This window comes from Numida meleagris, chromosome Z, assembly GCF_002078875.1.
Source record: "Numida meleagris isolate 19003 breed g44 Domestic line chromosome Z, NumMel1.0, whole genome shotgun sequence".
Taxonomy (NCBI): Eukaryota; Metazoa; Chordata; class Aves; order Galliformes; family Numididae; genus Numida; species Numida meleagris.
In genome coordinates this window covers 27,003,161-27,075,249 of record NC_034438.1, presented here as the reverse complement: position 1 = coordinate 27,075,249, position 72,089 = coordinate 27,003,161, and the positions used below count along the sequence as shown (strand labels likewise).

Below are 72,089 nucleotides of genomic sequence, written 5' to 3'. Positions count from 1 at the left end.
TGACACTGCACAACAAAGCAGAGTGAAGCAGGAAATGAAAAGGAACATGAGACCCCTGTGGGACTCTATGGTGCAAGTATATCTTTTGAATACTGTGTGGAGTTTGGCCAGGATGCTCTTTGATTCAGCCACTGGTCTTGGGGTTGGGGAAAAGTAACTTAAGTGACTAGGATCTTGATATATAATGCAATGGTAACATGTCTATAAGGCATAAGACCTTTGAAATCTTGGAGGAATTTAGCATAGCATACAATATTTTTAAATGTGTTATCACAAAGATTCTGCCAGTCACAAACCTTACATTACAGGTAATTATAACATTCCAAATGAATGAGGCTGGCACTTCTTATTGGTCTTTTTTTTCTCTTGTAGCTTTTTTTATGTTTTCTTTTCCATGATTGTAATTCAGTAATACTTACACTCTGCTGAACAGAACCAAAGAATAATGCAGAATTGATATAAACAGCAATAATTAAAACTAAATAGGACATTTCCACCCTACATAGCAAATATTTCTGCCTCTAACTCTATAGCTGGACTCCAGCTTTAAAGTCCAGAAGCACTGTCCTGAAGGAGAGTCCCTTAAGGGTGTCAGAAGCCTTTGAATAGACCTCATAAAGATCAGTAAATACATATATATATATGAACATTGGCCATCCAAAAATACTTTCGTCTTGTGTCTTTGCTATTTGCTATCAAGATCTTCCAGTCTGTATAAGGTCCAGGGATCAGACTCTGATAGTGCTGCCAAACATTTCTGCACCCGCTTTCACATTCCCAGGACAGGTGGTACTCATTGCCTTTCACATTGTCAGTAACAGGAAGGTACTGCCTGGGTTGCACACTGAGCAGGAAGAAATGAACAAACCAGGCCTCAACTCCTGTGTTCCTAGCACTGGCTTCACAGAATATGTATGAGATAACTTTTGGAAACTATTAAAGAATGCGGAGACATGTTTAGGCTGAGGGGAGAGAATGATATGCTTTTTTTATCTCAGTTAAAAGAAAAAAAGAATTTTCTAATGTTGGAAGAGTTTTGAAGGCTGAAATGTTCAAGCAGAGGGAATAAGTTGTCCCAAGAAAGCGGTGGGGTGGACATGTGACGTGTTTGTTTGTGGAACTATTACTTGGCTTGAGGAACAAAGTGTGGAGCAGATGGTGCCCACAAAACCAAGCTTTTCCAACTGAGATCTAAAAGAACTTTCAATAATAGCTAGAAAGACAGAAAGTATATAAGGAACAATGCAATAAAATTGGTCCATTAAGAAAATACTGTGTAGCACACAGTGTCTGTGACCTTACTATATCCTCTGAAAGCTTAACAACAAATCTTATATACTTAAGTCTAAGTAACACCAGTGAGTAGTCCTCAAAGGACAGATCTATTCTAAGCTTCAGACACTTCATCAGAAAAGAGAGTATCTTGCTGCACCTATAAGTTGGAGGAACAGGAGATTACTCTGAGATGCATTCTCAAGAAAGTACCCAGCTGTCGGCTAACTATCAGTTCAGCTTACTAAAACACAATTACGTCAATACAGTAAGGACAAATCATTTGTCTGGTTGTGCTCTGCTGTTGTAAGACTTTAAAATTTTTTGGCTTGGAGCTGAAAAACTCTCCTCCAACTTTTGTTTCCAATGCGTCCTCCCATTTGATGGCTTTCTGGTTCCTGTTTCCCCTGTTACTTTTTGATCAAGCATATACTGACTTATGCCTATGGTCTCTTTAAAACATAACAAAAAAACTGCAAAACTTCAGTGTCACTGTAATCACCATCACACTTTTACTGGGAGAAAGCAGGTTGGAGAAATCCAACCACAGACACACAGCCCTTCCCCTGTTTGGGGAGGAAGTTTCTGCTTGGGGCTCTGCCTTTTGGAAAAGTGTCTGAAGGTTTGGCTTTGTGACTCTGAGGGTGGTGATAACAATAGTGTTAGATTTATGTATAGAGAATATGGCTGTTACGGTAATAAAACAAGCATATCTGACGTTTTATTCAGTAGTGCTGTTACTGTATTTTTTTGCTTCAATATTATTTGTTGCACTACACTGTTCCCAGAAGACTGGAAATTCTGTAGAGCAGAATAATTTCTTCTGTTCCTATTCATTATTTATTACAATGCTACCTTTACCTTTATAGCAGCTTTGGGCAATGCTAAAATGTCAGTAGCATTCAAAAAAAAAAAAAAAAAAAAAGATTGCATTCTTGTATGTGGCTTCCCTGTTGTAAGATAGTTACTGTGTTGTCAGCTTGCCATTGTTTAATGCCTTGGAGAGTGGCCCTTCAAACTAACAGACTTCAAACATCTATGGAAAATGTCTTTCTAGATAAAAATTATAAACATTTGCTAAATGCCCTCTCGTGGGTGGACACAACCACGTGTCATAAGCAAAGCATCTGTGATGTCATAGTTTCAGCCTCTGGTGTATGAACAGCACAGAACAATAAAAGCTGTAAAACTGCTACTTAATGAAAGTTTAGTGGCTAACATTATTATAGTTATTATTTTTCTTCCATTAAATGTTTATACTGCTCTATAACAAAAACTAAATCATATTATTTCCTTAAATCAATTGCACCATCTCTTGTTTCATGTTTTGATAAGCTGGTTTGGGGGTTTTTATTGTTGCTGTTTTGTTTTTTTTTGTTTTTTTGTTTTTTTGTTTGTTTGTTTGTTTGTTTTTTCTGCTTATGTGGCCAAAATGTCCTCAAAATACTGGATGGACAGATATGTTTCTGAATAAGCCAGAGGATAAAAATTTGCTTCCCATAACTTAGTATTTTTTTAAAGTAATATGCATGATTCTAATCAAATATTTTAAACCTTAGATACCCTCTTTCCCTGGAGGCAGGCTGAATTTTAGAATGTCACTCTTAAAACACTTGGTGTATATGTACATTTTATTCACATAGCTTCAAATAAAAGTGTCCCTTATGTTAGATGGAAAGTTGCCATCTGGCTGAGGCATATCCTAGTCTCAGGTTGTGACCTTAAAGCTTCACAGGTTTCTTAAGCTCATGTAACTGTGGTAAAGCCCATCAAATCAAGAAGATTAAGCTGTTATGCAACAGATACACACTCCAGGCTTTCACTGTATCGTTGAAGCTTCCCTCTGGTATCCCACACAGAACAGTCAACAAGCTACCTGGCAAATGAAGACTGAAAACTTTCACTGTCAAATTTAGCTGATCCATCTTAACAACCTCTTCAGTCTCGTTAACATTCAGGCTATCTTGGTCCTGGAGACTGCTCTTCTGCAATTTGTGTCCCACTGAACTTGGCAGGCAGTTATTTTCTATTACTGTGTCTGTGAAGCAGCTACTTTCATAGAATAGAATCATAGAATGGCCTGGGTTGAAAAGGACCTCAAAGATCATCGAGTCTCAACCCCCCTGCTGAGTACAGGGTCGCCAACCACTAGACCAGGCTGCCAAGAGCCACATCCAGCCTGGCCTTGAATACCTCCAGGGACGAGGCATCCACAACCTCCTTGGGCAACCTGTTCCAGTGCGTCACCACCCTCTGGGTGAAAAACTTCCTCCTAATATCTAACCTAAATCTCCCCTGTCTCAGCTTAAAACCATTCCCTCTTGTCCTATCGCTATCCACCCTCACAAACAATCGATCCTCCTCCTGTTTATACGCTCCCTTCAAGTATTGGAAGGCCACAATGAGGTCTCCCCGGAGCCTCTTCTCCAAACCAAACAAGCCCAGTTCCCTGAACTTTTCTTCATGCTTCAGCCCTCTGATCATCTTGGTGGCACTCCTCTGCATTCGTTCCAAGGGCTCCACATCTTCCTTGTACTGGGGGCCTCAAGCTTGGACACAGTACTCCAGACGGGGCCTGGCCTGGGGCTTTGAGGAAATGGGGTTGCAGTCCCAGTTCCAGATTCCTCACAGATATTTGAGGAATGGCTGTTCTCCAAACTCTAGGCAAACCCATCAGATGTATAAAGTCTCAGACATGGAATATTATATTCTTACACTGTTATATTAGTGTAATGAAAATAATATACAACTTTGAAGCCATGAAACAAATATTCCTAATGTGTGACACTGTTTAGTGATCTGTGATGTTCTATTATTTCCCCCTTTATCCAGAACAAATAACATTGCTTTGAATTTGTTAAAAGCAGAGCAAAATGTTGTGGAAATTTTAGCAATTTTTCTTTGTTCCACTGAAAGTATTTCTTAAAAGTACCTTTTCCCGTTCAGCATGATGCCACACATAATGCTGTTTTTTGTATGTCTGGGTACAATCACAAATATATCTGAGTGTTCACCTCTTTTTTTGAGTCACTCAGAGACTTTTAACTGATTGTATCTAGGATGGAAATGACAGTGATATGGCAAAATCTGCAGTTGGTTCTGCAGCAAGTAAGCTATTCTCACTGTGAAATGACCGCCCTCTTCAGAGGATGGATTTTATTCTGTTTTGCCTCTTGTGCAATCACTTGGCCATACACAAAAGCCAGACAAAACACTGGTCAGGCTGTAGAGCTGTTTGACTGCTGTTTGGCATTCCCATTTAATTACTGCACAAAGTCAACAACAATGCAGATTCAAGCTCTGAGTCCCGTGTTAACTTGACAGCACCACTGGGTCTCCATATGCAAAAGCAGCTGAACAAAAGATGCACCGTGGAGCGATGAAGATTTATTTGGGTGCTGCAGCATGCAGCTGCTGTGGGGAGGAGGGTGGGAGGCGGCACACATTCTCAGGGCTCTCCTGTGCTTGGCTCAGATCCCAGATGCGAGCAAAGGAACCCAGCGACTGTGCAAGCTATGTGCTCCACACTTCCTCAGGACTGGCCTGACCCCCAGTGCCAGCTGGATCATTCCCACAGAAGTACCGCTCAGCACTCAGACGTGAAATTCTGCACTGGGCAGCTTGGTGTTTCCTCTGCATTGCTGAAGCAGAGCAAAGAGGTGGAGGCTGTGTGGAAGGGCTGCATCCTGGTCTCTCCCAGCTTTCCAGCAAGCTTTATTTCCTCACAACAGGAATGCCTAGCAATGTTTTCCAAAGTGGAATAATAATAATGACAATAAAAGATCTTTTAACTACATTGCTGACATCTTCAACAACACGGGGTTAACTAGCTTCCAGCAGAAGGCTGTCTCTTGTTTCCTGCATCACTGCTTATCCTATACTGCTCATGTTTGCTAATCACCCGAGGAGCCTGTTGAGAAGGCTACCAGTGGAGAAATTAGAAGTGAAAGGTTGATGAGAGCAATATTAGCATAGAAGCAAAACTTAATTGTGACTAGTTTAAAATGACCAATTATAGCAGAAACAGGCCCACTTTCAGGGGGCAGGCAGTGCAGGATTTGACTTAAGATCAGCAGAATGAAAATTATCTTCTCAAATCAGGGAGCCATTTATATATTCATTTGTATAGTTTTAGCCAAGACCAAACAAATAGCTGGCTTTTATTTTTAATTCCATCAAACAGCTTTCTAACAAGTTTTATCTAATTGCCCACTTTTAATGCAGTAACAGCTAGGCAGGCTGGTGGAGTGCAGATGAGCGTTAAGACAGTGTCTTTTGCCATTAAGACAAAGAAGCATAGTGATATAGGTTGCATTAGTTTGATTTTTATTTGTGACGTTTGGGATGAATTAGATCATCAGGTCAATATACTTTTTTCTCTTTTACCTTACACTTTTCATAAAATCTGCGCTCCTATTGGGCAAAGATGTTTTAATACTGTAATAATGTAAGGTTAACAGCAATGACAATGTATTATGATTCTGATAAATTTAAGAGAAATCTCTCCTACAGATGTTCTTACTGGTGTAGTCTTATAATAGTGAACAGAAGCACCTGAAGGTTAGCAATGCCATGTTCGTAAGACTTTTGTTCAAGCTCTTAGCCTGTTCCTTCTGAAAGTGAGCTTATGCTGAGTATGCTAATACATGACAAATGCAGCAAACATGTATGAGGCTTCCAAGCAACATAAAGCAAATCCAAATTTTTGAGCTTCCTATGTAGCCTGAGTAGTTTCAGATCTACTAACTGTAGCCATTGATGGAAAGCTTAGATATCTATATATTTACTCAAAACCTTACTAGATCCTAAAGTACATTCACTTTCATTAAAAGTACTATATAAGTTGTGCTAAAGAGGAACACTTTCTTACTTGCCTTAATGGCTGGCATCTGCATTCAGATCCCTTACTGTTTTCAAACAACAAGACCATTGCTTTTGGCCCTGTCTCAGAAAGTCTTACTCATTCCACTCTAAAAGAAATTAATGTCTTAATGACATGTTGGTCAACAACAGAATAATAAATACTGGCCTAATTTGAGAACTGTGGGTGAGACATTTAGTTATTACCATAAATAAGCAAAGGGCATACAAGGACTGGGGCGTCTGGATTGGCAGAGCTGGAGCCAGCAGCATACACACGGGACCATGAACTGCCACTGCTCCTAAGCACAGCCAGTATGCCAGTGTGTGCTGTTGTGTGCCCCTCTTGTACTGGGTCCTGGCTACTAGAATAGGCACTTTTCTCAAAGCAAAAGGACAAGAAGCAACTGTCATCAAGTGTAACAAGAAAAGTGCAGATTGACCGCATCATAGAAAAGAGTTCTTCAGAAGTCTTCTGGGCATGAGCAATGCAGCCTTGCACCAAGCTGCCTCGAGGCAGTGTCAACTCCATTCCCTGGAAGTCCAAAACTTGCCCAGATAAGGCCTTGAGCAACACAATTTAGCTTTGAAACTCGTTCTGCTCTGAAGGTGGATTAGATGATTTCCAAGGAGTTTTCTATGGCTCTGCATTTAAAATCCAGTTAATGACACACCATTTTCTGTTTACTTGTCTTGCAACATTCAAACTCGCTGTTTACATCTCAGACACTACAATACATGGAATAAAGACTATTTATGTGGTTGCATTACAATTTTCATATGTAATTTTCATTTTCTCTCTCCTTAGGCACAGCATGCTGAAAGAAAAAATTTACAACTAGGAAGTGACATAGATGTTCTTATGATGCACAACAGGATACACGACCTACTGGGAAAGCCAAAGTAGCAGAACAGTAGAAATCACCTCAAGTCTTTGTGTAAAAATGGTATCATTGGCCATCTGCAAATGAAATCTGCTTATACATGTTTCCTGATATGTACAAGTGTCCATACATGCCCTTGCATACCCTCCATACTCTGCTAGAGCTTTACAAGCTCTAGTTAATACTCACCAAGCTCTTGTGACTTGTTACAGGTAGAAAAATTGATGAATAGAAAAGAGATTTGCCCTAAATGAAATGGGAGACAAATAGCAGAATGACTGGAATATACTTTCCATTTGCTTACCACATGGGCTATTTAACGGCCTTTCGTATCTACCTAATCCAAAAGCAGCTGTGACTCCTTATGCAGCACAAGACCATGCTGTTGTGCCATACCTCTAAGGTCCGTGAACCATAAATAATAGAACATGATGGACTTGAGCACAGAAACTCTAACAAGCCAAGGTATCCAGTGACAATACCTCTTTGTAGCTAGCTGTATCAGCTTGTATGCCTAAGAAGACAAACTGCTGAGCGAGGCATTTTCTTCTGTGCCAGGCTGAGGATTTCTGTGAATTCTTCACATTTATTTCCCTCTTTCAAGCACATTGTACTGTTACAAACTGGACTGTTTCCTGGTACACTCATCTGTGTACTTCTTTTAAAAGCAAACTGTAAGTTTTAAGCAAGTTAAGCTACAAAGTTGTCAAGCTGAAAACAGTCATTGATTTAGTTTCCTTCCAGTTTGCACCAAATGAAAAACACCAAAATGAATTAAAGCACTGTCAAAGTGTATTCCCTGCTACTAACTTGTTATGGCCTTCTTAATCCTCTTGATTTCAATAGCTGAGCTGTGCTCATCTTCTGGACTTCCATTCGTATTCAAACCAGGGACTGGGAATTGTTCTTCCCTCTCCTCTCTGTACTCATTAAAACTCATAAAGCAATAGTCTGTACCAAGAGCAATTCCATGCAAGACAAGTTAATGTGGCAGCTTAACCTCTGACCCTAACTGATTTTATGCTCTTCTCTGTAATCAGCTGCTCCAGTATTTTTATTCGTTTCTGAAAATCAGAATAATACAGAATGTCCTTCTGTTTGGTTTTTCTTGTTCCTTTGTCTCAGGAGATGGATGACAAGCATTACTCTGGTCTAACCCAAGCTTTAGAACAGCTAGAAGTAAGTGCTGCATCCCACACTGGTATTGAACAGTCTTGGACTTACCAAGCATCAGGGTTTTCCTGTTTTCTTTTTAATGCATGATCAGGCTGGATGCTTTGCTTCCTTCCATTCCAAAATAATTTAAAGGCACATTCATTTTCCCAGTTGTCTGTACAGTACCATGTAGAAAAGTGCCACACTGTTTTTTGTTAAATTAGCTGACTGCTACTGAAGTGTAGGAATGAAGAGAAGCACAAAATAAACATCAGGAGTAGTTATTAATGCTGATTTATTTCACAGCTGTTTGCAGAGGCCATACTCCAGAGTGAATGCCTGTAAGTGCTGAATATTAGGTGAAAGCATTGGGATCGTTCCTAGTGAAAGTCATGCCAGAGTAAACTACATTCACGCAAGAAGCACTGAGCAGCATCCTCGCTCACCAAGAAGAGATTCTCGCTGGTCAACAAAGGACCTTCAGATGGTGTCCTCTAAGAAGGAGTATGTGATGACTGCAAGTGATCTTTGAATTACTGAAATGGCCAACAAAATGATAGTCTTCACCAGTTGGTGGTGATGTCTAGCTGGAGACCTTAGTTACCAGGTAAAAGAAACACTCCCAGCATTTTTTTTTTTCTCATGAAACCATTTAAATCCTGCTCCCTGTAAATAAGCAGCTTTCAGCTTTTCTTTCTCTGTGTTCACTTAACATGATTTATACCAGCAATGAAGATGTCCAAGGAATAAAAAGGGTTACGCAGAGCTAACAGCTGGTCTACTGGCAACTCATTTAATAATCTGTCAGCTACCCACTTCCTTCCAAGCAGCTGAGCAAATTCTATTATTAAGACAAGATAATAGACATTTTACCTGGTAGTAGGAGCTTGATAATGTGAAGGGGTCACAACAAACAGTTCAGATATAAATTCAATGAGGATACTCTCCTCCCTCAATTCCTTTGTCCTATTCTCCAATTAAAAACAAACAAAAAAACAACCAACAACCACATAACTTACCAACAACAAAAACCAAAAACCAAAATACTCACCGAAACACCCCTACTACTGATACTTAACAAAAGAGATAGCAAATTTTTCTTCACAGAAAATTAGAATGACTAAGTAGTTCTTGCATTATTGATTGCACTTGTAATCTGAATTTTTGTACTGAGATTTTAGTAAATGTCATTATTTGAAAAAGGTTAATGGGGGAACTTCTTCTAGTACCTGAGGTACAAGCTGAAGTTTAGAAAATCACTATTTCCTAGACAGAGAGAATATTCTCTAGAGGGAGTAAGTAAGTTTCAAGCTTCATTTAACCTGCAGACTACAAGAGCTTGAAGCAGTAATATATATTGAAGTGTAAAATTATTGAGCTATTCATTTCAGATAGAATTGGAGAATAAAATGATATTTTTCCCAGCAGAACTAGCCTCTCTCTGCAGCCTGTTTATCAATAACCTTTCCCTGTTTGTGGCCCCAAACCAGATGGGGTGCCCAGCTGAGATCCAATGAGCTCTGAGCAGAAGGGACAGCCTCTGCCCTCCCTTGGCTCTCAGGGCTGCATCCTTCCCTGAGACATCACTCTGGGTGCTGCTGCTCACAGGATCCCTACCAGACCCTTCCTCCCACATGTTCAGGTCTCCACAGACAGCAGTTCTGCTCTTGAGCATAAGCAGCAGTTCTGCCTCACCACCAATTTGTTGTCCTCTGCAAACCTGATAATCACGTCCTCTATGTGCTTCCCAGAATTCCTGACAAAGGTGTTGAACAGGACCCATCCCAGGATAGAGGGAAGGAAGGGACAGAGGGAAGTCTTCCAGGCTGGATGACTGTGCAGAGGAAATGGACCTGGGAGTTTTGGTTGATGCTCAGCTGAACATGAGCCAGCAGTGTGCCCAGGTGGCCAAGACGGCCAGTGGCATCCTGGCTTGTATCAGAAATAGTGCTGCCAGCAGGAGAAGGGAAGTGATCATCCTTCTGCCCTCAGCACTGGTGAGGCTGCACCTTGAGTACTCTGTTTGGTTTTGGGCCCCTCACTATAAGACATGGAGGCCCTGGAGCGTGTCCAGAGAAGGGCAACAAAGCTGGTGAGGGGTCTGGAGCACAAGTCTGATGAGGAGTGGCTGAGAGGACTGGGATTGTTCAGTCTGGAGAAGAGGGGGCTCAGGGGAGACCTTATCACTCTAACTACCTGAAAGGAGGTTGTGGTGAGCTGGGGATCAGCCTCTTCTCCCACATAACTAGCAATAGGACTAGAGGGAATGGCCTCAAGTTGCACCAGGGGAGATTCTGTTTGGACATTAGGAAATACTTATTGTCTGAGAGAGTGGTCAGGCACTGGGACATGCTGCCCAGGGAGGTTCTGGCATCACTGACCCTGGAGGTGTTCAAGAAACATTTAGATGTTGTACTGAGGGACATGATTTAGTGGGAAATATTGGTGATAGGTGGACGGTTGGACTGGATGATCTTGGAGGTCTTTTTCAACTTTGGTGATTCTCTGATTCTATGGTTCTCTTCTTGTCACCCACCTCCACATAGTGCACAACTCACTGACCGTGTCCCTCACAACACAAGCAGCTAACCACTTTTTTCCCCTTCCCTTTGTCTTCCCCTTCCAGCTGCAGTGTATCACAGTTTCTACACAAGAATATTGTGGAAGACAGTGTAGAAAGCCTGAAAGCAGACAGGTTGGTAAGGTGCAATCAACATTTGGTAACTCCATGCAGTCTGTTTCCCTTGATCTTCCCCTTCATGTATCTACCTGTGCGTGCTATGTCATTTCACATAATTGAATACATCCATCAAATTTTATCATGGAGTCTAATAAGAGTACCTAGGCAGAGGGGACTAGCATAGCTAAAGCACAAATTAAAAATATCAAATTTTTTCCTTAACCTTCCCTCTCTTACGCTGAGTTTATAAATTGAAAATCCCAACCACAATCTGTTACACAGGCACAAAATTATAGGCTAACTTTCTTGAATTCAAAAGGATAGTTGATAGATGTAAAAGTACAGATGAGTTTTTGTACATTAAAGACCTAAGAAATTATGAAGTAAAAGTCACCCAAACAAAACCACAATTTATCACTTGCATGCAGCTGCAAGAGGGACTTCACAGAAGGCAACACTGCTTCTATGCAGTTATGGCATTCTCTGTATTCAGCGATCAGGGACCATTTCCAAGGGACCTTTCAACAATGAATACCTTCCACTGGAGGGAAATTGCTGTTCAGAACGTTAAGCTAATCCTCTCAAGTTGCTATCCAACTATTTGAGCTTAAATCTATGCACTGACAGAATAATAAAACATTTTCATTTATGAATAATCTGAAGTTTGAACTCTAAAAATCATGTCTGTAGAAGGTGGGGAAAACGGACCTGAAAACCACTTATTTTTTTCTACAGAAGTTATGTTGTGACAGCATGTTCCCTCCTGCCCCCAGCCTCCTCTTCTACCCTGGTTATTATGTTCAAGGCTTGCTCAAGACTGCTAACACTGTACTGCTAAATACAATGAGTCAATCATCTTATCCTGTAAATAGTGAGCAGCCCAAGAGCCCCTTGAACTCTAATCTTCAGAACAAGACTGCTTGTGACCTCCCCAATTCCTTCTAAATATTGTGAAACTCGAGTGACTACAGTCTCAGGGTGGATTATGTGGAATTACTACTGGAAAAAACTTATTAGGATATTCTCCTCTTAAAAGAGGAAAAGCTTTGAAGAAACCTCTAGGGTGCAATGCATGGAATATCCAAGGAGTGCGTTCCATGACAGTTCCCTAAGCAACACAAGATCTGCAAACCTTAGCTTCTTAGCAGCACTGGAGGAGCTTGGTATGCATGGAGAGTAGAGCAGAGTGTAAAACTCCGCAGCCAGATTTCTTAAGCGTGGTCATACAAGTCCATTCAAACGCAGCTAGACAAAGGTTCTCCATGCTATCGGTGAATCCATACTGATAAGAGTTGTCACTGGGCGTGGCCAAACTCCCTAAGAGTGATCATACAATTCCATTCCACACAACTGGACCTGTAGCACTGAATTGGGTATTAACCATTTACTGCAACAGTATGTCTACAGCAAACAAACAAAACCTACTAAATCTGTTTTTCCGAATAATTTAACTTGACTTGGTGCTCATTGTTTCCTGTGTTCAAGCAATTCATCATACACCAGGGAGTGTCTTATTTACTTCAGGTTTCTGCAATCTGTTCACAGTTTGTGGAATTTAGATTTTTTTCCATAGAATAGGCCCAATACAGAACAAGCTTTTACAGCTTAATAGAGGTGTGTACACATCCTCAATAGGACTGTGCAAGGGAGAATTAAGACCAGCATTGTTCAACATGCAATCTATATTTTAGATTTTCAACAGCCTAGATATGCAGGAGCCCAACTGTATGATCTCATAGCCTCTCTCGTTCCCCTGCTTAAAGCTTTTTCATTCAATAGGGGAAATCTGAGATTTTTTTCAAGAAAATAAAAGTGAAAAACAGTAAACCAGGAATGTATTTTATTTTGCACTTAAATAGAGCAGATCTCTTCAAGCCTGTTCTTTCAATACATGGTAATACCAACCATTTGTGTGAATCAAGACAAGATGAACGTATTTCTTTACAGGCATGCCGTAGCACATTGCCAGGCCTTCACTCACACCCAAAGCTATTGAGAGGAAAGTGCTGCTACAGCTGCAAGCTTTTTTTCTTTTATTTGAGGCCTCCCACTACATTTCTTCCAGCCAGAGCCTTTGTCTCTACTTTCCATTTTCCCTAACCTAGCAAGATTCCGCACTCATGTAAAAACAGATAAGTGTAACTTCACTGTATTTCCACAAAGATTTGATAGAAAAAAAAAGGAATAGGTACTTTCATTAAGAATGTAAGCAAATGCATGTTGGCTTAGGAAAAGGTACACAGCAGCTATTTTTTAGAGGAATGGGATAGAGAAGGGGAAGAAGCGAAGCACTGAGCAACTTCAATTCCCTTTATATCCATCTTCATCTGCTTTTGCTGGCATTATAGATATCTTATATTATTACTCAAAGGCAGATCAAATAGTAGGCAGAAAAGTATGTGGGAACAGAGGGATACTAATAAAACAAATTTGAGTATCTGTAAGGGAAAGAAAAAAAAGCCTAAAAGTTAGTTCTGCACTCACACTGGCTACAAGACACTGAACATAAACAAATAGTATTCAGAACCAGAGAGCTTTGAGTTCAGATAGGAAACAAGAATTACGTCATTTAAATACTACTTCAGTAACCAACTGAAGTCATATTTACACATCTGCTGGCAACACATTCTTCAAGAGCCATAGGAAGCCAAGTTACTCATGAAATCTGACCAAAGACGCTGTTAATATCACATGGCCCTGGGAACCCTTGAGACCACAGCTGAGGAACTCAGGCGAGGATGAGCTCTGAGAATCCATTTAGCAGCCATCAACACAGCCACAGACTGCTTGCAGAGGCAGTGCTCAGTGCAGCTACACCACCTTCATTAAGTGCCAAAAGAGTCACATGACAGAGCAATAAAACAGTCTCAAAGACTTGCAGATGGCAGGGGAAAAAAATTCGTCAAAGATAGTAAGGCATTTGTCTGTGCAAGTTGGATCTGTTTATACAGAAGGAATCCCTGACTGCTTTCCAAGCCTGCAGTAGAAATAAACAATTTCATAACAAAAAAATGAAGAGGGCAGGGCAGAAAAACCTATGTGAGAACAAGAGCCAAACACCATCTGTAACTAAGATCAGACCATTTTATGTATCCTCAGACCATGTTAGGTAACTGCCTGTTACACCCCTATCCCTCCTCCCTCCAGCAGTTTGAAGGTAGCCTCCTGAGGACTACAGAAACTACTTGTGTGTCAAAGTACTGTTCTGATAACTTTGTTCAGTACACTGAAATCAAATCAGAAAATAAATCCCTAGAGCTTACAATTTCTGTTTCAGGTTCTGAAAAAAAGATTTAAGTTTCAATTTCCACTGAATGTTAACATCAGGAAGAAGTGCCTTTATTGATTATTCCATGTGGTGTTTGGTATGATACCAGTGACAGCAAGGAATTTTAGCAAAAAAGGTGGAGGCAGACATATTCTGTACAAAGACTAAAAAGGAAAAGCTTTTTGCTTGCATTTAGCTGCTGGATGAGAATTCAGCTTCAAATTTTGTCACGTTTCAGCACAACTACTTCATAGCATTCTGAATTAGACACCTAACAGGAAAAACAAACAAACAAACAAAGCAAAACAAACAAAAAAAACCCCAAACTCGAGCTATTAACTAATAGTCCTCACATATTAGGCTTAGGAATTAAAGACACTTTATTTTGCTGAGTGCTTTCCGGGATAAAGAGCATTCTTAACCAAAAAACCTCAAAGATCTCCTTGCACTCTAATATTTGCAAGTCATTTTACGTGCATTCCAGATACAGGAAACATCTAGAGGCATACAAGAGTTGCCAGGGACACTGGCTAAAGCTTCAACCCCCCAAAGAGTAGTGAGTTTGCTAGATCTGCAGGAAGTTGGAAACTATCCTCATCTGTCAAGACATACACAGAACAGCATCAAAAGAGCAGCCCCCAGATGTAACCGCAGTGAGAAGAGGCATTAGAACCAAATCCAAGAACTGATCCAAGTCCTGTCCTTATTTTTATCGGTACTATTTTAGAGTACGATTGATGGAAAACGCTTAACAAGTCATTACTAAAGCATGACCAAGAGATGTTAGCTTCTTCCAGGCTATGTCTTAGCCTCAAACCTTTATCCAAGCAGAAATAATTTCTTCTTTACCTTGAGAGAGAAGCTAACCATTTTATCATACCTGCATTAGGATTAGCCACAATGAAGTATAGCACAGTTCATGGGAGTGACAATTCAAGACCAAGATCCAAAAAATGAATATGGCGTTAAGGAAATGACTGAACAGAAGGTGGCTTCCCTAGCTGTAAGTTGGAGACTACTAAAGCAGTCATACCACAAACATTAACAGCTTTGTATTTCTTGACTTAATCACAGAACAAAATGCTTGAACCACAGAACGTGCAAGGTGATTCAGTTGTAGCCCTTTACTGCACCGGTGAACAAGGAATAGACTTGCTGCTACTAAACTGAACACTCAAACAGGATGCAATAGACAGCTACTAATGAGATGAATTCCATCTTCTAAGGAGTCAGAACAGTTGAACGGTTTATTATTCATTCTTGTGATCACCCAAGAGAAAGGCTCCAGAAGTGAAGGTTATCAGCATCCTAGAGCCACTACTATGAATTGACAATTGAAGGTGAATTGTTAACTTAGCTTGCATTTTAAGCTTAATCTCCCAAGGTAGCAGCTAGCAAGCTGGAAAAGCTCAGCAGATCCACCTACTTCATCTGTTGAAGGCAGACCACCAAAAGTCAGAAAGCACAAGGGTTGGTATTACACAACGGTTCAGTTCCTCCCATCCCACTCCAAATCACACAGTGCCTTTGCTCCATAAAGGAAGGGAACACTACCTCACACATGTAGCAAGATGGGCTTTTTGGCCCTGAGACTCCCAGAGCAGGCTGCCATGGTGAACAACGAAACTACATCTCTGCTTTTCTTCATGCAAGTGTAGGAGCTACTAAGATGCCACTTGCACTGTAGTTGCCATCAAGAATAAAAGCTAATAACTTGCACCACTGCTAGCTTGTACTATGCAAGGCATTTACATTTACCTGACTGACACTGCTTTGATACTGGTCTCCAGCATGTAGCATGTGTCAATACTGCCTCCCAGGCATGGAAGTGTAGTTGAAGACTGATACTGCTCAGTCTTACCAACAAACCTCAGTAACCTGGCAGGTCAGAACTGTCTTAACTGTCTGGGAGTACTGCTGAAGTAACTTCAGACAGCACTTCACACTCCGGCTGGCAGTAATAGAGTAGCCCACTGACCAACTTGAGATAATGTGTTCCATTTCAGTGCCAGAAGAATAACAGAGACCAATACTTTAATTGCTTGTTTTTTGTTTTTTTTTTATTCCCCCCCTTCTCTGTATTTAGGATTTACAGTGGTTTCCTCAAAGAGCATTCATACCTGTAGAGCTCTAAGAGGTAACAGACAAGATTGTTTCAGTCATACATACAAAATTACTTATGCTTACAAATTTTTGGCAATCATAGTAACCCGTTTTTTCCTATTGCCATTGCCCCAACCATTGAAAAACACAGTGTACAATAATTTACATTTTAAGTATTTCAAAGTGCTTGATAGTGATTTTCCAGGAATAATATTTACAAGTGGCATATACACATATGTACAGCTGTTATACTATAGCACAAGTCGTGGCTGGAATATGGCTTTCTATGGAAAGTGCTTTGTATTTGGCCAGTGGTGTTACTGACTGACCAATTCAAGGGTTACTGATAAAATAGTAACCACTAAAAGCTGAATTGTTGTGGACAGGTATTTACAGAGTTGGTTGTTAAGCTGCATAAAACAGCTAATTATGTAAGTGTTCCATACACAGAGAAAGTATCTTCATTCTTCCAAGAACGGAGGAAGTCTTTCAGCCACAAACATGTTTATCATCCCCGTAAGTGTAAAGCACAAAGTAAACTGAAAGTGATTGCTGATCCAGTGCTCACAGCATATCATCATCTGTGCTTACAACAGATATCTGTAAAAACAAAAGAAGTATGTTAACTACAATTTTAACCAATAAAGGACAAAAAACAATGCAAGTCTTCGCTATAGGGCAGTCTGAAGTTTTATAGAATCACAGAATCCTTAGAGTTGGAAGGGGCCTTTTAAGGCCATCTAGTCCAACTCTGCCATGAACAGGGGCATCCACAGCTCAATCAGATTGCTCAGGGCCTGATCCAGCCACACCTTGAAAGTCACTTGGTAGGTCTCTGCTACATCCACTCTGAGGACTAGCCTGGAACCTCAGGCATTTCAACCAGTTTACTTACTGCAGGATAGGTGTGTCCCACTGAACCGCTGTGTCTTCCAATATCAATTGTGAGGTCCTCTTCTGTAGTTTTCAGATAGACGGGGTTATCAAAATTCATGCTTTTCATGTTCTTGTGCTGCCAATTACGCCACATGAAGTAGCCAGCCACAGCAGCCATCATCAGCAATACTTTAGGAAAAAAATACATTTTAAGTATAGTACTCTATATCAAGTCATTATCTACATCAAGTCAAACTTTGAATAGGAGGAGATTATCCCACCAAAAAGGATCTCAAGACTCGGTACTCACAGATAGGAAGAACAGCCCAAGCTCCTGCTGCTCCTCTTGCAGCTACTTCAGACACCACACTACTGATGTTGAATCCTGCACAAGAATTTGTAAAGTAGTGAGGGTGCTTAATCACAAGCTGGCAGATTTTTTCAGATTTCTAAGACATTAAGCCTAAAAGTTGCTTCAACATTAACTTAATAATGCTCTACCAGAACAGTGCTAAGAGGCTTCGTCTTATCTTAGCAGAAAGCTTTTTTGCCTGCCTTCTTTGAGCACTCTTGGCATTTCATGGAACCTATAGGTTCCACACAGTCATAAATGAACAAATTCTGTTTATCACATACTCCAGCTGTTGTACTTCTACTACATGAAGTAGTTTGTGTTTTCTACTTGCATGCAAAGGAGAAGATTTCAAGTATGCTAGTAGGTCAGTTTGCATTTCTCTTTTTTTTTTTTTGTTTAGCAATCTGAGTTATTGGGACCAGTACCTCCAGGAACTAGTCCAACAGTTGGAGATTTTTCTGTTGTGCTGGTATCTTTAGCCTCAGTGTAAGCCACAGTTGTTCCAGTACCTGAAACTAATTATAGATCAAGAACCCAGTTAATCCTGAAGTTCCACAATGGCTTAACTATGACAGCCATGGCAGCGAATGTTTAGCAGATGGCAGAATGGTCATGCAGCTTGTTAGCTTTATTGGAAACACTGACATTAGTTATCTCACTAAGTACAGCTTCCGCTGAAGGTGTTGATCAAAAATGATTCCATAAGCCAAGGTAGCCAGTTAAACAGGCATAAGCTCTAGGTATTTAAAGTAATTGAAAACATAAGCCATCCTACTCCTCATTTCAGGATCTCTGTATAATATTTGGTTCCATAAAGTCTGCAGGTCAAATAAAGCATTACTATGGATATCAAAGGCTATACAGCAGCCACTATCTTCAGCCAATGGAGAACCATGTCCTCACATTCACTGCTTTGACTGTAGCAATCAATTAACATGCAATTTATTAAGTGAAACCTTGGAGTTTCTAGTCCCACTAAACTGGACAAACAAGCCTGCCATATAGCCAGCGCTCAGTGTGCTAGCAGCAGCATGTTTGCTTGGAACTGGAAAAGAGGTACACAAACTCCCTATGCCAGCAAGATTAACCTAGAGCATTTCAAGATGGTGGATTAAATCAGTGTAGAGCAGTGTTAGTTTATAGCCGTAATTTTCTTACAGAGGGACTAGATATGCTTTGTGCACATGCCTGCTGTCTGCAGAAAGCTGTGGAAGCACAAGGTCTTACTGCAAGTGATGATGATGCAGAAGCCAGGCATGGACTTTGAACAGTACTGGCAGACTTGGAGAGCAGCTCAATGCAGGCTAGAAGACCACCCCCTCAAAGATGAGTTACATCAGATTTACTCATGCAGAGTTGTCAGACTGTACTGTCATGTTTGCCTCTTACAGGTTCAGTATCCCAATTCTTCCCCCACCCATCCTGAAGGAAGTTTGTTACCATACCTCCACATCTCAGACCATCCTCCTGCAAGAAATATCCAGCAGGACATGCACAGGTATACTTTGGAGAGTGTTCATTTATCTGAGGAGCAGGCAGGCACAGGTAGCTACAGCCTCCATTTACCATGTTCTCTTCACACCAGTTCCTGCCTGTTGGTACAGGTTCATTTTAAGTGATTGACAGGAGTGAGCTTTCAAGCTCCAGAGGCACAGCATAATTTTTTGCTCAGTAGTTGCTCTAGTTGAGTTGTTTATCTCTGCAGGTTATATCTGCTTTGCCCAAGCAAGAAAAATTGCAACTAGACTCTCTCTTAAACCCCATGGGGGTGCTCGGCTAGCTAAAAGCTTCAAGTACCAAAATGAATTTGGTAGCTATACAGGGGAAGGATACAATTTGCCAACACCCAATCACAGCAGGCTTCATGCAGGTATATGTTGACATAACTATAAACTCTAGTAGTTACCTGAAGGCTGAACAAGTTCATGATAAACAATGATGTCCTGTGCATCATTGAGGTTGTTGACTAGGGTGACCAATTCAGCTCCAGTAAATTTGTTGGCACCATAGACTGCCTCGTTCTCTCCATCAATCCAGAAAACACGATCCTAGAAAATAGTCATTACCTCCCATTATCTCTGTCTTGCTATTAGCACCATAATTGCTAGCCACCTACTAGGAAGAGCTCTGAAAAGTACTGCAACAAGCCATCCTTACCTCAAATATTGTTAAAGCAAGAGGATGAGGAAGGAACATATGAGACTTCAGCACAAGTCTACGATCCTGGCCATTCAGATCCACACTTGACAGCATATGTAGTTTAGAATCAAGCCAATACAGACGGCTTTTTACAAGATCTAGGAGGGAAAAAAATGCAAAACACCACCACTTACTGGCTACATGGACAAGACCGCCAGAGTTTCCTGCAAAGGCTGCAACACCCACAGGCTCAAGAATAGCTGCAATGTTACCATATAGTTTCTTATTATATGGGAATACAGAAGGGTACTGCAGTGCTGCCTAAGTGTACTGTGCCTCAGCTAGGATACAGAACAGTGCAGGGAAGGTTACCACTCCAGCATCTGAAGTGCTGTGCCTGTTGTAACATCTCTATGCATGCAGGAACTTCCCAATATCAAAAGCTGAAAATAGTTCTCTGAAGGATGACCTTGGCTTCTGTAGCCAGTAGATTACTAAAGCTCCAGAATTCCTCTGGCAGAGACAAATTCAACATACCTAGAGCAATTCCATTAGGCCATTGGATTTCTGTTGTCACAAGCTGCTGTCTGTCAAATCCATTCATTCCTGCTTTTTCAATTTTTGCTGGCTCACCCCAGTCTGACCAGTACATAAAGCTGTGAAGCAGAATTTATGTTGTATAACACACTAAAGAACTGTGTAATATCACTCTTAATTATGACATTCACTAACAAGTAGCTAGACACAGGCTGTGTAAGTTGGCTATCAGAACACGGAGTAGATAGTAGATTCGTTCTTTTCGGAGAACTAGGACAAATACTCACCCAGAGAGAGGATCTACAGCAATAGAAGCTGGCTCTCTCAGCTCAGACAGAAATAACACCTTTCTTTTTTTGCCATTTAGGCTGGCCACTGAAATGGTCTTCACAGATGAGTCAGTCCAGTAGATGTTCTTATAAATCCAGTCAACAGCAATTCCTGCAGGGCTGTGTATGTTGTCTAGGATTCTAGTGTGTGTTCCAACCTTATCACGGGTATCAACAGAGGCACTAGAAAACAAAAGTTACTTGTTTTTACCTCTCTTTGTCCCCACAGACAACAGCTTTTCATGCCTCAGCAAATACTGCCTGCTCAGGAGCTGCATGAAATCTAGAAGATGCACTTGTAAATCAGTTACCTTATAAAAAGTCACAATTGAACCAGATACAAGGAAGCGCAACAAGTATACACATGCTAGCTACAGGAGCTTGTAGCTACTGTACTTAGTCTTTAAGACATCAGTAATCTCGTTCTCAGCACAAGAGACTACAGAAGAATCTTGAGTAAAATGCAGGATGCTTAGGGTAGCACTAAGAGTCAGAGGCTAAGTCCATTTACCTGAAGATTGCTTTTTGGCTGAAGTCAGCCCAATAAAGCTTTTGTTCAGCAATATCAGCATCTAGAGCGACTGTGTTTCTTAGCTGCTCTACTAGCTGAATGTATTCTTTTCTCTCAAGGCCAATCTTCCTGATATCCCGTCGGTTGGTGAAAATCAGACATGGTTCTTTCCCTGGAGAAAAAGTAAATATTAATCTATGTTTCCAGACATAAGTATGTAAGTCACATACCAGTGGCCTTTAAGACAGTTTTTAGGAGTTGTATTTAGTATTTGCCATTCCACACTTGGAAATGGATGTTGATAGAGGTCTTAGCTGTAGCATACCCCATTCTTTTCTCCCTTCGTGATGAGGGGGTCCTCCTACCCTGGGAAAAAGTTCATCAGATAGAGTAGCTTTAAGTGCTGCATCACAGCATTATTCAGAGTGCTAGGACTGTCCAGGTCTGTACAAGTTATGGCACTAGCTGTGCTCTTAATAGCATAACTACAACAGCATGAAAATGTACATCACTTACTGCCTCACTTCCACAAATAGTGGACTTTCAGGCTTAGGGATATAGTCTTATGCCAATACTTACCCACAGCCTTGCACACTCCTGTAGCAAGATCCATCTGATAGCCACGGCTACATTCACACTTGTATCCTCCTTTCAGGTTGATACAGATTTGGCTACAAATACCAGGATTCTGGCATTCATCGATATCTGGAAAGACAAATTCATTTCGTTCTCATCTACAGTATCACTAGTGGGTTCACTGTTAACTTATTTGATACTTGCCTCCACAGGTTCTCCTGTCTACAAGCTCAAACCCAGCTGGACAGTCACATTCATAGCCAATAACAAGATCTCTGCAGATGTGAGAGCATCCACCATTGTTGACCAAACATTCATTTATGTCTAGAAGAGAAGAATTGGTCACTTATTAAACAGCATACATAAGTAGTCCTGAAATCTTAGTCATAGAGTGCTATACCAGGTGCTCATCTGCTTTCTCACAATCAGAAAAACCACAGTGGTACTTGAAGTCATTTGCAAGAAAACAACCTCAGGACCACAGCTCAGCTCACAAGCATGCTGCTTGTGTTATAAGTGGGCAGCAGCAGAACAAGACTGAGGCTCCTGGAACCTTCAGAGTCTAATAGCCTCAAGCACCTTCAGGTCACAGAGAAGTCATCCCAATCGTCAGTTTGGCTAGGATAAAGACAAGTATTAACTGGGTTACTCTTGTTTATTTTTGCTACTAAGGAAATACAGTTAAGTATTTCAGCCCAATATTTGACATCTCAAAGTGTTTAGTAGTCAGCACTGCATAAAGAGTTCGTTCACTTACTACATTCCTTGAGAGGCTCATCACTCCAGTCCTTGCAGTCTCCCTGATGGTTACACACTTTATTAATATCTATGCATTCTCCACTTCTGCACTTGAATTTGCCAGGTCCAGAACACTGAATAACTGAGATAATGAAGACTATGAGGGGGCTGCCAGCTTCAGCAACTTTGCAAAGTGTTTAGTCTTGCTTAGCTGCACACTCACCATTGTTACAGTTTGCTTCATCGGTGCCATCCAGACAGTCTCTCACACCATTGCACTGCCTACTCCCATGGATGCAGTTCCCATCTTCACACCTGAATTGGTCTGGTCTGCAGGTCCGAGAAGCTGAGGGGACAGCCAATAGACAGTTTGACTCCTGAAGCCTGGAAAAACAGACCAGGAAAACCAGGGGCCAAGGAGCACCTCCTATAGAAGAAGGTGCAAGTTAACTTACGGCAGTTGATTTCATCACTTCCATCTTTGCAGTCAGGATCTCCATCACAGCGCCACTTCTTGTGGATACATTCACCCGAGCCACACTGCACCTCACTGGTAGAGCACTTCACAGGAGGCACAGGCTGTCGGCCACATTGCTCCAAAGATTCATCAGAGTGGTCAGAGCAGTCAGCATCATCATCACACACCCAGCTGATAGGGATGCAAGTGGAGCTCTTGCACTGGAACTCATGAACACTACATGTTGGAGGTGCACATTCCAACTCATCACTACCATCACTGCAGTCATCTTGACCATTGCAGACAAAGCTCTTGGAAATACACTGCCCACTACTGCATGTGAACTCTGCTGCACTACAAGTCACGTTGCCTGGAGTAACAGGAGTGAAAAATATTAGCACGTTATCACAAGGAAGACTTTTGAATTAATATGTTTTGCTTTTCAGCTTCTTTGCTCCATCAGCTGTGAGCTAACAATGGGTCAACATCCTGTGCAAAGAAGGCTCTAGGGTAATCAACTGACCAGCTACTAGGCACACATGACACACAAACTGTCCTCCATCCTTAAGCATTAAGACTGAGATTCATCAGTTCTAAGCTACTGAGTGAAAATAACCTCCTTCTGAAGCAGTGAGTCTGTTCTGCTTTAGCATGCTAGCCTTTAAGAAAACAGGCTCAGAACCTGTGAACCAGAGACAGAAGGTAAGAGAATTGCTAACTCTGGAGTACAGTCTAAGGTATTGGTAACCAGATGGTCAGCATGCACAGTAGTTTGAAATTGAAGTGTTTTGTGCTGATCCCCAGGACAGCGGTGGCCCATTTACCTGGGCCACTGAAGATAAGCAGATCAAGATCTTGCAAAAGTTAGTCCTGTGACATTAAGCGGTCACATAACTTATATTGGTACAGATAACACTGGTTTTATGGCAGTGTTATGGCTAGCAGCTCAGTATGCCTAGGCTGATAGTTCTATCAACTTCATTAGAAATGCTGTCTGTAGATTTACTTGTCAGATTAAGTCATTTGCTTGCTGAGAAAGACAGCTACCCCACAAATGCAGAGCACAAGTCCAAAGATCTGTATCTCATTAAGCCATCCAGGCAAGGTAGCTGTGGTAGACGCCAGCCCTGTAACTTTGCTTACAGCAAATTTGCCTCAGGATACCTCAGGCAACTCATTTGCAGCAGAAACATTAGAACAAGCCAGAGACACCATACTCTAAACTCTGGCAGCTTCAGCTTCACAAGTGGACTGGCTTGAAGTTGCCACTTAACACTTGAAACCCAGCTTCCCTAGTCTACACTTTCAAACAAGTGTGCAAAATACTGTACAACCAGGCTATGTAGTAGAATAGCTGCCTCCTCAGCCACAAATCCCAGCTGCATCTCTAGGAAACAAACTCAATATAAGCAGCAACTAGAGTTACCTGTTAAGAAACCCTGAAGAAAACAAGTTCTGATGGTTTGCCTGACATGTAACTAAGCCTACAGCTATTGCCAAAACTAGCCAGGGACCAAGACAGATGTTGAATAGCTTATACTGTTGCACTTAACTTCAACGTATAGAGGACTGTTAGAACAGGTCTGCTTTGTTAAGTGGGCTGCAATACAAATACAAGCATAGGTTTAAGGAAATACTGATACAAGGAATTTATCTTCCCAGGTATACTGTCCAGCTAGCTTCTTCTCAGACAAGTCAATTTCAAATAGAGTTATGCAGCCACCATTTCATCCCTTACCACAATTCTCTTCATCTTCTCCACTGTCACAATCTTTTTCACCATCACATTTCCAGGACACTGGGATACACTGGGTTGACTGAGGACCACAGCTGATTTCATTTACCCGGCATGTTCTCATATCTATTGAAAAAAGTTTAAGTTCAATTTAAGTGTTCTGAAATTTAAGAGCTACTGATCTTGGATTTCAGCAGTTGTCCTGAAAGTTGAATCTGAAAGGTTTCTGCTCTGGACACAGTTGCAATTAGATACCAGCATCCAGTGAAATCATTGCCTCTACTATGGAAGAGATTATACTAGTCTGTAGTATTCAGTAACAAAAGATCTGGAACTGGAAACATCTTTTAAAAGTATTTTTGTTATAGTAGCTTTGTGACTGAACATCAGTTAAACTGTAAAAGCCTATATAATACACAGTAGTAGGCAAGAGTAAATACAAAGTGAAGCTAAACTCAGGGCCAAAATACAGTGATTTCTCCCTAGCATAGGTCCTACTGATAAAGAACAAAGCTTCACAGATCAAGGGATACAGGTCTGTGGGATGAGGACTGTACTTAAGACTGAGGTTGCTAAACTCATAGTCAGGGATTATGACTTTTGTTTCCTTCCCCCCAGCTCAAAGTCAGTCACTCAGTTCTTATGGCCAGCCCTGGTTAACTTGCAAAGTAGCTGTCATGGAAGATTGTGATCACTCTGAACAAGACACAGGCCTGCCATGTTGTGATTAGTGTCTCTTACTGTAACAGAAATCTTATATTTGCCATCTTTAACCAGGTACAAGCACAGATCCCCCAGTTCTGAATCCTTTTAATATGTGATAAGTCTTGTCAAGACCCCGATGTGGCCAAAGCCAAGCTAGTGCTTATGAAGGTACATTTCCAAGACAAGTGAAGCCCTTTTTTTTTTTTTTTTTGAAGAGAGCCAGGTGCAAGTAGGTAAGAAGTCAAATGGCTACAGCCTGCTGGCTTGCCTGCACTGATGGGCAAGGCTCACTTACGGCACAGTTCAGCGCTCTCATCAGACCCATCCTCACAGTCCGGATCCCCATCACACTGCCATCTGTTCGGCACACACTGACCACTGTTACACACAAAGTCAGATTCAGCACATGTCTTCTTCACTGAAAGGGAAAAGGACAGGTATTTTCATATACCAGATCTCAGTTTTTCTTTTGCAGCTAGAGATAAGCTACCTCACCCCTAGGAAACTGGTGCAACAACCTTAGTACTTGGATGTTGGGTGTTTTCTTCCACCAGCCTAACAATGCCGGTATTTAACACTTCCCAGAGAGTTACACAGCATAAAACACTTATCTTCCCATAAGCAGATACTGAAGGACTGCTAATGTTAAAGGAGAGTTGCTACGTAGCTAGAAGAGCTGCAATTTCACCTGCACAAGTTAAAGTACAGACTTAACAGCTATTTTCAGATTTTGAACTTTATGCTTATTATCAAGGCATTAGTAGTGCCATCACAGAAGCTTGGTACTATGTAACCCAACTGTGTAACTCAAGCAGACCAACAGTCCAGCCACACCAGTGCTGGATATGAAGTCTGTTCTGCCTTGTCTCTAAGTACGTCTAAATATCTGTCTTGGGCTCCATGTCTGCACAAAACATTGAGTTGCAGCCAGAGCTAGAATCAGTGTTTATATGAAATGCAGCAGAATCACTTTCACACATAACAGGACATCAAACCTTGCAATTGCCAACAGCTGCATACTAATGGCAACAAGCTTCTACTGTGTTTTCAAGTAAAAACTGAAAAGAGCATTGCATTCTGTTCTAAGCAATTGCCATCCCGGCAAGTAAAGTTTTAGTCATGAGCTTTTCTCTCAGTTCCAGGAGACTTCCAGAGCACCTACAGAATTCAACCGCATCATACTGATACAAGGCATCTAGACAGTCCCCGAGCTTTTCTAGGCAATTTGTCCTCTATTCTGTATTAGAGCTGTAAGAAGTGCTGGTCAGAATAAGCATCTTTCTCCAACTATCCACTTTCCGCTGTTAACCCTTACTGCAAACTAGCGAGTACAGCTGCAGAGGGATTACTTCTGCTTCAGTACTTACCACAAGCACTTTCATCACTGCCGTCTGAACAGTCTTCATCACCATCACATTTCCAGAGTAAAGGAATACAGCGTCCATTACTACACGGGAACTGGGATTCCTCACATTTTGCTTTTGCACCTTCAATGAAAAAAAGAATCTGAGCTCCTGTGCTGCTTAGCACTATTTCCTTTGTTTTATCCCATGCTCAATAAACAGATATGTTTTCATGCTGACGCCAAGTTCTGAATTTTTTTATTATAGTAACTTTTGTCAGTCTTGACAGTAGAACCAGAAGCTTTCCTTCACTGTACAACAGCAGAGATTAAGCAGTATAACAGTATACCTGTCAGACAGCAGTAAGCCAGTCTCAGTATTCGTATTATTGAGCTTTCCTTTTCAAGGCTAGGTCAAGTTTGCAAGGCAAAGAGATGCTCATAAACAGGCTCCTGCTGCCTACAGCCTATCACTGCGTTCTAAAAACTCCTCAGGCTCTGAGCAAGCTGCTTTTAAACGTGACTTAATTTCAAACTGTATTGGCATTCCAGTGCTCTGATGCTAACGTATTACAACCCCAACACGTTTGTAACAGTGGCTTAAATATCTGCTCTATAACCGAACAACATTCTTTCATCATGTAAGTTACCCTAGCAGTAGCAGCCCCAATGTCTCAAATCATAATGCACAGAGTTAATTCCCATCATCTGGTTGTTAACAGAGTACCCACAAACAAGGGCCCACAGAGGCATTCCTTAGTAGACGCAAAGGGAAGTGCGATGACATACCCAGATTTTTTCTCATTATTAAAGCTAGGTCAAGCGTAATGCTAAGAGAGCAAGATAATTTATCACTTCCTTTTGGAATTAAGTCTCTCCTCTCCAAACCAGTAAGACTAATTATTAATATGCTTAAGTCAGGTACTCTTTTGTGCATGATGCTTGAAGTACACTTTCCAGAATATTTTCCCTTCTGAAATGGTATGTCCCCGTCCCTCAAGGGAGTATGCTTTGTCTTGAAGCTCTGCTATAACTGTCAGTAAAAGCAGCAGCATGCCTCTTCAGCAGAGAAGCCAGAGCTGTTCCACATCATGCTTGCAGAAAAGTGTGTGAGTATATGCACGAGTTTTGGCTATACACATCCATGGCATGATGCAAAACTCCTGCTCCCCTTGGTCTATTGTATCATTTAATGGCAGTGCTCTGTTTTAGCCTTCCACAGCTTTGAAAGGGCATCTAATTTTAGTAGAACTCAACTTGCTATTTTATATCTTCTGTGCATGACATGCAATATGCAAGACAGTTCCCAAATGAAGGGAAGCCATTCCACTCTCTGAAACTGATCCATTTCACATTGTATTGCTAACTCTCAGGCACTAGATAACAGCAAGCACTAGACAGAATATAAGCAAGGAGAACAAGGGCAGTTTTACTTGCCAACTGTATCATGTAAATTCAGACTGGAAGTAAATGATTTGAAATAACAGCTTATTGAGCTCTGCTGGTGTTTCAGCAGTTTTACTGGTTGAGTAAAACACTGACCTAGAGTCAAGCCATAACAATTTGTTTCATGGGAACTGTTTAAAGAGTGCCAGAACAACTGGACATCAGTGCACATGCCATGTACTTCCATCACTCCTTTTCAGGGTGGGGGTTGTACCAGCAGGCAGTTTCCAATAGCATGGTTTTTCAGCATTACCACTGCTTAGTCAACAGCTGTCAAACAAGCAGCTTGCCTAGTAGTGCCAGAGGGGAGATCTCAGCCAGCTGAGTGGGTACAGAGGCCACAGCTATCAGCTTGCTATTAGCTGGCATAATCCTGCTGTCCAATTGCCTCCAACAGAAGTAGACATCTGCTTGGCTGATCACACACCATCCCAGTTATTTCTGTATTACTAACTAAAACACAAAGTAACTGACTCCTGCAAGTTTTGAGACTTTCTTATCCAGGCTTTCTCAGTGGGAAAGTCAACCCTCCCCAAAATAACATGCTAGAGCTATTAGACTAAGCCTGCCATGCAGGAGATCCCAAAATAACTCCTACAGTCTTTAGTTACGCTATTTCCAGTTAGAATAACTTAGTAAAGGCTTGCAGAGCACATTGTGACTTACAGTGTAACACCACTTTGACCAGAAAGGACAGGGAAGCTATCCACAAAGCTAAATCGAACAGGAGCTAAGCTGGGAGTTAGAGCTATAACTTTGCAGTCACTACAAGGAGGCATCCTAATAAGGTGCCCTTTCTCCTGCAGCTGATCTACCAAACCAACTACTTTTGCCAGCCCGTGAACTAATAAGGAATAGCTAGCACCAAACACCCACCCACCAAGGTTATCATCTGTTGCTACTCCTTTAAGATAACTCTGAAGCTCTGAAGGCCACAAGCAGTGAGCTCCAGCTGATCACTACCTGTGGTCCCATCCTGCACTAAGCACAGTTCTGCAATGCCAGGCAGACATTTAGGCAAGACAATACCATTCTAACCCACTGTTCTTTGAAACAGCCTCACACCTCAGCTGCTGCTTCTGTCACTAGCAACCTAGTGATTTTTAGACTGATATCAATCAACCACTACTTCAAAAGCTACTCTGCATGTGCTGGTCATGCATCAGAAGCACCTTCACATCTTTTGCCCTCTTTCGGACAGAAGAGGTAGAAGAGGGCGGAAGAGGTGGAAGACAAGTAACTGCACAGGCCGAGTGTAAGAAACATCACTGTACTGTTCCCCAGGTTACCCACTTCTAAGGAATGAACTTAGAAGCAGGGCGAAGGAGCAGTCACCATTACCAACTAAGTTAAAGCATCCAAAGCTTTCTCTCTTAGCTCTGCCATCACCACTTGTCTTCACTCCTTAAGCAGATTGTCAGTTTACTTGTCTGACGCCAGCTAGACATGTGACACTTGTGTGCTGTCATATGACACCAAGTACCAAAAAAGCTTGCAACAGTGATTAGGAAACCCACATACAGGGGAACAAGAAGAGCCTGCTGCTCTGGGAGCTGTACAGGCCACTGCCTCAAACTGAATGAAGAAACTCAGAGAACTAGAGCTGCCTGCAATGCCTGACTCCTCATATGATTTCTAAGTACTGCACGCTAGTGATTTCAGTGCCAGCCAGTTCCAACCTTCATGTTACAGCTGCATAACCAAAGGGCCTGTGTCTACTGTAGACAAGGCATGGGAGCAGTCTACAGGACAGGAAATGAAGGTAGGACTTGAACACACGCTTCTCTTTCTCATTTTTGCTGGGAGAACTGGGAATCAATCTCATGGCTGGGTTCTACCCAGCAAACCCCATGTCTGAACTGCACCATACTGCTGGGACTACAAAGCCTAACTCTCTATAAGCACACACTGAGAACATAATCAAGGCCGAACACTTCAGTGCACTTCAGAATGCTAGCCAGGAGATCAGGGCACACTGCTCCCAGACCTTCAGCTCAAATGAGATACAACAACACACATCAGTTACCCTCTTTGCACCTAGAAGAGTAGCACACGCCTCAGTTTTTGGAGAAAGGAAGGAGTTAGTTCATTGATAACCCCCTCCACTCGAAGAGGAAATGTTTTTAATTGACCATGCAACTAGCTTAATGTTCAAGTTCCACTGCCACAGGGGTAACCACATCTACGCCGGCAACAATCACCATCAGGGCTACCTGCGAGGGCCTGCCTTGCGAGGGCTTCAGCACAGGCAAGGCTCAACCTCGCCGCCAGGTGGAGATCCCCCACGGTGGTTACAGCTGGCCCGAAGCGAGCCAAGCCACCGCCGCTGGATGCCACAAAGCCAAAGTTGCCGAGTAGTTTGACAACCCCTCCGACACGGCGGGCTGACCCGGAGCCGCCCTCCCCGCCGCCCAGCGCGCAGACCCTCCCTCACCGCCAGGCATCGCCAAACCTCCCGCAGCAACGGCGGCACCGCGGCGCTCCCGGCAAAGTCGCTCTGGGGCGGGGAGGAGCGAGCCGGCCGCGGGCTCGGGCCCACCCGCAGCGCCCCGTCCGTGCTCCGTCCGCCCGCGGAACCGGTGCCTCGCGGCGGGGCTGGTGGTGGCAGGCCAAGCCCGAAGGCCCCACGCTTCTCCTCCCCTCCGTGGAGCCCCAACCCCCCAGCACAAAAGAAAAAGCACACCACAACCAAACAACACACACAACAAAAACAACCGAAAGGGGTGGAGGAGAAGAGGCGATCGCGGGCAGCGGTGGGAGCAGCCCCGGCGGTGCGCGCCCCAGCCCCCCGCGCCCCGCACTTACCGTCGGTGGCAGCAGGCAGGCAGCCGAGGGCGAGCAGCAGGCAGAGCGCCCCGCAGCGCGGGAGCGCCCACCGCCGCGCCCCGCACCCACCGCCAGCCGCCGCGCTCCGGTCTCCGCGCTGCCGGCTGGACCGCATCACCGCGCCGAGGGGACGGAGAGAGGAGAGGCGGGGAGGGCGGGCGGGCAGACGTCGCGGTCGGAGACGCGACGAGGAAAGGAGGGAGCCGGAGACATGCACGGGGGGAGGGTGTCCCCGCGGCGCTCTTATACCAGCCGCCCGGCCGTCCTGCGCGGCCGTGGTGACTCACGGCGCCGCGCCGGGCCCCGGTTGGCTCGCCAGCGCCGCCCGCCCCCGCTTCCTCCTCCGCGGCACCTGCGGCCGCCTCGGCGCACCCGCACACCGGCTCGGATCGGCGCGGTGAGTGGCGGCGCGGCGCGTGCCGCGGGCTGAGCCTTCCCCCCTCTCCCCCTCCCCCGGGCTTCCTCCTGCGGGCAGAGGCGCGCGGCTCGGCCGCCAGCCCCTGCGCCCGGCTGGCGGTGGGGGCAGTCCCCGTGGGAGCGGGCTGTGCCGGGCGGCGGGCTGCGGCGGCGGTGGCTTTGTTCTCGCACGCGCCGATCCCGCGCCCCGCCGCGGGGAGGGGGTGTTGCTGGGTTCTCCGTCCTGGGCAGCCACCGCGAGGCGTGCTGGAACCCGCGCCGAGGGATGGCTGTGGCCGAAGGAGCGTTTCTTGAGTTTGGTGTACCCCCGCCGCGTGCTTGCGTGCGTGTTTCCTCCCTCCCGTAGCAGAAGTTGGCTTAAACGAAGCGGGCGCTGCTTGCTGAGGAGGAAAATCGCTACTTCTGCATTCTGAGATCAGGGATTGTAGTTAATTAGTAATTGCACGAAATGATATGCCGAAGTCATGTAATTACAAGCTTAACCTTTTATTTTAAGGAAGAGTATGGGTAGTTTTGTTCTGCATGTGTAGCCTTTTGAACATCCTCTTACACTTTGCTGAATTAAAGTAAAAGGATGGATCCTTAAAGAGCAAACGCGATTTTGTTCACGGCACTCTTAAAATTTACATTTGAGTCTTAGTGATTCTCTTTCGTATTTACTTTTGTAGTCCTGCTATTTCACGTTAATAGTGTGTTTTGTGCTCTTAATATCTTGGTGGCAACATAAACCTCAGCAAGCTTCTTCATCCAAAAATGATTAAGGAGTAGGGTATGCTTTCATTGCTTGGAAGTGAAGTCTTGAATTAAATTGATATTAGTGTGGTGTTGCAGGACATTTTCAGTTACGGGGATGATTCATCGAATAAAGCACTATCTGCCATTCCATGTTGCTTAAATGTCTTAACATATTTCTTTATATGTTATTTGCAGAGTGAACCCTTTTTGAATCATATCCAGTTGTGTCATGGTTCCACTACAGCCAAACCGCACCACTGCATTAATGACTTTGGAGTGGATTATCTCACACTGTCGTGTAATGAATGATCGTCCAGGCCATCCAAATGGGCAAATGGTTGTTGTTGCAGAGACTTGTTAAAAAAGGGCAAGATTTAATTTCTTGTAAATGGAGTACACCTGGAAATGGTATTCCTGATACGTGTGTAAATGCAAAGAGAGCAATTCCTTGTGTTTGCTTCCCTACAGCCCTCCTTCCTCATGGCCTCTGCTCTGCTTTCTCATTCTGCATTTGATGTTGCATTGGCTTCTACAGCCACATCCTTGCAAACATATGCTGCTTCAAACAAAGAAAATTGGTTATGTACAAGTGCATTGACTGGGGTCCTCAGGAAGATGGCTTAATGTAAGTGGTACACTGAAAACATAGATCTCCTTGCAGAACTTCTGTGTGACAAATTGCTTTCAGTCGGGTGCTCACTGTTGCATGGTCTGCTCTGCTCTGGACTGAATTTCCATTTCAAAAATGGCCTGTTACCATTACGGAAATATTTCATGAGCTGAGTGCAGCAACACACAGCAAGACCCCAGTTTCACAGCAGCACACAGTTGGACATAACTTAGTATATGCTAGTAGTTGATGGTTTTCCTTGTTTGTCTATGGGAGATATAGATTCACTGGAGGGGAGAAAAGTGTGCCCTGCATTATCCATCCCTTTCCATACCTAACCATTTGAACTTCTAAAGCAGAAATTCTTGTAAATACTTTTTTTTTTTAATGTTTCAAGTAAGTTAAAATGCAGCTGGGTGTGCTTGAGTCTGATCATCTGGTGTTATCTCCAGAAGAGGAGCTTGGACAGAAGAGATCTCTTCCCTCCTTAGCACCTTTACAGGATCCCTGCCTGTTTAAGGAAAGGCACGGAGCCAGCCACCCATTATATGGTGATCTCTGTGCCCTGGAATCCAGGAAGCATCTGCACGGAGGTTCTGTGCCTTGGCACAGCCATAGCCTTGCAGAGGTGGGAGGGTTGGTGGTGCATTCTGTGAGCGGTGGGTGTATGGCTTTGGCCATGCATCAGTATTCAAGCCCCGATAGATCTACACAAGAGAAGCAGAGTAAAACAGTGAGTTTCTGTTGGGAATACGCACGCCTGTGAGAAAAGCAGCCCTACTGTGCTAGTGATAACAGAGGAGCAAAGCACCCAGGGGAGCCTGGGGTTCAGCGAGGGTGCTGAAGCATGTGGGGAGTGTGAGATGGCTTTAGTGGCACGAAGACTTTCATCATCTGTCTGGGAAATGCATGAACATTGCTTTGTTTCTGTTTGTGGCCGTGAGTTTCTTTCAGTTCTTGCTGCATCTGTTTGAATGGAACTTTTCAGCTATCAAGAGGTTGAGCAGCTGCAGGTGCAAAGTGGGTGAGAAGGTGGGAGCGCAGGACGGCGTGGGGAGGGATTGCTGGCATTGCCACCACTGTTCCGCAAGGTCCTGTAGCCTAGAGCAGTCTCAGAGGACGCTCCCCTTGCTCATGTAACTAGCATACGTCCATCAGCTGTTACTCACATTACTACGTATCTGTTATGATGTTATTAACTGTGCACTATAAATACACATGGTATGCAGAGCACAGTACTAACGTTTCCAAAAGCTTTTAGGCATTATCCAGGGCTAAGATCAGACTGTCTGAGAGACCAGAGAAAAGCATTCAGAAAATTTATTTCTAGCAGTGGCTTCTCCTGCAGTACTGAGCGGGCAGTTTCAGAGGGGCTTCACCAGACAGGGAATTTTTTGTCACAAGTTTCATCATTTGGGATGAGAGGACCTGCTGTCTTTGTGGGGTATTCTACAAATTAATTTGTTCATATGTGCAAAGAACTGTAAAGAGTCAAGTGGTACATGGTATTAAATATTCTGCATAGTAGTTTTATAGTTGCTTATTCTTTTAGACAGATCTCTTCGTCTCCGTTTCGTTTCATGTGCCATAACCAGTAAATATTTGTGAATATTTGGTGATGTCCCTTTGAAAAAAAAAAGCTGGAGAAGATTGCCAAGGAGCTTAGTGAACCAGTCAGGCATTGCCTTTACCTTGAAAAGTGACCCAAGTGAAAGGAAATGGCATCACGTTAACTTTCCTTTTGGGGATTTTGATGGATATAAGGACCTAGAAACTTTGTAACATCAATTCACCTGAAAATGCCTTTGGACTTACAGTAGGCCTGTTCTTTGGAATAGTTGGCTGTTTTTATTATAGAGTGTAAAGTCAAAGGAGAAAATAAAGGACATGAAAGGGCCTTCTGGAGTTGATATAATCTGTGTGAACTCGGTGAGTTTGGTGTTCCTTTATTTTGCCTTAAAGATCTTACACCCTCCATTCCAAATGAGTTCCTGAAGCACTGGGATTATACTAAATCACCATCACGTCTTAAATCAATGAGACTTTTGCCTCCAGTTCATTTGGTGAAGGACAGAAAGTGAGGATATGTCTACAGCAGTAACTTAATCTAATAAAGAAAAGGAAAGCCTCATGGGTAGAGAAAGCAACAGCTATGTATCACGGGATAGCATCCTGCCTTAGGATCACTTGCAAAAATATTGTCTTCAGTATGTGCTGCTATCAAAGATGTCACTTGCTTATAAGATCATTGTATGCCTGAACTGACAATAATCGAAGGAGCTGTTCTCATGGCTGCATTTTTGAAGTGCAGAGGCAAGATCTATATAACTGACCTCAGTGTAGCTGTACACAGCATAAGACAGACAGAATGCATCCTTTGGGAATAATATACAGTAGGTATGTGTATGAATCCTTCTGGCCAAGATCATTTCATACCTTATCTGAGGAACAGATTGGCCGCTTTTTTTTCTATTGCTGTAAGGTTTCTCAGCAAATTATTTGGAAGCTTATACCATTGTTAAAAATGCTACTCAGGTTCGTGTTCTGTGTTTTCTGTGCTGCTTGAGAAAATATAACGATAGTAACAAAGATTTGCACTTAGGATACACCTTTCCCATGTTGTTCTTTGGATACCTAGCGAATGGGAGTATAAGACTCACAAGCATGTTCCCCTACCCTTGCCATTACCATCATCTGAGTTATAAAATGAGGCAGACAACTGATGTGTTGCTCTTGATTTTAATACAACTTCTTGCAGAATTTTGTTATCAATAGTACAAAAAACTTGAGAAGATGTTAGGAAATGCTTGTCTCTATTGGATGCATTCTTCAACACTGGTTACAATCCTTGACTGGCCAACATGGGGTGAAATTTCCTGATTCTTTGAGGACAATTTATTTTCCTCTGTGCTGTGGATTACCCATTTTCTCTGAGCAGGGTTTTCTCTGCTTGTAAGGCTGTAGCATGTGTAACATGAGCAAGGACACATTTTGGTTAGTATTACAGTATTGGAGGACATCAAAGCAGTAAAAGTTACACTGGGGTCAGATCCTGGAAATAGTTTGTTTTCAAGGCCCAAATCCATATTCTATCGGTGGTGCTGTGCTTTGCGCATTTTTTACAAAGTTGCAAATGAGGGATGTGTTGAAAAAGCCACCTGTTGGATCCAGAATTTCCCGCCTTTTTTTTTTTCTTCCATTAGAGCATGGTAAAATTTCAGTTGTGGTGGGAAAAGAGGATGTGGGACAGAGTGTGGCTTCAAAATACAGCCCAGCTCATTTGTCAGCTGCTTTGTCAGTGCTTCCAGTTTTTATATTTATCTTTGGAAATAAGATATTCTTTAGAAACGTCATTCCCTCATGTGTAGTGCAGTGTGAATTCTATGTGCTCAGTGATAAGCTAAATAGCTGATAACTGAAAATTTATTTTCAACATACATAAGTTGCTCCAAAAGTGATGCCTCCTCTTGATTTCCATGGAAACTACAACAGAGAGCACATAACACTATTTGATAGAGCAAATTCTCATCTACAAATCACTGTTTTTCAACAGTCACCACCATGAGCTGTGCATTTTCATCACCTATGAGCAAGAGCCTGCATGCTGCACTAGTAACAATCTGCACCACTATAAGTGACTCACAGTTGACACTGCTGAAGTGCACCATTCACCACCTCACTATGCTCACGTCCACTGTTTGATCTCCATAAACATTCAGCAAGCATTAATGAATGTCAGGTGCCATTTTTTCTGCTTGGGGAATTCAATGACACACCTTTGCCTCATATGCACTTCCATGCCAGACACCATTTTGTCAGAGTGCCCCTCTGCTGCCATCTGTCACACAGCAACAACGTGTAATGGAACATTAGTGGGAAGGTTCAGCCTCTACTGCCATACCACCAACATCCGCCTCTGACATCATGGGCCAACATAACAAAATAGGAGCTGAACTATATTTTGGGGAGTTTTTCCTGTGATACCTCCTTCTATTAAAAAAAGCGTTTACTAAACTTCATCCAAAAGTACATATTTGTAAAGTTTCTGGTGGGAAAAAAAAAGAGGAATTTTAAATTTGTTTCCATTTTCTTAATGTATGCTCATGAATAATAGTGACTTTGTGGGAGTACACACATAACTGAAATCTGTGTTCCAAAACTGTGTGTTTGGTGTGACAGAATATTAATACTTGGGTTCTTTGGAAAGGATGGAAAATGGTGGTAGATGTTAAAAATAACAAATAGAGTTAACTTAAAAGTTTAAAATTTTCCATTTTGTTGTGCTTGTAGAGTACGGAAAATACAACGAAAAACAGAAGGAAATGTTACTGAAAAGTTGGCAGTGGACCACAGTGTTCTTGAATACTAACAGGGAGGTTTCTTAATTGGATAATGAGATGATTAGGGTGTAACTGCAGATATGTGAAAAGAAATGTTATATTTCCTTAACATAAATCTGTGAACAGATAATCTGTAACGTTCCGGAAATGTTCAGATTTGTAGAATAATGTGGAAAAGATTACAACATGAATATTGAAAACTGCCAACAGGACTTTTTCTGAACAAACAGTAGTAAGTGTGAAAGAGAATTGTTCCTCTGTAGAAGGGCAAGCAGTGGAGAGATGTACTGTGGGAGTTCTCTGTGTTGGTCAGATAGGCTGTTCTGCTTGGCAGTGGAAAAGGAGTAAACTAAGGACATGGATAGTGAGGCACAATGGGCTCATCAGTTATTCAAAGTGACAGTGGATTGTGCCTTCCATGTCCCATGGTTGCTGCAAAAAATGATCTGTTGACACACTGTGTGTTTCCTACTCATATTTTAAATGCAAATTTCATTTTTCATCCCTAAGGGTGTTGTAAACTCTTGCCATTTTCATTAATTAGCCCTTTTTCTTCCTAATGTGTTTGAGTTTCACAGTCTTTTTTTGTATACCGTTATCTGAGAGGGGGTGGAATATTTGACAGGAAAATGATCAAATTCTCTGATGCAGGTGGTGTTTTGCAAGAAGTGGCAGACAGATGTCCAAAGTGAGGAAATGCAGTATAATAGCACTTCCTTTAAATTTCAAATTACACTGAAGTTCATAACCACTCTGTCTTTGAATTTATATACAAGATAACGTTGTTCTACATGGTGAAATATTGTTCGATTTTGCTTACAAGGGAATTGCTTCTGTGAAATGAAATGATGCCATGAAATTCCTCTTCTCTATCTATTTAGAGAATATAGTGTAAGTGAGTCTGTTTATAGGAACTAAATGGACTCTAGCTCTCTTTCTGCTGATTGAAATTCTGCTTTCTTGAGCCTGGGCTATTTTAGGACATACCTGGACAGGATAGATACAAATATGTTTTACTCTTGTAAGGTCAATTATTCCTTTGCTGCAAATGTTTTCAAAAAGGGAAGCATCTGTTTGTAATATTAAGCAGAAAGCTAGAAGGGAAGGTTAAGTCTAGTCTGGTGCCATGCTGTGTAAGTCATAAGGAAAATATAAACTGATTGTGCATCATGTTGCAAGCCTTTCCAGGATTGTTTGGTGGCAGAGGATTCTTTGTCAAGGTTTACCTGAGTGTCTAGTTTCTGGGATAGCTTATCTTCTGCTTTTTACACAAAACTCATTTGTGTTCATTTTGTTTCTAATTCTTCTTTTACTGTGCCTGACATCCCTCCCTGCCGGCTCTCATTCCTCTTTTCTCTAAACTAATCTAGCAGAACTTTCAGGCACTCTGTTGGTGATGGGCGGTGCCTGTCACTGGTAGAGTGCCAGGTGATAGATCATCAGTCTGTCTCCCAGCTTAATTCCACTTTCCCAAGACTAACAAAACAGAAAAGTAGATGGTACTGAAGGGTGTATACAATTCCAGAGAGGATCTCATCCCAACCCTCTAATGTTGATGTTAATACTGTCCTTGCTAGAAATACCTTGACTCTGAACCTTTTCCAGAGGTATCCACCTAACCTCAGCATTTAATTTGAAGTACAGTAGGGGGAACTTACCCATTACCTGAATAATCAAGGGAGAGAGATGACTTCTGCAAGGAAATTCATAGATTTTTAGGCATTTTCTGCTTTTCAGTTTAGGGTTGGTTTTCTATTATGTGTGCTATCCATCTTTGGGTCCTTGATTTTATTATCCACTTCCTAATTTCTGTGGCTGTATTGTTGGTGATATTAAATAAATTGGTCTGGTGGCTGATCACAGATTATTAGTAACCTCTTTTAACTTAGTATTTTCTCATCATGTTCTTTTCAAGGTGTCACTTCCCATCTGACATCTCTTGTACAAAATTGCCGGGATTTTCTGCTTAACTAATAGTTTCCTGTGTATTGTAGTCAAATGTTTTGCTGAGTGCCATGTGGATTAGATCTAAATATTTTGCTGAAAAATTCAGACTGCTTGTGGAAAGATGGACTCAGGTGAGCTGGGCACAGTCTGGTTCTGGTAAATCCACGTTGTGTTTTCTCCCATTTCCCAAACATATTCAAGTTTATGTTATTTTCCATATTTGTCTTAAAACCTCGTATGCTACTGAAGTTGAACTGTAGATCTCACAGAGCAGTTCAAGGAACAGCTCCTCTTTCTTCCTTAAATACAAACAATGTTCCTTTTGTTCTCCTGTAGCATGTGCCTTAGGACGGAGACTGTCTACTCCACTGCAAGACTTGCAGAGTTTCTGTTCGGTTTCATTTTGGTGATTCTTGTTCTTCATCCTCATTTCTGTTAGCCATCCTACCCTTGACTGTATAGTCATTGTTTCTGTTGAAAAGTGAAATCAGGTATTGATGTAGTTATAGCGTTGCACTTACAGAATCTTTAATTTTGGTATCATATGCAACACGTACATAACACACTTTCATTTTTATTTATTAATATATTTGATGAGCATTTGAAGGAATTCCAAACTCTTTAGAACCCATCACTCCTCTTAGTTTTTCAATATTTAATGTTTTTCAATGAAAAAATTAATTCTGTATATCATTTTATTTGAGTTAAAGTGAATCAGCTCATGGTCATACAGGTCAGATCTTACCTTCGGTTCTGAGGTGAAAAGCTTGATGGAAAACGAATCTAAAACTGAACCATAGCAGTAGGCGTTCATTGGCTACTTGTCAAGAAATTTACCATCAATTGTATCCAGAAAATGTCAGGATTGACAGCTATCAGTAGTATTTGTTCTCTATGTAGAAGTTTAACTCTTCCCTAATAACACACCATCCTGACACATCTTTCTCCCTTGTAACACTGCTGAGCTGTCTCTATCTATTAGTTTCAGCAGAGCCCTCCTTTTCCAGGCTTATTTTGATTGAATCACGTTTTTTTCCCCCATCTTTTTCACTGAAGTCTATCTCATCATTAGTATGCAACATTACTATACTATCATAACCATTATCTCTCTTTACTTGAACACTTTAAAATGTAAGCCCATACCCTTTCAAAGTTGTGTTTTTGCAATTCCACTATGTCACTGTTTTTCTTTGGAGATCCATTTTGTCCCAGTCTCTGTAGTTAGTGCTGGTCATTTCAGCACCAATACAGTATAGTGTCTTCTGATACAAAAAGATAAATCATACTTGCATATAATGAATGATTCCTAGGATTTTGCAACTGCAAAATCTGTTGGTTGTTTTTTTTTTAAAGAATATAGTGGTGAGGGTGCTGAACAAGCAGCTCAGGAGACCTAGGTTCAATTTATGGCCTGGCTCTGTAAAAAACTTCTCAAATAGTCTTTGGGCAGCTCCCTTTTTCCATACCTCTTTGTCTGGTAAAAAGAAGATAAAAGTGCTTTCATGTGTCAGAAGGCATGCCTAGGAGTTGAACTTACGAATGATTGGAAGTGCTCAAGTAATTCAGTGGAAATACTGTGGAAATAGAAACAGTCCACAGCAATACATCTTAAGTGTCTGGATGGCTGAATCTGGAGAACAGCAGTTAATGGATTTTTAGTGATGAGTAGATTGTCAGTAGATTGTGCAAGGTCCTGCACCTGGGCTGGGGCAATCCTAAGCACAAATAGAGGCTGGGCAGAGAATGGCTTGAGAGCAGCCCTGAGGAGAAGGATTTGGGTGTGTCAACTGATGAAAGATTCAACATGAGCCGGCAAAGTCTGCTTACAGCCAAGAATGCCATCAGTATCCTGGGTTGCATCAAGAGAACTGTGATCAGCAGGTCGAGGGAGGTAATTCTGCCCCTCTACTCTGCTCTTGTGAGAGTCCACGTGGAGTACTGCATCCACTTCTGGAGCCCCCACCACAAGAAAGACATGGAGCTGTTGGAGCAGGTCCGCAGGAGGGCCACAAAGATGATCAGAGGGCTGGAGCACCTCCCCTACAAGGGCAGGCTGAGAGAGCTGGGCTCTTCAGACTCAAGAAGAGAAGGCTCCGAGGAGACGTTATAGTGGCCTTCCAGTAACTGAGGGTGGCTTACAGGAAAGCTGGGGAGAGACTTTTTGTAAGGGCATGTAGCAACAGGACAAGGGGAAATGGCATTAAACTGGATAAGGGTAGGTATAGACTAGATACTAGGAAGAAATTCTTCACTGTGAGGGTGTTGAGACACTGAAACAGGTTGCCCAGTGAGGTTGTGGATGCCGCTTCCCTGGAAGCATTCAAGGCCAGGCTGGATGAGGCTTTGAGCAGCCTGGTCTACTGGGAGGTGTCCCTGCGTATAGCAGGGCAGTTGGAACTAGATGATTTTAAAGGTCCCTTCCAACCCAAACCATTCTATGATTGTATGGGTTTTTTTCTGAATGAAAATTTGGGAAGACTTTGAATAAACTGGCAATTCTATCAATAAGCCAACAGGTAGTAACAAATGACATGATTTCACAAATGAAAGGGGAGAAAATCTATTAAGATTATTCCCAGAGACAGATGCAAACCTCTTTCTACATTATTTAGCCAATCCTAACTGTGCTATTCTTAACGCTTTTGTTTATTAAAGCCACATTTATTTTATATATTCAGACTAAACTGTCTTTACAATAATCTTTGTGGATGTCTTTCCTAATATTTATTATTATTGATGATTTTGGCATTTTTTAGGGAAATATTCTTGATGATTTAAATTTTAAATTCATCTTGATACATGTAAAAGGGAATCACTACAACCCTGATTTTTTTTTTAATTAATTCTAAAAATAATGGCTTGTCCCCATGTTTTGCAATATGAGAATGAAGAAAAGATAACATTTGTGACATGTTGAGAATACTTGGAGCTTTCCTCTTAAAACTCCGTGTTTAAAATGCGTGATTTGCCATTTGAAAACTGGGTTGTCGAGGCCTTCTGAATCTGTCACTGTCACAGAAAGCACACACACGTTTTCCCAGGTTCATGTAGCTGTAATCTTGCTATGTTTAGAATGGTGAACAAAATCTAGTCCCCGTAATGTTAGAATTGTTTTAAAAATGAGGAAGATACAAAGGTAGTCATGGATGATGACATAAAAGTAAGAAATACTGTAGAAAGAAATGCTGAAAGAGCTCTATCAGATGGGGGGCCTGGGAGACTTGCAATAACAGACTATAAATAATTGCAGCAATAATAGTATAAATGAAAGAAGGGAATTATTCACATTCTCAGAAGAAGCAAAGACAAAGTGCAATGGCCTGAAGCTGAAATGGGAAAATCTCGACTCATTAAGAAGGAGTTTCTTAGGGTGAGAGTAATTGGACGATGAAGCAGAGAACAGTGCAGCGTCACTGCAGATGGGCTACTGAGGCTGGGGGCATTTCTGCAAAGTGGACCTTGACAGACTAGGTGACGTAGGCAAGCTTTTCCAGCTGCTATAGTCATTTTAGGAGTTTGCAAAAGCTCGTCTGTTTTTCTACATTGTCTTCATTAAATTCCACATCCTTCTACAGCTGCCATTCACATTGTACCAACAAGGTGTCATGCTGGAATTCATCCTGCAGCCAGGACTGTGAATCCCAGAGACTTCAGTGAGAAAAGAGTCACACTCATTGCATGAAATTAATGAAAGTGTGTTTTCTGCTCTGTTTTTCCCAGCATGTCCTCTCTGACTGTTGTTTACTCAGCCCGTTGAGAGTACATTTTCATTATCATACTTATTGTCATGTTAAAATGTACTGCCTATATGTAAGCATCACCAGTGCTGTTGACAAGTTGCTGAGGAATACTCTCCAGTTAAGAAAAACATGAGGTAGGAGATATGTCATATTCTGACATTTCAGCTCCAAATAGCTGAGAACAGCTTCCCCTGTTTTATCTATGGCATTTTTGCTAAGTAGTCATTCCTGTGATGAGTAAAAGCCAAGGAATGTATGTTTCAACATGTGTGACTTCCAGGCTCTCGCATGTCGTACACTGGTCTCCATGCTATCTGTGGGTGCTATTAGGGTAGTTCTTTGTGATTGCTGCACTGCTGTGAATGAGTAACTAACAGTGAGATTTCTTGCCATTAACCCAAAAGTTAGCTCAGAAGTGGTCCAATGTTCCAAAGAAATGGCCTCAGTAAAAAAAGAAGGCTAGGGAATGTTGCTGTTTAACAACAAAATGGGAACATGACTGGTGCTGTATGCTGCTCCACATCTGGAGATGAAAAGCCAAGGGTTAGGTTGGAGCAACATCCAAAACTTTATCAGCAGACTCTTGGTGGCTGGAATCTGCTGTTTCTTATTTATTTTACAGGAAGTGAATTCTCTGGTTCCTGCTGACATGCTGTGCTCCACATATATCAATAATTTAAGCTTTACAACAGACAGTTCAGTAGAAGATCTTGTGCAGAGTAGCTTGAGGGACAGCCCACAAGACTGGTTCAGCAGGAAGGCATTTGCCATGGTAAGCTGTCCTGGTTGTTTACCCACTTCATGATGCCTCACTACTCCATTCAGTTCCAGTGCTGTTTTATTTGTTTTCACTTCTGAATGTGGTTATTGTCTCAGAGTTGGTTCTGGAGGAATCATCTCCAGGAACTGTGCATCCCAAAGAGGAAGCCTTGGTGGCTAAAAAGCAAATCAGCTTTAGTGCAAGCATGCAGATCTTCATAGTATCAAAGAACAGTTTGGGTTGGAATGGACCTTAAGGATCATCCAGTTCCACCACACCCCACACAAACAGGCAGGGACACCTTCCACTAAGTGAGGTTGCCCAGAGCCCCCTCCAACCTGGCCTTGAACACTTCCCCAAGGACCCTTGTCAAATTTAAGCATCTCTACATTTGGTACCAAGCCCCCACTCCAGGCCTTGGAAGCTGTGATGGTGATTTTCTCCTGTGCTGATGTGAATCACGCTTTCTAACCAAGCCCCTAACCTAAGTTTTACCCAAGCCCGAGTTTAAAGAAATGTCAATATGGGTATTCTCTATGCAGTTTCTGGTATGCTTTTTTGCCAATTAGTTTGATTTGAAACCCAATTATTTAATAAATTGTATATATTTATTATATATTATATTAATATATATATAATAATTTAATAAATTATTTAATAAAGTAATTTTTTTTATATCTGTTCTTAACATTGGGGTTTAAGTACTATGTTTGGACCTTCAGTAGAAACATCTTGCTGCTCACTCTGACAGTTAAGAAATTTCATGTATCTAAATCCAGGCTTCTGGTTCAGTGAAAGTGTCCATTTTTATGTTTCTGGGCTGGTGTAACTGTGACAGTAACAAATCCTAATTGATTGTTGAGTAGCAGCTTGCTAAATGCATGCCTGGCATCTGCCTGGGTATAGCTAGCTGATGTGGTTCTGCTACTGGTGTGGATATAAATGAAGCAACAGACTTTCTTCCCAGGCTTCAGCTATCTTCATGGGGAAAGTATGTAAGTGAGTGTATTGTATAATACAGAGGTGTGTCAGCCCAAGCAAAAAGAAATGCTTCTAATAGAAATATTTGTAAAGATACAGCATAGCTGCTGTTTAGATACCTAAAGTCTAACGGTGTAAGTGGGTAGAGAATTGTCTTGTAACTCTGACACAGTTAACTCTTAGTATTTGTTACTATTTTATGACAGTTTTAATAATAACTGATGATAGCAGTATGTAAAATTATAAAATCTTTACCTAGTCTTTTCATGGGTCCACTGAGACTACTACCAGACCTGGGGGTGAGCAAAGGTTGGGACTAGCATTTGCCTCTGTAAACTGGCATCTGGCTAAGTGCAGCTGGAGGTAAGTAGTTTAAGACAGACGTACAGAAAAACTGGGTTAGAGAGGCTCCTCCAGAGTCATCTGATCCACCTGCTTTCTGTAGGGAAGGCTGAGATATTCCCATGTCATTCTCAACAGATGTTTGCCTAATCTGTTTTTAAAGCCTTCCAACAATGAAGACTCCAGGCTTTCTCCTGCAACTAGACATTATTGAATCTTCAGTTTACCCACAGTTTTCTTCCCTGTATTTAAGAGGAATTAAGCTTTATTGGGAGAAAGTTAACAGTGCTCTAAGTGTGCTACATTTGTTTGGTTACATTTGGACTAGAATGAGTGGCTGTGGGTACATCTTTGCCAGTTTAAATTACTCAGTTTCATTCTTGGTTAAACAAGCCAGATGTTCCTTAGAGCTTGCTTATCTTAATGTAAGGAGCAGTTTTCAAGGACACTTGGCAGAGAGCTGGAAACTTCAGCTACAGCTGGTCTGTGAGGCAGAAACAGCCCTGGGATTACGAGCAAATTCACTTTGTGAATGGATCTAAATGTGACCTGGCCAGAAAGTCACGCTGAAAGTCAAAGGACCCAACCCACTGTGATCTTGGTGCTCAGCATGCGCGCTGCTGGCTGAGCTCCGTGCACGTACAAGTCATGGTGCAGGAGGGTGATGAAATCTGCTACCAGAGGGCAGCATGCAGGATTGCTGCCAGCGGCTCGCTTTTTTCCTGTGTGCTTAGGCACTGGGGCCATCTACACAATGGCCATGCTGCAGGCAAAGGGGCTGGGTCCTGTCTAGGCTCCTGCCTGCCTCCTGCAATTGCTTCCCTTGCAGTTCTTCATGAAATGATACTTTTGCACTTGCAGGTTACAGAACAATAGCAAAATCAACCAGCAAATACCTTCGTCACTCTGCAAGATCTCAACAATTATTTTCAAGTGGATGATCCACGTGGTAACATATCCAGGCCTGGACTGCAAATCCTCTCTGCACTGTCTTGGTTCTACAGAATATATGGACATCTCTGTTCCTCCACATTCCCACCTTTTGCAGGTGGTGTCTCCAGCAGGTTCATTGGGAAAACAAGACTTTTGCCATGGAAACTTGACCATCCCACAGTGTGTGTGCAGGCACAGCGTGGTAATACTGAGCTCACAGACAAATTTACTCCTGCGTAGAACAGTCTCTCTTCTTCTCTATTCCAGTGGTGAGCCTCACACCTCCAGTTTGGATGGCCACACTGGGTGGTTTTTGATAGTTTGCATCACCAGAAAGATGCCTGAGATTGCTGTCTTTAGTGTTAATGTAAGAAGGAAGTACTTACCTTGGCACCTGCTTTTCTAAAGTATATGATTTCTTTGTATTTGCTTTCATTAGATGACTTGACATAAGGATACAGCATTCTCCTTCAACGTAGATTCCTGGAGCTGAATTGTTATCAGCAGCAGAATTGCGCTGGAATGTACATGGTAGAAGAACAATAGATCCATTATGACCTACTAACGTTGTAATCTAATTTAAGTTTTACAAAGACCTACATATTAGCATCCAGCATGGTTGGATAGCTGAATGTGTTTTTATAATACAAAAAAAAAAAAAAAAAAAAAAAAAGGAACATGTGACAGTTTGTAAAGGAATTATTTAAACTGCTATTTCTGACTGGTACAATGTTTTAGTTGAATAAATCTTTCTTAGTTGTACTGCTTAGCCAAGGGGTTTGTTTTATTTTGATTTTTTTTATTGCTGTTCTTATTTAAGGTTGAAAAGATTTAAAAACATATGGTGATGAAAAACAGCTTTTTAATTAAGGAATGCTTCCTCAGTCTTTTTTCTTGAAGCACTGAAGACTTAGAAAATCCTAAATTTACTCATAATGGCCTAGATTAAGGGTAATGGTGTAACTGCAGTGACCAGTCATGGTCTATATCACAAGCTGAACAGCCCACAATCTCTAATGCTTTCCTAACACAGTGGCAATGGGAGGTGGGATGCTCTATTGCCTCTGCTTTACAGGTTGGGGGACCTGAAAGCACAACTTAAACAACCTTCCAAATGCCATGGCAGGATTTCTGTGACAGAGCAAGCAGTTTGGGTAACTGAAGCTGAGTTCCTCTCTTTCCCAATCATGTGACTGAAATCCCATAAGGAATTGGTGCACTTGCACATATTGGCTGGACTATCCATACTCTGCTCTTACCCTCCTTCAAGGTGGTGGGAATCAGTCCATATATATAGTGGTTCCTCGTTGTTCTCACAGATTTCTCTCCTTTCCTGTTGAAGATGCCTCCAATGAGCATATGTTCTAAGATATTTAAGTGAGTTAAAATAAAGGTACCCAGAGGGGCTTCAAAGATCAAGTTCGCTTTGCTTGTTTAACTGTCGTTTAAATGAGCAGTATAGATTCCTAAGTCAGACAGACAATTAAATAACAATCCTTGCTCATTGTAATGAAAATCTGAATACTGGTCCTTCATATAGATCTCTATTATGCATGCAGTGTGGCAGCTGGTTCTTGCTTCCTTTCCAGGAAGGTGGAAATATTGTTTCTTTCTTGCTATTGGATTCTGGGTAGATGAGCTGTTTCCTTGACTGCAGGCAAACCACATGTACCCTCTAGCTTCAGTTGCTTAATTAAATCATTTGAAAGTTTCTAATTTCATTGTGCCAGCTGATATGCTTTAATCCATTTTTTTTTGTGCCAGCAGTTGTTCCAGCTGTTTAAAGACACTTTTACAGAAGTTTTGCTTTCACAGTGTCCAATGTCACAATTCCTAATGCAGTTTTAAATAAGATGTTACGAATACTGAGAAGGTTGCAATAAATGTAATGACAAAAAATATGTGTAGTTTTAAAAAAACAAAGGAGCAACTGCTCATGACCAAATATATATGAAGTTAAATATGAAGGTCCTAGCATCATGTATTGATGTTAGCCTCTCTTAACAGTAGGTAGAGGTTACATGGTAAAGGCGCAGAATTATTTCGTGATGTGGTCAGAAAAGTCCTTGAATTTCTTGTTCTTGTGGATGTGCTAGCAGTACACTTTCACTGCTTGAGGAAAATCCAACATTTCATGCAGATGTGTGCCAGCCAGACTTAAAGTGTCAGAATACCTGACTAACGTACATGGTAAGGTGTGCCTATTCTCCATTGGAAGTACCATACTTCAATTATTACCCAACTGCTCAATAGTGGACCTAATTTCCCTCTTCAGCATTGATTTTTAGATTTGTCTTTCCTGGTCTAAGTACTTTCTAACATCTAACAGCTGTCTTTTTCTGTTTTGCACTTTGTATAGTTTATTACTCTTCTGTATAGAGCTTCGCTTTGCTTTTCAGTTTGGTTTTCCCCACTTATTTTGCTTTTCATCTGTGTAACTTTCATGTCCTAAGAGGTATAGAATGTTAGGACATTCAGCTTTGTCAATAATTTTATATAGAGAAGAGAGAGGAGTGAAAGAGTGAATTTAAATTTAAGTTGTATATGCAAAATAATGCAAGTAATGAAAATTCTTACTTTCATGTATTGTGATAAATAACTGCAGCAGCCCTTCTGAAGTCCATAAAGGAACTGGGTACTACCTATAATCATCAGATTAGAAAATATGTTAGGTTTTTGGCTGTTTTTTTTTTCCAACTCTAATTTTGATTGAAGTAATGTGAACTAAAACACTTGTTAATTATGTAATATAGCCAATGCCTTAGAAGGCAAGCTTTACTGAGCAAGCCTTCTATAGTGCACAGACATTTATATCAAGTTTGAACAGGAAACATGACTAAACTTTAGCTCTGTGGGAGATGGCATTTAAAAAACTGGAAGACACATACCAGTGTTTCATATGCCCTGCAAAACCAAAGTAATTGCAGGAATGTTTCTTAAAACATAGGGGAAATGGGTGATTCCTGCAATAAGAGACTCCAAATAGATCCTCCTAAATTGGATTTGATAGGAGTAAATAATGCCAGAAGATAATAATTAGTTTGTAATAGTTAGTATAAGGCAAAAGGCCTCCATTGGCTCAGAAGGGAAAATGATGTGAAATACAGTGCATGTATGTAGATTTGGAGGTCTTCTGGAGAGAAGGTATAGCTTTTAGCCTGATGATACTAAACTGTGTCTACACGGTTGGTTGCAGTCATGCACAAATTCCATCTGAATGTGCATTCAGCTGCCTGGACACAAGCCAGCTCCAGTTCAAAAGCATATTTGTGAAGCCCAGCCCAGATCACTCTGCCTCTGAGTGCAGCATATTAGCGTGAGCACAGTGTCACCCTAACAAGGTCACAAGAGTTTTCAGTTTGGAGCTGGATGGAGGCCAATTAGATTGGTGTACTGGCAAAGGGAGCACATATCTTCTTACTGTAGCTTACTTGTGTGCATCCACCACAAGTTAGCAGGGTGCCAGAACTGGATAAGCATCCATGGATGTTGCTGCTCAGGAACTGCACACTCTAAACTTCTTTCAAATGGAAGTGCCTTAATTAAACAAGCTTGTAAATTACTTGTGGACTGGATCATTGAAATAGCTTTAAAGGTCATGGAAATTGAAGTTGACAGCTTTTAAGTACTTAAAGGAAAGTTAGCATATACTTAGGGTGTTGCCAAGCCAGCCATGTGAAGTGTGGAGTGAGCAGGCACACCTCACCTGCAGGACAGTTTCACAAGGGCTGCCTGAAAGTAATGTCTCCTATTTTATGATGCAATGTCAGAGGCAGATGGTGGTGGTATGGCAGTAGAGGTTGAACCTTCCCAGCAATATTCCATTACATGTTGTTGTCATGTGACAGATGGCAGCAGAAGGGCACTGTGACAAATGATGTCTGACATGAAAGTGTGGATGAAGCAAAGGTGTGTCACTGAATTCCTCTATGCAGAAAAAATGACAACCACTGACATTCACTGGCACTTGCTGAATGTTTATGGAGACCAAACAGTGGATGCAAGCACAGTGAGGTGGTCCATTTCAGGAGTGGTGACAGTAACAGTGGGTCACCTTCACTGGTGCATATTTTTAAAAGAGCAGCATGCAGACACTTGTTCATTGCTGATGAAAATGCATAGCTACTGGTGGTGACTCTGCTGAGAGTTGAAAATGTGCTCTATCAAATATTGTTATTGTGCTCTTTCTATCAGTTGTAATTTCCATGGAAATTAATAGGAGGCATTACTTCTGGAGCAATCTATGTACCATTCAGTCCTCACTGAGCTGCCTCTGACACCATCCCTGCATGCCTGTGTGGCTCAGCATCAAATCACTGTGCACTTCGTAAGGGGCAGCACAATTCAGGTGTTGTACCTCAGCTCACTGCTTTTGAGTCCCCATCTGTCACAGGCATTGGTCTGGAACAAATAGAAGTTTCTGAAGTCTAAGCCGAGTAACACCAAACTGTATCTTGACATTACATGTTACCTTTTTTTAACTTAATTTTATGTGGCAGATGTGCATTTTTTTTTCTTCATTTTACTTTTCCTCCTCTGAGGTTCTGAAAACCACATAAAACCTATCAGAAAAACTGAATATTGAGTACTGTGGTATCAGAATATGAAGACTTTTGAATGAAAATAACCTTGGTGTTTTCCAGACATGTTAGCATGAGGACTTTTCTCTCAGCTCACTTTAATAAAATAAAACAGCGGAGTGTATCTAAGGATCTACCTTTGAGACATGACATTGCAGAAGAGAATGGAAGATGGACTAATGGGAAGTAGCTTGACATTTTCCAGCTTTCATGCCTCATCAGTGCATTTTCTGACAACCCTAAACTTTGACAAATACTGCTTGATAAGAAGTAAAAAAATAGGGAAGTATAAAATTATTTATCTTATTTTGAAGGATGATTTGTAAAATCCAGGCAAAACCTTACTCATGAACTGTGCTTATGGTATCTCAGTAGTTAGGGGAAAAAAATTACTATCCTCCAATGTTGAATAGTCTGCTATACGTGCTATGATGGCAGACACCATGTGTGGTCACTTTTAGAATTACTACTATGGAGTAGCATTTTGTCCTTCAGTGAGAAGTATTCCTTGAGGAGTAGAAGATGAGGAAAGGCTAGAATTCACATAATTTTAAGTTACACATTTTTCTATAAATAGAGTGCCAATTAAGAAGGAAAAAAAATAGAGCACCTATTAAATCTGCCATGGATTTCAGAGGGAACAGAAGTGGGTCATAGGTCTGCATAGAAACCCTCCAAAATAATGAAATTTTATGCATGGCAGTGCTAGCACAATGTCCCAGATTCTCCAGCAGGTTTTGTACTGTTCTTTTTCCACATAGATTTGAGTTCCTGCAGTGACTCTTGATATAATAATGTTCGTATTTATAATACATTTCAGCAAAAAGTCCTGATTAGCCTTGTGTTCTGGATATCGGCCTGACTCTGTGGACAAATTTTATCAGCTCATATTATTTATGTCTTACCTACAAGCATAGAGGTTGTGTAGAAACTAACACTCATTGACAAGTTTACTGTATATGACTGCAGTATAGTGAAAGTGACAAAAGATGCACTTAAGTTCTGTCAAATTAAATGTAAATTGAATGTACAGCTTTTACATTAGGGTATTTTATGTTGCCAATGCAGTGTATCATGGAGGCATAAAGGAGACATACCTACACCCATGTCAGAGGTGAAGGAACAATATTACCAGCTAGTTAGAGTGGCTAAGATGTTGAATGAATGAAGAGCCAGAAATTGGTCTTGCACTCCATATACCACACTCTGGCAGGGGTTTCTTCTATAAAGCAAAGCTCAAGGCCCAATTCTGGAGTATCCATTTTTGCTTTTCATTTATTTTTCATTTTTTTCATTTTAATAATTTGTTCCAGACTGGATTAATCAGCAAATATTTTCTGATGCAACCAGAAGCACAGGTTATGGTTCACATACAAATAAATATGTTTGGAAAGCACATACAGCCTACACACAAGTAAAATGGACTTAGGCTGAAACAATGACATGTTCTCCACTAAGTGGGAGCATTCAGATTTGTTTAAGACACTCAGAAGTCATGAAAGCTTATTACAAAATTTGAAGATATAATAAGTCTTACAAAATTCTTTCAGTCTATGCAGTTCTGATGATCACATACAGGTGTGACTGCTGTGGTTGCTTGATAGAAAATGACAATAATTCAAGTAATTAATATCTTAAAATTGTAGGTTCCCTAAAGGCCTCACAGAAAAAATAATTATTCTGAATTAGTACCCAGGATAAAATATTGTAATATAAATCTGAGAGCAGCATAAAATGTATTGTTGCCTTGGAGATACAGGAACATATGGGTTGACATGCCAGATCACATTACTGATTTCAGTCATCATTAGAGGTTATAATCAATATTTTAGGTTTAAGACAGCTGCTGTTGTCTGTATCTAACCAATTGCGCAATAAGAGTACATCACAGAGAAAACTCTTCCCACAATCCATTTATGCCTATAAATGACATTTTACTAACCTTGTCTTGCTGCTTGTATGAGCAATCCAAAGTTTTCAGTTTTATGTTATCTCTCCTGAATGGCAGAAAAAATGCTAACTAAAACACATAGGAGGGAAAAAAAGTTAAATGTAAGCTAACGTGCATTTTGTGCTATTTTTTAATAACTATATATGAATAGAAATAATTCCTGTCAGACATGTGGGGCATCTTTCAGTTATAACTAATGCTATTGGGAATCTTTTCATTTATGTGAAATCTCCCACCCGTTAGGCTGCACTGAAAAGAGCCAAGAGTATAAACAAAACAAACATTCTCCCTAACCTTGAAAGCACTCAAAAATAAAAGAATACAAAATATTTATTTTTCTCTATTTTTTAAGTTCACAATTCTATTTTGTTGCCTTTGCTACAGCGTCTGTTAATGGTTTGGAAGTTCTGGATATCTTAACAGTGTTCAGCTGTAGGTCAACTATCAGCCATTGCATTTGGCTTCAGTAACCCTAGAAATGTAGTAGGCTAGGAAAAAATGTGGAAGAGTAATCATGGAAAAAAGGAAATGGAAATTTCCCGTACATTTGAAAACACATTGTGCCATCTGCTTGACCCGTTATACAATGCCTCATTTAAATTAAAATGGGAAATATTTCTGTCTCCTGTATCCCATATTTTATTTCTCTTTGATTTTTAATTTTACTAAATCTGACAAGTGGAATTTTACTGAGTTTATTGTATTGTGAGTTGTTCCTTTGCCCATAGAATTTGTTGTCTTGCTGTACACTGTGCTTTTGAAGAACTGTCCAAGGATGACATGACTCCTCTGCTAGATGTACAATAAGGACAATCTCCAGAAAATACATTTGGTTTTGAGGCAGGAAAAATGTTTAATCTTATTGTTCAAGTTTCTACCAAAATCCAAGGTTGCCTTCATCAGCAATTTAAGGACTTCTCTGTTGTAGTGTTGGTTTCATGTCAGTTATGTCATTTCTATTGACCTTGCAACATCACATGTGCATTTTGCCACTCTTGCCGATGATGACTTGGTGCATTTCATATAGCGTCTTTCTGGGATGGGGTTAGCTTTCCTCATGGCAGCTTGCTGTGCTTTGTATTTGTGGTTAGACAGTGTTGTCTGTGCCTGAGCAGTGCTTGCACAGTTCAGCTTGCACAGCTTGTCAAGACTGCATCTCCAAACCACCCTCTGCCCTCAGAGTCAGTAGGCTGGGAGTGAGCGAGATGTGGGAGGGGACACTGCCAGGACAGCTGACTCTAGCATACCAAAGGGATGTTCCATACAATATAATGTTATACTCAGCAGTAAAAGTTGGAGGAAAGGAGGAGAATGCAAGGACATTCATGGGTATGGTGTTTGTCTTCCCAAGCAACATTTATCCATACTGAGGCCCTACTTCCCAGGAAGTGGCTGGACATCTACATGCTGACAGAAAATTGGCAGATAAATTCCTAATTTTGCTTTGCATCCATGAACAGCTTTTTCTTTTCTTGTTAAACTGTCTTTATCTCTATTCATTAGCTTTTCCATCTTACCTTTTCCCTTTCTCCTGTTAAGGAAAGGGGTTGAGAGGGCACCTGGTGGAAACTAGCCAAGGTCAACTCACTACAGTTGTCTTACATAAGACATATTTTAAGATGGGACCAGCCTAGCTGATTTCAATAAGCTTATTTGGCACACTTGGTTGTACAAAGTTCAAATCATCCTCTGAGCATAAGTACTCGGGCACTAGGGTACCTTTTGTTCATGCAGATCATCAGTACAGGTGTAGGATTATCTCGATGAGATGCCCATTTGTGTAGGATGCGTCAATAAGGAAATGGTGATTTTTCAGTAGATGACTGTCTCTGGTTTGCAAAATAAAAGATGAAAGATTTGGTACACGTTTAAGACAGCATAATTATTAAGTCTTCACATTTTTCTCTTCCACACATCCTATTTTCACAGTGACTCAGGGGCTCATGAGCTGTTAACACAACTGATAATCGGAAGTGTTGCTCACTCTGCTGGCAGCAGATTAGTTTATGTCCATACAAAACTGAGCTTCATACTGTGTTTCCTGCAGAAACATAGAAGCAGTGAATTGTGAAAGCCTACATAAGAAGCATATAGGAAACAATACAGAAGAAAATATTAATTTGAGGTTACATGACAAAACAAAATAAAATATTGGTGGATGTTTTGAGTAAATGTAACTTTACAGCCAGGCCTTTCTTGAGCAGTACAGTCCTGATTCACTCAACCATATAAAATTATAATTAGTCATGTCCCAAACTCAGCACAGACTTGCTGAATAGGTTGTTTACATAAGTAGCATACTTCGGAGTCACCATGACATATGAAATGACTGCTAGTATCAAAAATAATGCAGCTTCTACCACAAGCATTTGTAGCGCAGCTGAAGTCTTGAGGTATAAATCCGCGGTACGTGATGCAATAGTCATGCACAATTTCAAGATGTAATGTGGATAAATTCTGCCTGTAAATATGGCATCAGTGCACTCTGTACAAAAGTTTCTTCACTGACTAAAAGATACAGCGTGAAATCCTAGCCTCACCAAAAGAAGTAGAAGCCTTGCCATGTGTTCAGCAGGATCGTAACTTTACTAATCACCATGGATAGCAGAAGCTCACGGGTCAAGGGAATGCAATCACTTCAAGATGAGCCTACAAAATATGAGTCCAGACCCAACTTGTGCAGGGAGCAGCAAGCAGTGGTGTGCAGTTGCTTCTTGGAAAAATGATAAGTTCCTGCCACCTGAACAGGTGGTAGATTTTGTAGCTTAATGTTTGTGAAGCTCTATATAGGAGCATGAAGAGCCTGCCTGTAAAAGGCACATTTCAGATCTTTTGCCTGGACTCTGGTGAGTATCAGAGCTGGATGTTTATCTGGAAACAGACTTAGAAATGTTCTTTGACATTTCTTAAAGAATGTTTAAAAAGCAAAGCATTCAAGCGAGTGGTTTAACTTTTTTGCTGGCTGAGTGGGTAGTTCAAGCATGTGATGTCACGCTTGTCTCCACAGTCACGAATCCTCCTGTTCTGCTTGTATGGAGCACCTTGCACTGGGAGCAGGGAGCAGGAGTAGAGCTGATGTGTGTTATGATTACACAAATCATAAATACAGTAATAATCAGCAGCAAATGAAAGTGCAGTGCAGAATTTGCTAAGAAGTCTGTCTTAACTTCACCCCAGTGCCACATAACAAGGAACAAGAGAGCAGTCAGGATTCCTATAATTGAAATTAACTGTACGTTGTTCCAATTAATTCTTCCAATTAGTCTCTCTTTCTTTTCAGTTATGCTTTTCTGTAACAGTGTCATCTGGGATGCCATGAGAAATTGAAAATGCCCTAATGGTCAGATGCTCATGAGTTAAAGAGATTTGTATTTCTAATTAGCTCCCTGAGAAGATTTTACTGCAAGAATGGAAATTTTTATAGGTGGAATGAACAAGGAGTTGTTTTTATTAAAAGAATCAGTTTGCTTTAAGTGATAGCAATATTTCTGTTGAAAAAAAAAAGAAATCCTTCACAGAGAAGAAAAGAAGGAAATAGCTGGTTTGTTTCTACCTAATCCCTGCTCTTTGGAGCTATCTTTCATAATGATTTGGTAGATAAGGTGCAAACAGCAAAATAACCTTAAATCACATTGTCTTCCCCTCTCACCCCCCCAAAAAAACAACCTCTAAGGATCCAAACTAAAATTATTGAAGCAGTTTTTTTTTTTTTTTTAAATCAGATTATGATGTACGATTCCTGTTTTTTCATCAACAATACGTTTCCAATGAAGACTGAGAAGAAAACAGTCAGGTGCCAGTCAGTATGTTTCTGAGTTTATATTGTGTTTAATATATTTAAATGGAGAACTGAGGTCTAAGATGCAGTGTCAAAAGACTACTTTTTCTCCCGGTTTTTATTCACACTGGGAGTTCACATGGTGCTAAAAGCAGTTTCTAGCAGTTGTTTCCCCTGAGGATGCAAATGCAAAAGGACAGAAAGCTCTGCCTAGGAGCAGAGCCCAGCAGATGCTTTCTGCCACAATCTATCACAATCTCCAAATCCAGGTGTAAGCGTCACACTGCCTTGATTTTCTAAGATTCCAAAATACCAGTTTCCAATAAATTTTTAACTGTGGTACACATCCTACACCTTATGCTTTACCTCCAAATCCTATGCTTTAATAAAGAATTCCTTTTTAAGAACTTATCCACACATGGAGGTGTCTGTGGCTATCCCTGGGTAGCTCTTGAATGACTGCACCTTTCTCCATGATTTTCAGACAATAGGAGTGTGCAGGTTTCTGTGGGGTATTTTTTTGTTCAGCCTCCATTAGGAATGCTGAGACAGATCAAAGTTATTTGGTTGTTGATTCGCTTCACCTGTGGTGATCCAAGGAAAATTTGTCATGTAAAGTTGACAAAACAGAGAGAAATTCACCATCTTATATAACAGCTATGTTATGCAGATGTCACATGAAGCCTTCCTCAGCCCTCAAGGTTATTTCAGTAGCATGACAACTTAAATGCCTAGTCCTTCTGTCTCATTTCTTGCCTTTGCCTAAGATAGTAGCTTTACAGTAGTCACTACAGATTTGGACACTGGATTACTTTCTTTCTTTCTCTACTGTAGATTCATATAAATGAATGTGTATCTGCTTATGTATTTATGAATATGTATGTATATATATATACATATACAGATATGTATGTATTATATATTTGTATATATAAATGTACGCATCTTAACAAAGTTGTAAGATAAATGCCATTGCAGTCCTGCTTTTATTTTCCATATGAAAAAACTGCAGTTAACCACAACCTTTAACAAGTAAGCTTCTGCATTCTCAACCTTTTTTTGTCATAGGCTTCTGATACTTTCGGAACCTCTCAGTAAAAATAGGTTAAGCAGCACTTGAATAGTCCGTTTTTGAATCTAATTAAATTTATCGTCTCCACCACAGCATTTTAAAAGCCATAAACTTCATGTTTTTCATGCCTCTATACTGACAATGCGATCCATTTGATAAGCTCAAACATTTTTTGAAGCAGGGGCATCAAAATCAGCTTTCTGGTAGATTATCCACTCAATAAAATATTTTTTTATGGTAGTGTTTGTACTTCTGACATAAGTGTTGTTCAAACGCTAGTTCTCTCTTATTGAGTCAGATGAATAGAGCAGAGTACCTTACCTGGAAAAGTGCTCAAAAACTGTAATATGAATTTGCTGAGTCCTGTCCTACAGTGGAGATACAAACATAGCCACTAATGAGCTGTACAGAAAAGTATGCCATCTTCTCTTCTTCCAGTTTACGCTACTTTCATGTGTTTTTTGGGGAGTGAGGAGAAAGATTGCACTAGAATAAAGCAGCTTTTGGCAAATGGCTCTCAAATCACAGCTTCTCAAAAACCAGTCATGCAGCTCTCTGTTTACGCAGTGTTCCTAGAGTGACAATACAATGGTCCTGTCCATAAACAGTGTGCAGTTTCACAATAGTCTTAACTCCCAGACTGTGCATTCCTGCCATCTCTTTTGTGCTGGCATTAGCAACTACTTGGTGGTACTGTGAAAATGCAGCTTTTATATTTTCTTTTTTTTTTCTTTTTTTTTCTTTTTTTTTTTTTGTGGAATAACCATTCAGTTCAGCAACATTAGCGAGCATTCTACATTGCTCATGCTTATGCTGATTGTGAAACCCATCACTAGCTGCAAGGATAAGAAAAGGATGTGTTTAAAATTACAGCAAGCCTATATTTGCACTGTTATTTATCCTCTACTGTGCATGAGAAAAGAGAACCCATCAGAAGTATATCAGTTAGAAAGGTACATGAGCTGCCCGCTATTGGGGCATGCTGTTGCTCTCTGCTCCTCCGTTTCCGATACCTTCTCTCTTGAATGAAGTGCAAGTTATTACATATTTCTGACTAGCATTTCTCAAGTGTCCCTTCTGCAAGTTCATTCTCTGTTTAGTGGCTATTTATTCTTTCTTTGTCTTAATTCAGAAATCCTTAAATTCTTACAATGTCTGTAGCTTCCATTTCTAACTGATTCTACTGCATAAAATAGGATTGCACAGCAGCTCTTTAAGGATGATGAAATACCCCCATATGCTTTTACTAGTCAACATGCCCTGGTAAAGTTTCTGGTAGCACATAAACAAAACTCCATTAAAAATATGAGCTAGTTAAGCACCTTATTTCTTGAGGGTTTTGACACTTGCTATGTGCTGTGATCTGTAAATTTCATTTGTCTTAACCTGACTGATGAATTGCATTTATCTTTTGGAGAACTACCTATTAGAGATGTGAATGGCAGTTCAAGGCTACTTCTGTGTGTTACAGGAGAGATAGCTGGATTGGTACTGGAGTTAAGTGCAACCCTGTAAGGCATCTATGCTAGCAACACACATCACTTGTAGGAGTGCTGGAAATTATGACTTATGTGTCAGGCAATATAAGATACAGTCTACGCATTTCTAAGTGTGGTAAGCTCCAAAACAATATCATGCAACTCTAGACTGCTCCTTCCTAGATTCTCAGACCAGATCCAGGACTCATCCCAGGGGACTGAGAGACTCCACAATAAGAGAGCAACCATTGCTTTAATACTTAACAGCGCTGATGAGCTGTGAGGGCCTTCTATCCAAATGGTTCTTAAAGAGCAGCAGAGCATATTTTAAGAATGGTATAAAATAGACATCTTAGGTTCAATTAAAATCTTCACTAAATTTTTGAACTGTAGGCTGCTGAGTCCTTCCACTACACTATACTAAGTTAATTAAACCTACTACTGGTTTCTCAGTTCTAGTATTCACAGTGATTGTAGGGCATCGACCACGAACTAATTATAAAAATACTTTTATCTTAATGATTCGGCTATAAAATTTTTATCTTCTCAGATGATGCACTGCAAACCTTCAGCACCAGGAGCTATAAATCATTAACTTCTGGAAAAATGGTTTAAAATATATGTTTGAAAGGAACAATGCTGAGATACTGACTAAACAGATGATCATCCAAGAGGCTGTGAGCCGTTTGCTGATCTTTATTTCTTAGGTGCCTTTATTTATCCAACTGTTTATCAGCCAGACCCTTTTGAGTCAATATCTCAACACTGGCTTCTTTTTGTTATTTCTCACATGATCCAACTATGTGGAAAGAACTAACATTCGCAGCACAGTAGACCCTTGAAGAAGAGTAAATTTGGGTGGTATGGAGCTGGCAGACAATGCTACTAGCTTCCCAAAAAATTAGAGGGCACTCAGGGTAAGAAGCAGCAACTGGGGAAATTTAGCCAGAGTGCAGCAATTTCTAGCAATTCTGGGCTGAAGACCATGGTGCAGCTGAAACAACATTAGAGTTTCTCTCACTTTTACCAAGAGCTAAGGACAAGTCTAGCAGCAGTCTGGATGAGGAAAAAACTAAAACTGTGGAGGGAATATAAACTGCTTCTCCAGTCCTCATGGGTGTGCCCAGGAAACCACAGCTGCATCTGGAAGCTGAAGCAGAGCATGGGGCTTTTCTGCTAAGGTGTACAAACAGCTGAGCTACAGAGTTAAAAATTAGTGTATTTGACAATCAGACACAAACAAATTTATCCAAAAACTTTGAAAAGGTAACCTGTATCTTCATGTATTTGTTTTTTTGTTTGTTTCTCTTTTTACAGTGATATAAAATCTGATTTGTTATGGCCAGCCTGTTAAAGTAGTCACTAACAATGATTAGAGCTAATTTGAGCAAAAATGTAGTCATTAATTTTCTATTTTATAAGGTTTACATAGATTGCTTGTAATATAATTCTAACTGGTAGGAAAAATTAATTCAGTAATTAAGTACCTCTCTGGAACAAGTGGACCTATAAGTATTCCCAAAGCATATGGTTCAAATTAGCGCTGATCAAGTCATAGTATCTGCACTTGCCTTGTGTAGTGGCACTTCCAGTCAACCAGAGCATGGTTCAGTGCCTACGCCATACAGCTTATCTTGCTAGATATCTTCAATATAAACCATAAAAGCAGTTGAGAATGCCATTGAGAATAATTAACTAACACTACTGGCTCCATCAATTTTTAGGGTCTTTGTGTTTAATTTTCTGTCTGCAGTCTGGAGACAGCATTTCTTGTGGATCTGGAGTTGCACAAGTTTCAAGGCTCATAATGATAGGAGATACTGCTCTACTTCGGTCATTAGTTTTGATTTTCCTTTCTCTAAAGCTGCAAAGGGAAGTGTTGTTTGCAGTGCTTTAAGCAGCCAGGATCTTCACCCCACCAGTTTAGATTGCTAAAATTACCATCTGCTCCTGACCTCTTCAGCCCAAGGATTCAAGTCTAGGCTGTGGTGAGACATCTTTGCTTAACAGCAGTGCAATGCTGGGTAATCAATCTACAACTACATTGCTAAGAAAAGTTGTAGTTTGTATAGAGAGTATTGATCCTCCATAGGAAAAATGCTTTCTGATTTCAGTAGTATGAGATAAAAGAATACACACAGAGAGTCAAAATAAGCAGAGATGTATGAATGGTCTTTGCTATTATTAAGCCTTTTTGTTTCTGAAAAGAAATAGAGGTGCTATTTACTGTATTTTGAAGGATATATCCCTGAAGATGAAAGAAAGTGCTGTTACAGTGCTGTGCAAGTTTATCTGTGCTAGATATAGCATAGATAATGCTTTGTAATCTCTACGCTAGAGTAATAAAAGCAGGGCACACCCAGTGGCATGGGCTCTAATTTGTGATAGCAGGTCATTTGTAAACTGTTCAGGGAACTGTGCTGCTCATTCTCTCTGAACTGTAGCCCATTAGTTGCTTGCTAAACATGTAAGTGATAGCACTGGTTAGTTGTAAATGTTCTTTATCGCCTTTGGGAATAGAATAGCAGCACACCTGAGTTTTGAATTTTCGTGTAAAGGGACTGCAGCTCTGCTAGGTCTAGGAGGATGTCTTGCTTCCAATTTGGCTGAATTTATCTGGTAGGCAGCTAATATTTCAGGAATTTTTGACTATGCAGGAACTGTACCTGAAGGTCTGCTTCCTCTTTAATTAAACTGAAAGACTGTTGATATTAATCATTGATATTAAACTCCAGAGCATTTGGTGGAGTAACTAGTATCTACAGCGCTTTTCCAGCAAAGCGTGAACATTTGCAGCACAGTCACTTTCTCATAACACTCCGGCAATTTGAAACATCACACAACCACAGTAGTCTCTGATCCTTATCTTTCCCAAAATCAACGCAGCAACTCCAGTCCTTTCAGTCAGTGACTTTCAGTCAAGGGATCTTTGTGTCCCTTGGTTCAGGACATCTGCCAAAGTCCCCAGCAGAGACCAAGTAAGAGTCTGAGTAGCAGAGAAAGTTTTGCTGCTTGTTGTGTATCATCATGATATGGAACAAGCATCTCTATTTAGTAGTATCTGCTGCTGACTTGTTGCACTGCATTTTCAACTTGCTTCTTATATATGCAAAGGACATTCACAGGGCAGGCGTTTAAAATGTTTTAAATGGGCAGAAAGACATGGAAAACTGGAAAATGGCCACGGCTTACTCGCACAAATGGCAGTTTTGAATTCAACAAGAGAGAAAGGAAGAAAGAAAGGTAGTATAATTAGGTACTAATTATAATATAAACAATAAGCGCTACCATAAGCTCTTGCAGTGTGATACCATTTGTAAGAATGAGGAAATCACACATTAAGAGATGTTTTGAAATATTTTTTTTTTCTCAGACAAGAAGTGAGGTTTGAAACCAAAATGCATTTTGGAACTTGGAAAGAAAGAGATTGCTTCTGTGCTCAAAAACCTTACACATTTAAAGACAATATTCTCAGCTCCTGACCTCATAATGCAGTGTCTGACACTTGCAAACAAAAGAGCGAGGAGGAGATGAGTACTTTGCAAAGGAGTCATTTGCACACACGGCCAAGGGCATGATGAACACTGCTCACTCTGTGAGGACGGTCAGAGATATAGATAGTCTTGATCTTGAGGAAATACCAAGAAGTGAGTTCTCAGGTTACAAATGAGAAGTAAAATGTTCACAAGCAGTGAGAAGTGTTTGTCACTTGCTTGAAGTGTCCCAAATCAAGAACTGCTCTGTGCAATTCTTTGTGAATAAATGACATGTGTTAAATGGAGCCTGCCTTCTCAAAAGGTGTATATCCTCCAGGCACATTAGCCAAGGGAGATGATTTTTATGGACAGATTTCTGACTCCATTATAAACTCATTTGCACAGCTAATGGAGATCCTGGAGCTCATTCCAATGAAACCCGTAAATCTACAACTTGGGGCCATTGGCCAGTCCTGGGCTAGTCTTGCCAGATGATATGTGCCCTTGCCTTGCAGGTCATAACACTGTTGGACTGAGTTATCTGGTAGAAAATCTGTCATTGCACTTCAGCCTACTACATTCCTGTTTGTAAAAATCTGCCCTGGAGCCTCAGAAAGTGAGGTTTTCTTCTATAAACTCATCTGCTCCAACACATACTAAAGCAGGGCTGCCAAGAGCAGCCTGACCAGGACCATGTCCAGGTGATGTTTGAATTTCACCAAGGAAGACACTTGACAACATCTGGGTAGTCTGTGCCAGTGCTCTCTCTATCAGTTGTGCAGTAACAAAGTGCTTCCTGCTGTTCAGGGGGAACCACCTGTGTTTTAGTTTGTTACCTGTGACTCTTGTTCAGGCTCTGTACAACACTGAAAATATTATGGCTCCATCCTCTTTGTGTTCATTCTTCAGGTATTTACAGGCATTGATGAGACACTCCTGAGCCTCCTCCAGGCTGAACAGTCTCAACAAATCCTTCTCATTTGTGCAAAATAATTCCACTTCTATGCACAGAGGTGGCTTTAGCACTGGGTGGACAAACTCCCCCAAACTTTGGAAAATGCTGTGAAACCTCTGAGGATAAGATGTTGATCATTTACATACAAAATATCCCCAGCACTGATACGTTAGGGAACATTTTTGTATGAGTTTCTTAAAATCTCCTAACAGGTATGAGACTCTACATTTAACAACATTTCTGTAGCGTCTTGTTCCAGATCAGAGTCCCTGTTGGGTATCTTTTGTTTTCATTTGTCCCATGCCAGTATAGAGCTGCACTGCCTTGAGAAATTGTCTAGGCAGATGGTGGACTGAAAAATATCTTCTGAGGCACGCTTGTTCTGTATAAATTGTTTGGTCCACGTACTAGCTGTGAGCCACACAAGAAGCAAAGCTGTAAGTTGTATTCTGAAAGTGACTGGAGTTCAGCAGATAAAACTGAGCAAGATCTTTGTTTCCTTGTTACATCCTGAGAAACAGAATAGTTTAGTACAGTCTATGTTGAGCCTTGGATACACTGAATTAAAGTAATCCAGCTCAAAAGTTCTCATGCCAGGGTCATTGTGACCATTGCTTATCTGGGGAGAAGGGTTGACTCTTGCTTGGCTGGAGGTGATAAAAGGCCTTCTTCCAGACTTAATATAAGCAGCCTGAGGGCTTAACATGATGTACTTTGAAAGATGCTGTATGGAGGATAAGGCCTGTCATTTGAATAGTTCTTCAAAGGATTTCTTCCCACTAATCAGCAGTACCTCAGCCATGCTGGCTCCTCTCGAGATCAGCCTCGGAGGCATACTGAAGTCTTATGGGAGATTACTGGTGATGAACGCACTTTAGTATTTGCTGGCAGCAGCAATAGATCCTGTTGAGCTCCATTATTGAAAGGCCTGAAGCAATCTTGGCTGTGCTCCCTCTGGGACTAGTATTTAGGTCTTTGCATACAAGGACAATATCTGCCTACATGACAGTTACACTGCTCAAAATCTGAGTTATGTTCCCAGGCAAGCTGTTGGTCATCTGCATGGAAGTGAGAAAGTAGTCACAGCCAGCAGCAAAACAATGCTCCCTGCGGCAAAGGAGAACTAAGGCTATTAATACTCCTGAGGCCTAGTTTGTTCCTGTCACAGCTGTTCCAGGGGATGCACATATCTATTCCAAGTACAGCTTGTGAAAGTCCAGCACTGCAAGATATATGATAGTTTTCCACACCATCAACGGTATGTGGTCCCTCTCCTGAATCCTCTGGAACATCTCATTCCTTAAGCACTGATCATTCACCATTCACCTTTCAGGTTCCCCATAGCTGCTCTCACTGGTCAGCCTAGCATTCCCAGGGGAGTCCCGTGTATGTTCAGGGCACAGACATTCTGCAGCTGTCACAGTGTGTATGGGATTTATTGCTAACAGGCCCTGTCACAATATATTGTTTTTTCAGCATATACTTCTTTACTAGATAGCCATTTCCTCTGCTATGCCACATCAAAGTTCTGGGAGTGAAAACAGCAGCTCCATCATATACTGCTTTCCCTTTTCCTGTACTGTTTGGGAGCTTACCTCATTTCTAAGCAATAACAGGCTTTATCAACCAGCCTGAGCAGCTGGACAAAGCAGGGGTTGGTATACACAGGCTTAATCATGGAAATTAAGCTAATTCTGTAAAAAATAACTGGGTTGTTAAATGTTTAAACAAAATATTTTCATCACTTCATGCAGCAAATTGGTACAGGAAGGGGAATGACTTTTAAATTAAATACTTCCAATTCTTTCTCAAATATTTAACAATGCAGTCAATGTTTTTTGAAGAAACATTGTCTATTCTTGCAGGGAGATAGGCATTTGTTCAGGTTTTTCTGGCTGCAAACAGTGAACTAAACATACCACACAACTCCGATAATTTTAACATAGTATATTGATTTCTGCATTGCCAGTATGCGTGGAAAAAGTGCAGTGTTTTGTTTTGCATACAGATGATTCTACTGCAGGTATCTGTAAGGCAGCGGAAATATCCTCAGTGTTCAGTGTGATTTTCCAGCATGAAAATCTCTTTGGGATCTAAGAATAGACTTGTTCATTTTGCAAATATGAAAAAAAAAAAACAGTGGATAATTCTCACCTTAAAAATGACAGGAGGAGAAGAGGAGGGAATTAGATGAAGTGCTTTCCCTTTGCAGTTACATTCAGATGCAAAGGTGTATTTGGGTTAGTATCTTTCCAGTTAAGTTCCACAAAGACTATATGGGATCTCTTTGCATAGAAGAAAATGCATACTTCAAAATAATTCTTGTGTATAAAAAGGAAAATAATTTCACTATGAAGGACTTGGAAAGACAAATGGATACATATGACAATCTTTTAGTTTTTGACAATCTTCTTTGAGTTTCACATGCTTTATTTTCTAAGATGAGTTATGTTCACTTCAGAATATCTAATGTAGCCTTGCTCCTCCCAGTCAACAGAGGTAATCAATACAAAAGAACCTGACAAGTAAGAAGTAGCACACTAACTGCAAATGCTCTAACATTTGTTAAAGGCTGTGGCATTTATTTTAATCTTCATGAATGGCTCAGAATACTTTCAACAGCACATGTGTCAGCCACAACATGGGCTCACTGGACTCTAGTGGAAACCACTTAAGGGAAGATTCATGTTACTCACCTTATTACTATTTTGTCAGACGCTCTCTGGTCTGAAATCGTTGAGAAACATTATTAAACATAGCTGAAAATCTACTCTATATCAGTCTTTGCAATTACTCAATCCTCAAGACAGGCATAAGTGGGCATTTTCACTATTACAGCTCAAGGAGTTCCTTCCTTAAGTACAGCTGAATGGACACAGCTTTTGCGTGTAGCCATTGTGTTAGCTAGTTACACTTGTTTGAGAAAGAGAAATGAACAAATGCATCAGTTATTTTTATCCCATTCAGAATCTGGTAGCTCTTAATACACAGAGATTATAAAGGGATTCTTGAACTGATGATCAAAGCACATGGCATGCTTCCTGAACCTGGAAGGAGTAAGGGAAAAAAAAATCATACGGGACTGGGAAAGATTTGCAAAGATATAGAAAATGGCGGCTACTTTAAGAGAAAAAGAAGCTCTGCCAGTTGTTCTCAATGACGTTGTTCTCTGTTCTATGTGTTTCATATAAGTGCATATTTATGCTCAGCAAGGTAGGACACAGCAAACCACAATTAACAAAGCAGGATTATTTGGGAGCAAAACTTTATCAGGTACATGAAGCTGATGACAGACTACTGGACACCATCTCTTGGCCTGAGTGAACTTTCAATATTGAATAAATTTTCTTATTTCTACTCTTTTGTGTGTTAATTTTTTATTTCATGGTTGACAGTATGGTTTCAAAGTAGAATCTTCAATGATTTTGAAGTCATTCTTGAAAGACTGATAAAGTAGAATAATTAATTAGTCATGGTGGCTCTTGACATTTTGAGATAAGTCTGGTCTGCTTAACAAAGAAGACATGACAGCAGAACTACAGACCTGATTAAAGAAAGCCTGAGGTCCCTCAGGGATGAATAGGTCATCTGGTGATTATGTAAATGTTGCTTGCAGAAGATCTGTGTGAGTTGGGTTGTGTAAGGGAGTGATAGTTTCTCCCAGCAGTCTAGCATGGAGAAGAAAGAAGAAGAGGAATAGCAGCTTCATTAACTAAATGACTACTGAAGGACGGTTGAATGACTAAGAATATGAGCTGTGTGAAGCTGCAGGCAGCCAAAAACTGCTTAGCTTAGAATAGACTGACCCAGATTATCCCCTTTCTGTATGGGAAATGAAAACACAGAACAAATCCTAGAACAGTGAGTACTTAGAGCAATTTTCTCCCCCTCTAATTCTCAGTGAATTCCCGAAGCTGCTTCAGGCAGAGGCAGACCATAGATTCCCTCAGACCTTGGAGACAGCGGAGCTGCAGTTCACCCTGACCCAGTGAGGCAGGCAGATTGCACTATCACAGCACCAGCAGTACCTGTGTCAGGACAAACAGAGTCCTCTGCCAACAGATAGCACAGCTCAAGACAGTGCGGGGCCTCTCTGTGAGGCTGGAGGAAGGCTGCATCCACCCCTACTTCCAGACTTTATGATGCACTTCTTTTCCTGTCACTTTCTTCCCTCCACATACACAGGCATCAGTTATGGCATCTGGTTAAGCAGGCACTGTTCTGACCAATTCACAATTTAAGTAATTACTTTTCAGGAAAGCTACCTTCAAACTGAGGGTGTGAAGACAAGGCATTAAATCCAAACTTGTTATATAGCTGTAGAAGCTCCCATTCTGGGGTAACATAGTACTAGTTTGCAGCAGCTTTCTCCAGCTTGGGGGAAGGATAAATTACCGTGATTGCAGAACAACTATACATGAGTAAATCGGAGTCCTCACCCAGGGTGAAGGGTTAGTGATCTTCATTTATACCACAAATTGATATATTTCCAGAGTCTATGTGTGGTAAACATACATCAAATGCCACAGTGAGGTCTGACTGAAGTTTTTTGCTGTTATTTTTTTTTGTAGTGTAGACAAACAAGATTCCCTGTCTTCCCCACTCAATTTGGGTGACTGAGTCAGGCGCTATTCACCCTCTGTCCTCACATCAAATAATTCTGCAGCAATCTGGGAGTAAATAAGTCCTGAGCTGGTACAGGAACTTTCTTGGCATGAAGATACACATTTTGAATGGAAAAAGTGCACAACCTTTTCATCTGATTCTTTTTAACATTCAGCCTCGCTGCTGTTTGGTGTCATGTCACAAATTTCCCATTCTCCCCAGTCCAACCCTCCACACATGAATGAAGTGATGTCAATGTGCAATCCCAGCCCTGAAATTCTACAGTTTTTGCCTTGATGACTATTCTGTAATTTGGTGACTTGAGACATCACACCAGAGGTATCCTTCCCTTCTGTGTGTATGTGTCCCAGTTCTGTGAGTCTACACATGGTCTGTATAAGGCAGCTGAATAAAAGGAGCCTACTGGTAGTATGATCAAGCAGTGGAAGGTGTACAGCTTCCTTGGGAAGCATTTAGGCATACACAGACTGAAAACCTCTGCAGTAAACCCAGAGGCATTGCCTCAGGATCTCCTTTAATGCCTGCTCATTTGATATGAAGTTTGTTTACATTATTTAATATCTTTAATTCGTCTACATTGTTGCTGAACTGCTACTGTAGTTTGCATTACAATTGTTCTTTGAGATTTCTAACAGAATACATTTTCTTCAAGCATTTACTACTGATTGCATTTTGTTCATTTTGTTTTATGTCCACATTTCATGGTTCTGTATGTAAAAATATTGGCTTTTGATTGGGCTCAGCAGGCATTTCTGTGACCAGTCCGACCAGCTGTCTTCCTTCTCTTTCTTTTGTGTTCACAGATCAGACTTATCTCATGGAAACAAATGCTGCCAAGTGGTTTGTATTAATTATGCACCGAAAGCTGTATCCACACCTGATGTGGATTCCATTCTTGTGGAAAAGGATTATTGTAAACCTTGAATGTTCTTTTAGATCCTCCTGTTGGATTGATCTTGAGGTCTCTTGGGGTACTTGAAGGCTTACAAGGAATGTAAGCGGGCCTTTCTGAAAGGAAAAAGCCTACCTTTTTCTGTTAGTTCCAAAGGAACATGTCTCCTGAAGTGAATGAATCCTAGCCAGATGCAAAAGGTCAAGAATAGCTAGCTATATCATGGATTAAAAATGGATACTGTGTTCAGCTAGATTAGCCAGAACTGTGCAGGATTGTTTCCTCCCATGTGCTTCTCTTCCTATTTCTTTCCCAGGCTATCTTGTCTCATCCGCAAAGTGGAGGTCAGCTGGTTTTAAAGATTCTTTGTTCCTCTCTAAATTTTACTCCCCCTTTTAACAACTGTGTCACCAAGTCAACCAGATCTAAACTGGGCTCCTCAGTACCTCTGCACCAACCTGACATCCTTCCATCTGGGACCAGGAGCAAGGTGCTTGCATAACCTGTCCAGTACAAGACCAGAGTGGAACAGTGATGAGTGGTGATGCACACTCAGCTAGGAGCTGCACAGACAGCCACCATGACATGGCACGCAGGGTTATTTGAAGTCCTGTCCTTCTCTGCTTGGTCCAGCTCTACTGGATGGCCTGCACAGCAAATGAATGACACAGGTTACTTAGGATCTTTTTTTTCCCAGAGTCTTCAGTTTTTTCATGGTGTGTTGACTGGCACCAATGGAACTGTTGGGGGTATTTTATCCCTCAATTGTACCAGACTAAACCTGATAGTGCTCTCTCCTGGTAACTGGGAGACTTGGCTGTGAATCATTATCAGGAGTTGCACTCCACGCCCTAAGAGAAACACTGGGGTAAGAGTTAGTGTATCTCCAAGTTGCACAATGCCAATCTTCCCTTCTCTCTGCTAATAAATCCATGCTTAAGGCACCATGGTCATCCTCAGGGAATTACTCTGAAAGATTCTGGGCTACTTCCTACATAACAAGTGGTTAATGGCTTACCTGGTTTTGTTTGTTTGTTTTCACACAAGATACTGTACTTTCTACTTTAGTTTCTTTTTTTTTCAGTCTTTCTCCATTTCCTTCACCCTCACTAAAGCTATGGATGTGATGAATATCTGTATTAGCTCTGTACATCCTGGCATTTCTTTTCCAGCCAATAATGCAAGTGTTATGCCAGATTCTGGATCTGATACTCTTCTTTTGACATCTGTCTCTTTAAGTTCTCATGAGACAAATTCACTGATTCAGGTAATTATCTTGGGTTTTCAGTTCATCTGTCAATTTCCAATCCATTTGGCAGTACTCACTTCCAAATCTGTTTCCATGTAGTGTGCTTTATAATTTCTAACACATTTAAAGATCAAAATAAAAATGAGATCTGTTGCAGTTCGTGAACTTCCATCCTAGAAGGCAGACAATTTGTTTTAATGGCAATGGGTGGTTGAGAGATTAACCCTTTCAAACCTGACACTGCAGACTGACCCTGCACAAACTGATAAGCCACTGAAGTCCACATCAAAGGAAGGAACAGACTAGTTGTTGATGTTATATATCAGACATCAACATTTCTGAAACATCTAAAGCTGCATTCTGGGGAGAGCAGGAGATTTCACAGGAGACCTGTGAAAGTAAAGGGTGCTTCGTCCTGAAGAGAAAATTGTAACTTGTGACTGAGAGCCAACATGCTCTCCAGATGGTCAAATACATAATTTCTTTTATATATGCAATTGGTTATACTGGTGCGCTTATGGGTGGGTGTTTGACTAGGGCAATGGTTTTGAGAATGACTTGTCAGCATTTGAAGTAATAGAATACTAACCAAAAGAATTTTGAAACAATGGCTTTAGTGGAATTTATTTTTCAAGGCCTTTACCATGCTCCAACACCACATTCTTATCTCTAAATTGGAGAGATATGAATTTGAAGAGTGGACTATTCAATGGATAAAGAATTGATCAGATGGTCACAGCCAGAGAGTTGTGGTCAATAATTCTATGTCCAGGTGGAGGCTGGTGATGTGTGAAGTCCCCCTAGGGTCCCTCTTAGGACCAGTATTCCTTAACATCTTTATCAGTGACATAGACAGTGGGATCAAGTGCACCCTCAACAAGTTTGCTGATGATGCTAAGATGAAAGGTGCATTTGAAATGACAGAAGAAAGGGATGCCATACAAAGGAATCTGGAAAAGCTTGAGAAATGGGTGCACATGAAACTACCTTCAGCAAGGCCAAGTGCAAGTTGTTGGCAGTCCCATATATGAGTACAGACTGGGGGAAGAACTCATTGAGGATAGTCCTGCTTAGAAGGGTTTGGGGGTCCTGATGGATGAAAAGCTGTACACAAACCAGCCTAGGGCTCTTGCAGCTGCAAGGCCAACAGGCTCCTGGGCTACTTCAAAAAGTAGGCCAGTAGGGAGAGAGAGGTGATTGCCCCCTTTTTACTCTGCCCTTGTGAGCACCCATCTGGAGTATTGCAAACAGGTTTGGGCCCCCAGCAGAAGAAAGATGCAGAGCTGTTGGAGTGAGTCCAGAGGAAGGCCACAGAAATGAACTGAAATGATGGCTGAAGTACCTCTCCTGTGACAAAAGGCTGAGTGACCTTGATTGAGGTTGAGCAAGGTTGAGTGAAAAAGGTTTCATTCCTGAGTCCTGAGGGAATTGGCTGATGTAGTTGCCAAGCCACTCAATTATATTTGAAAACTCATGGCAGTCAGGTGAAGTCCCTGGTGACTGGAAAAAGGCAACATCACACCCATTTTTAAAAATGGTAATAAGGATGGGCCTGGGAACTACTGACCAGTCAGTCTCACTCTGTGCTGGGAAAGATCATGGGGCAGATCCTCCTGGAAGCTACGCTAAGCCACATGGAAGACAGGGAGGTGATACAGGAGAACCAGCATGGCTTCACCAAGGGCAAATCCTACTTGACCAACCTAGCAGCCTTTTCTGATGATGTAACTGCATCAATGGACAAGGGAAAAGCTACTGATGTAATCTATCTGGACTTCATTAAGGCCTTTGACACAGTACCCCACAACACCCTTCTCTCCAAATTGGAAAGATATGGATTTTATGGGTAGACTGTTTGATGGATGAAGAGCTGGCAGCAGAATTGAATCCAGAGGGTGGTGGTCAATGACTCAATGTCTGGATAGAGATCAGTGATGAGTGGTGTCTCCCAGGGATCAGGGCTGGGACCAATACTCTTTAATATCTTCATCAGTGACACTGATAGTGGGATTGAGTGCAGCTTCAGCAAATATGCAGATTACACCAAACTGTATGATGTGGTCAACACACCCAAGGGATGGGATGCCATCCAGAGGGACTTAGACAGGCTTGAATAGTGGGCTCAGGAGAATCTCATGAGGTTCAATAAGCCCAAGCGCAAGGTCTTGCACCTGGTCAAGGCAACCCCCAATACCAATATAAGGCAGGGGATGAAAGGATTGAGCATAGCCCTGCCAAAAAGGGGTACTGGTGGATGGGAAGCTGGACATGAGCCAGCAATGTGCCCTCACAGCCCTGAAAGCCAGCAGTATCCTGGGCTTTATCAAACTAAGTAAGTGCGACCAGCAGTTTAAGGGAGGTGATCCTGCCCCTCTACTCTGAGCTGGTGAGGCCTCACCTGGAGTACTGCATCCAGATGTGGAGTTCTCAGTA

At 41.2% G+C, this 72,089-nt stretch overlaps 1 protein-coding gene and 1 long non-coding RNA gene across 4 annotated transcripts; one reads left to right on the top strand and one right to left on the bottom strand.

Moving 5' to 3' along the window:
* VLDLR (very low density lipoprotein receptor) lies at window positions 16,153–31,014 on the bottom strand. 3 transcript variants are annotated; one of them, XM_021380702.1, is made up of 19 exons: window positions 30,774–31,014; window positions 26,548–26,667; window positions 25,476–25,598; window positions 24,479–24,601; window positions 22,739–23,110; window positions 22,507–22,629; window positions 22,303–22,425; window positions 21,750–21,869; window positions 21,549–21,674; window positions 20,970–21,141; window positions 20,417–20,641; window positions 20,130–20,248; window positions 19,611–19,750; window positions 19,360–19,501; window positions 18,899–19,045; window positions 17,879–17,968; window positions 17,409–17,483; window positions 17,118–17,287; window positions 16,153–16,822 (listed from the first exon to the last, which is right to left on the bottom strand). In XM_021380702.1, exons 1-19 carry the CDS (start codon window positions 30,907–30,909, stop codon window positions 16,787–16,789), a joined length of 2,682 nt encoding a protein of 893 aa, XP_021236377.1. In that variant the 5' UTR covers window positions 30,910–31,014; the 3' UTR covers window positions 16,153–16,786. The 3 variants fall into 3 exon arrangements, with proteins under 3 accessions (XP_021236377.1, XP_021236379.1, XP_021236378.1); XM_021380704.1 differs by lacking the exon at window positions 30,774–31,014 and adding an exon at window positions 30,403–30,427; XM_021380703.1 differs by lacking the exon at window positions 17,879–17,968 and having other exon boundaries at window positions 30,774–31,011.
* Window positions 31,071–36,012, top strand: LOC110389779. The gene is made up of 2 exons (XR_002433373.1): window positions 31,071–31,191; window positions 32,142–36,012. It is a non-coding gene; the product is annotated as an uncharacterized LOC110389779 (long non-coding RNA).

Excerpts from the sequence above, each read along its gene's own strand:
- VLDLR (XM_021380702.1), bottom strand. The coding sequence starts at position 30,909 with ATGCGGTCCAGCCGGCAGCGCGGAGACCGGAGCGCGGCGGCTGGCGGT. Across the intron at positions 25,599-26,547 it reads CAGTGATGAAAGTGCTTGTG|TGAAGAAGACATGTGCTGAA; the intron begins GTAAGTACTGAA and ends TTTCCCTTTCAG. Across the intron at positions 22,426-22,506 it reads TGAAGCAAACTGTAACAATG|TTATTCAGTGTTCTGGACCT; the intron begins GTGAGTGTGCAG and ends TCATTATCTCAG.